This window comes from Pelecanus crispus, chromosome 4 (genome assembly GCF_030463565.1).
Source record: "Pelecanus crispus isolate bPelCri1 chromosome 4, bPelCri1.pri, whole genome shotgun sequence".
Classification (NCBI taxonomy): Eukaryota; Metazoa; Chordata; class Aves; order Pelecaniformes; family Pelecanidae; genus Pelecanus; species Pelecanus crispus.
Genome location: NC_134646.1, coordinates 56,516,452 through 56,588,540, shown reverse-complemented (window position 1 = coordinate 56,588,540; position 72,089 = coordinate 56,516,452).

The following is a 72,089-nucleotide window of genomic DNA, read 5'->3' as shown; positions in this document are numbered from 1 at the left end:
TTTGCTAGATCCTATTCTTATGTAGCAATTATGCTAAGTGGCTGTATAATAATATTTTTTGCTTGCAAGACTAAGGTCTGCATAAGCTCTGTCTCCTGATTAGCAGTAGCTTCATTTGAATTAAAATCATCACCTATTAGAATTCTTGCAAATATTTAAAATACTCTACACTGTAGCAAATGTTTCCTTTTGTAAAAATATTCACCAGAGCTTTATGAACAGCTCTGTCAAGAAACTAGTATCTTTCTATAGTGCAGAAAACAGCTCTACCTGCTATCTTAATACAGGAAATAAAACCAGTGTTATTTGGTTCTACTAAGATGACATACAGCAAAATGAAACAAGAGAGAAGATGATCATGAGGCTGAGGTGGGGGCTGTTTGGGCACCGCAAGTGACTCCTGGTAGGCAGCTCTTAGCCAACTTCTCGACACAGTGGGGTGGCCGCAAGCTGGTGTTTGATCTACCAGTAGCTGTGTTTCGCAGAGTGAGGGGGAGAGCATTCAGCTGATCTCCGCATCCCTCGCTTATGAAGGGACCCCATCCAAAGTCAACACGGCTGCTTGCAAGAATGGTAATACACAGCTTGGGAATTTGCGGGATTGTGCCTTTAAAATTAGCCATAAAATGAATTAGAAATCAATAAGGTATGACGAAAATAGCATTGCTTTATGAACTTTATTCTTTCCTACATTTTCGAAATGCCTTGTACCCGGGGCAACCCGGAGAGCGGGCAATATCATGCTGTTTCTCCGCTGTCCTGCCATGTCCTCCTGTAGCAGCATACATAGATGGACCCACATGGGTGCTCTCCCCGTGCACCATGCACCAGAGTATGGCCAACTCCAGCATTTTGTTGCCTCATGGATGTTCCCAAGGACAAAACTCTTGCTTCCTGCTGGCAGGCGACCCAACGTGCAGCTACCATCAGCGAGCCTGCTGAAAGCTGGACCCAAAGCCCCGCTCTGAGGCTGGAGTAGCCCGCATGCGGGAACAGGAGCATGGGCATCTGAATGGCCCCCTCCCAGCCTCGTGCCCTAACCCTGAAAGTACCGCTCCTCTGCTCACACATGTACAACACATCAACTCCCCCGATACAAATTAGGTACAACTGGAAACAGTGCTACAGCTCCTAAGCGACTACAATTATTTCCACAATGACAATGGAGAAAGAGAGGCATCGCTGCCCTAAGGCCATGCTCTGCTGCAGCAAAAACAATCAGAGAAGCCCCAGCAGATGCAAAGCCAGAATGTCGTGGCCATGTTACGGATACTCTTTATGAGCCTGACATGCTAATAATGCATTGCTAGTGAATAACTGCAGGTGCGGGGAGCTGTACCTGAATTTTACAATGTTTACATAAATTACAAATACTTGCTACAGCACAGAGGAACAAAAACATCCATGTTAATTAGTAATTAGTAATTACTAGTAGTTAATTAGTAACAGGCACTGAGTTTTTAGGAGGACTTAATTCAAGTCCTATGGCCTCCATTATTTAGAAAATTTAGATGAGGTAATAACATACATTCTGGGGAAAAAAAAAAAATCTATCAGCCTCTTCTGGCTAATCTGGTCCATGTTCACCCACAATGAACCTTCTTAAATTGCTGGGCATATCAAGCAACTAAATGATTGCCAACTGTCTTTGGGAGGTGGTTATACCACCACAGGAGTTAACACGGAAGGCGCATGATGGAGTTGTCGCGCAACAACCGACAGATTCAGTCAGAGGCAGATGTTGTTTGCAATGTTTGCAGTCATTTGTATTTATAGCATTTATGCGCTGTCATAACAAGCTACATAATTAATTTCACGTCCTTTTAGGAAGCTTAAAGACTTGGTGTTAAGCTTTGCTAATGGTTCCTCTTGAACAATGTAGAAGAGAGGAAAAAGGGGATTTAAAATTGATCTGCTAATAACCAGTGCCTATTTCTACTTCTTCTATGAACTATGAATAATAAAATACACTTTGAGCAAGGAACGTTGTACAGGCAGATGGTAAACCACAGCTAAGTGAAAAAGGGCCATTATTACCTATTTCATCTCTTCTTTAGGGCCCGTGCTTGGGGAAGGAAGAGAGGGGAAAGGAACGGGGAGGAATCATAAGTCCATATGCAGTCGGTGTCAACACCGCTGGCAACCTCAGGAGGGCCAGGATGTCCCCTTGGCAGTCTCACGCTGGCTTACAGCGAGAGCTGTATTTACAGGGACCAGTTGCTGCATGGATGATTGCCAGGAGAAGCTTTTAGAGGTGGTGGTAGTGTCATGCCCAAGAAGACAACGCCAACATTTGCCACTTCACTGCTGTGCAGGTCGTTTTCAACAACTTGGGTCCCAGATTTAGCATAATTGTACAGCACCTAGCACAGCTTGGCTTAGATAAATACAATTAAATACTAGTTTGTAAGAATTTCACAATGTTGTGCTATTGCAGTAAGTCAGGCTCCTGCCCAAGGCACAGAGCTGAAGCACAGGAATATCATGCAAATGATGAAGGAAGAACATTGTCATCCTGGATATCCATATTACCAAGCTTTCAGCCACAAGCTGGAATGAGAATGGTCACATCAGGGCATGCAATAGCCCCCAGGGCTGTGACCACAGTGAAAGCTGGTATCATGACAACATATTTTTTTAAAAAGTTACCCAACAGACTGCACCTATTTGAGGGAGTTTGCATCTTACGGGTCTTCACTGTTTAGGAATTTGCAGCCGCTGGAAGTGTTTAAGAGAATAACAAAACAAACGCAGACAAAAAACATGGGCAGTAAACATGGAGAGCAGGTAGAGAGAAAGCCTTTCATTTCCTTGTGCAGCCAAGCCCGTAGTCATCCCACCCCAATGAAGCATTTAAGCAACCTTAAGCTTAAATCCTGACTTACCATCCCAGTTACACTGGCAGCAGTGTAGCAAGATGAGGGCTTGGCGAGCACAGTGGCAAAGCCCCACCGCCTCCACCCAGCCACACCATCAAATATTAACCCAGCAGTTCAGGAGGCTGCACTTGGAATTAGTGTGGCACAAAGCAGAAGAAGCTTCAGGTAGCAAAAAATGAGCAACCAAGGCTTAAAGAGAAAGAATTAAGTGATGAAAGATAATGAGGAAGCAGCTGACACAGGAAGGAATGAACAGATGCCTGAAGGCCAGAGAAACAGTGATGCGGAGCCTGGAAGGGCAGCATCCGGCTTAAATCCCAAATGGTGGAAGACAAGCCAGTGAATGGGCATCACTGGCAAATGGAGTGACACAGATGAGCTGCAAAACAGGTAGAGGAATTGAGCTCCAGTTGCTCTGAAGTAGCATGGCTTGGGGATAATGAAATCCTCAGAGTAAAGGGAAAGGGTGGCCAGCATGCAAAGGGAAAATGGATTCTGAATAGTACAGTAAGATCGCTAAATATTAGTTGGGTTTGGTTTGGTTTTTATCTCTGTGTATTTAGGTAACACATTACTTATGCTCCTGTTTTATTTTTGGACTCTAAGCACATGCATAACAAATCCTACGTCCACTGATTAAAAGGGGATGCCTTTTCATGCCCTGTTTCTCTGCCGCGTAACCCCGTAGGAGGTAGAGGTGCTACCAACTGAGCTGTTGTGCTCTTCTTAGCCAGACTGTGATAACAAAATTGTGCTGCATTCTTCCCCTGGCCCTTCCATGGGCTGTTATCTCCTACAAATGTGCACCTCTGAGTCACGGCCATCCTTTAATGTGGTTCAGCATGGCACTGTACGGCCAAAGGGGCTGGTCTGCAGGCGTGTAAGGAAACCGCTCCATGACAGCAGCATTGCCAGCTGCTAAGTAAAGTTACAAGCTCGTTATGTCTTCCAGACATGCCTTTCACCACACTAGCTGTGAGCATGCTGCAACCGACGTCTGCCTTTCTTGATACTCAGCCTGTTTTCCTGAGAGCCTGGAGACTGCCATCTTGCTTCTTAATGTTAAAAAATACCCACATAAAGTTTCCTGGAGACTTGGCACCTTTCACAGCCACAGAATTAACTCTTTAGTGATGCCTCAGCCCGGCTGGCAGTGGCTAGACTTGGGCAGGTCAGGAGATGTGGGCATTGTCCCCATCTAGTGGCTCACCCACACCGGGGAGAAGAGTGGATCACAGCCAGGTGGGAGCAGAGGTTCTCCTTCACCCTCTAGCAAAAGCTCAACATGCTCAGGTTATGCAGGACTAGCTGTGATGATACTCAGGAGACCATAGCCCTTACTACTCCTGTGAGAATCCAGATTACAAAATCACTCCACCTATTTCATATTCAGGGGTTTATAATGAGGCATCAGGTTGAATGCTTATAGAAAACTATTTGCTATTAGTTAGAGAAATTTTAATGCTGTTCTAATTTATTATCTTTCATCAAACTGTCTTTCCTGGTAGCAGGCCTCCCAGCTTTCCCATTACTGTGTTTTGTACCACTAACTGCTTCTCTCCTACTGAAATTTTTTATACATTACACTGACCTTACTGTTCAAGGTAGTACTTATTTTGGAGGCCATTTGGAGGCCTGTTTGTTTCACAATACTAGCCAACAGTTGTGGAAAACATTACAGAGTAACCCATACTCCAGTGATAACTATTATACAGTATTTTCCATCCAAAAAGACAGTGATTCACATTCCAAAGATCTGGCTAAAAAATATCATATAATAATTTGCACCAACCTTGGCATAGCTGCCCTTAAGGCCAAAGGGGTGAGTCAGTCTGCCTAGATTTGAAACTTTGTTCAAAGGAAGGATATAAACACTAAGGTGCCTAAAACCTTATCATCACATCTTAGGACAAGCATTCCTCCTATGTGTGTCTTTCTCTCTTTTTCCCCCCTCCCCCCTTATTTTTACGTCTGTCCTACCTGTAGAAAAGTCACAGCATTTTCTTTCTGCCTGAGGCATAATCAGCAGTAGACCATCTCCAACAAAGATTTGTTACGGGCAGAGGTGAGATGCATACCTCCAGGTAAAAAATCAGTAGCTGGAGAAGAGTTGGGGATCCCAGAGATACCCATTTAGCAGGTAAGAATTCAGCTTGACTTTTAAGATTACAGGAAAGACTGTTAGAGCTGGCTCTTAGAGGAAAATAATTGTATTTAAAAGTTCAGCACATCAGCACAGAATGTCTCTGAGACAACAAACAGGAGCTCCAAAACCTCTCCTCTGCTTGGCCCCAGCTTTAAGACAGCTGGTTTTTCAAAGTTATTATTACTCAAAAAGTCTTTCTCAGAGCTTATAACAATCAAAGCACTTTGCAGAGCCTTTAGTGATGAAAGGCATTTCCAACTGAATAGAAAAATCCAGCAGTACAGTACAGTCGGTGAATAACCCCAACTTTTTAAGTTGTAGCTCAGGATGTGAAACCTAACAGAAATGTCATACTGTGCCTGCACTCACAATAACTTCAAAAAACAGAACCAGATTATTTAAAAAAAAAACAAACTGTTTTCTCTGTGGCTCATGCTGGAATTTACAGAATAAACCAATGTTGGAAAAAGTTTTTTGTTGTGGAATTATGTATCTGAAACATCTGTTAGGAATGTAAGGAAATATATTCTGCTTTTTCGTCTCTCTCTCGCATGCCCACACAAACCTGAATTTCTCTTTCTGACTATTTTATGGATACAAAACTTTACTCAGCATGTTAAAATGAAAAAACTCAGCCCAGAAGTAATTTGAGAATATTAGGAACAGCTGGACAAGATTTGAGTGAAGAGAAGATTTGAATAAGACAGTATGTATCCGCAGGTTAACTTACACACACTACAAGGAACATGTCCTATGCATGAACTCACCTTAGCAGAAGGTAGTATTTCTGAGAAGACTTGTTGCTGGCATGCCTCTAGTTGCCAAATACTATGTTGGTTGAGGTAATAAGTTCTGTTTCTTGCTTTTTGCAAAGTTCAGAAAACCCAGGCTTGGACCAACAGCTTATGCCAGAACTACAAGCTCAGACTCCAAGTGCAAAGATGAGTTGTGGCAAAATGGGCAGGCTGTGGGTAACTGCTTCTCAAAGGCACACAGTCTACCTGCTCAAAGGAAGTCAATCATGTGGCTGAAGCCAGACTATGTCAGCAATTATGATTGACTCCTAAAGTGCTTCCTAAACATGTGCTCATCCTAATTGACATAATAAATGCCATCGGCATTTCACATACTAAATTATAAAATTGCCTTGCTAGTTATGTAACAAAAGCTCTGATTTGGCTGATTGCTCTGGCTGACTTTGACAAGACTGGTAACCTCACGAATACCACAAGCTTGCTTTCAGCCATTTGACCAAATCACAAAACTGTATTTGTGTGGCTGGATAACCACGTGCCCCAGCTGCCTTTCAAGATGCTGGTAGCTAGGAATAGGTACAACAGTCCATGCAAACTGTGTGAGGCAGTGCATCCCCGATCCTTGCTCCAGGTGTGTCTGGTGTGTCTCTGCAATGGGGGACATATGTCTGCCCACCCTCCTCCTGAGCTTCAGAGCAAGAAAACGTGGGCCTGTGGACCACTATGGAGCTATGGGGTACTCCAGCCAGGTGCTCCTCACTCCAGGCAGCCTAGCGCCCAGACATATATGGACCGACACTGGGTACCTCATTACACATTGCACAAAAACCTTGCCGCTACAGAGTAAAGTGCAAAACTTGGAATAAAAAGCATTTGCTTTAAAATAAATAAAATAAAATGCTCTGCACCTTCAGCACAAATTTGGTTCCTGTTAGTAACTCCATGACACTGCTTCTACCTTGTTTCCTAAAGAAATAGGGCAGTTCTGTACTTGTTCTCTCTCTCTCTGTGAGTCTTTTCATTCATCCCTGCTCTTTTTCTCCCCAGTACCTTTTGGAGCCATTTTCAATTTCAGCCCACTCTGACAGAACGGCAGGAGCCTCCATATACCTTAAATTATCATAATACCCATGAGGATAGGTGACTGGGTAGGAGAGAGAAAAAAATTAATGTTCCCACAAAAAGCAAGGCTGCAGAGTGAACCCAAACCATACCGGATATCAACAAAGACAGGCGCAAAACAGGAACTATGCGTAGCCAGCCCTCAAGAAAAACTAGTGTTGGAGCTACACCATGTTAGACAAAGCCACAGGGAAATAGTGTTCACTGATTCTTCTGCCCACTGAAGCCTGATATGTAATCCAAAAAGCTTGTTCTCCTTCCCTTCCCCACTTCCAGCTTCCATGCCTTACCATGCACAGCAGCACAAGAACTGAGACGGCCCGTATGGTCAACAGAGGCACCTACGTGAACAAAAAGGTTTCTCCCTAGGCATGCACCTTGCTTTCTGGCTTACTAATGAGTGGATGCACTTTTCACTATGTTCCCAAGGCCAAATGTACCCAGTCTCTTTGAGAAGAGCAAGATACCCCTTCCTCCACCATACATCGTTCAGCTACCTTTCAAGCTGGCCTAGCTGAAAGAACACAGCAAAACTCCCCATGACCCTGGTCCATCAGGGGAAAAAAACACCCTTAACGTGACTGCAAGCTGCTGCCTGTATGCAAGGGTAAGGGGCTAGGGGGTACTAGGGAGCAGGGAAAAGGGACTGATCATGCTTGGGGTAGATGAAAGGCATGGCTAGATGGTGGCACCCTGGTTGCCAGAGGTGCCCATTTAGTCTCAGGGAAGACTTGCTTGTCCCAGTTAAAATGTTTTCCTCACCACGCTTTGAAGATTCTGTGTTTTCAGACAGCAGGTAAGTAATCTTGTTGGCTTCCCAATCTGTGGGACCAAGAACATTTACCAAAAAAAAAAAAACCAAAAACCCAAACCAAAACGCCCTCAGCACCTTCTAAAATGCTTTGAAGTAGCTTTTATCTCTTTTGTGGCACAAACTCCATTGTGGTTTTGCAGAATGACATTTACGTTGGTAAGGATGAAGAACGACCTGCTCAACTCACTTACAGCTTCGTGCTGTGAGAGTGGCTCAGTCAGCACAAACATATCCAGAGAGCACCTGGTGGATGTTCACTCTGTGCAGACAAACACAACGCAACACAAAATACCTGCAAGAGCTACAGCATCTGCCCAAACAACCCGGCACGCTGACCACGTGTCCTCTGTGTGGGCCTGCTCTACTTAACTTGAAAATAACAACGCAATATGAAACGCATGGGAATGTGAAAATCTTAACTTAATACAGCTTCACAATACGTCTTAATCTTCACAGTCCTCTCCCAGGGCCCCAAGTGGGGCAGCAGGGGAGGTGGGTGATGCTACCTCTCTGCCCCCTCAGCGCCAAGGGCGGGTAGAGCTGCTGAAGAGGGAACGAAAAGGCACGGGCAGAAAGCAGGGTGCAGGACTTCTGCCCCGGAGGACGCTGAAGCCTTACACCTCACCCTGCCTCCCAGGGCCACGGTGCCTGCCTCCGTCAGACCACACAGCATCTTCTCACATGTGACCACAAGATAACATTTAATAACTAAATGTGACGGATAACCCTGCTAATAACACGTAATGAAGTAAGCTGCGCTTTAATTACACTGTGCCTTTACAACTGCTCCTCTGATCCAGGAGTCTCTTAATGCTTGACAAACTACTTAATGAGTTCTCACAACACCCTGTGGGGACCTTTTTTAGCATGGTTAGGTGAGCAGGGGAAGGGGCAGCTGGCTGCTCCCACACCGCAGGGTCGGGCTCCCGTGATGCCGATGCCCAGCCTCTGCCACAAGAGTCCTTGTGCAGCAACGCGGCCACAGAGATGCTCGCAGACCTGGTCTGAGGGAGAGCCCTCACAAACGCGTGACTTCTAGGACTGCATCCTCTGCTTTATCAACATGCACCCGGGGTGGGGACAGCAGCAACTTGCAGCAGCTGGCTCCCCAGGGTGACTAATCTAAGCAACAGAAGCGAATGCTTTTGGTAAAATCTCTGGCCCATTGCGCTCAATGGCAAAATTAAGCAAATTCAGTGGAGTAAGGATTTAATCATCTGTATCTCAATTCTACCTATGTTGCACCTAACTCCAGTACTATAATATAAAATTATTATTATTAAAGATCACATATTTAATCTATAATTTAAGTTACAGGTCCGTAAATGTCTGTAACTTAAATTATATCTGTATCTTACTATTTCCTTCTCCTGCCACTTGAATCCACAAAAAATGACTGAATAAACAAATTCTAACCAGAAAAACAGTCTCCATTGAAGAAGTGCATGCAACACTGACACTCTGCTTTTTAAAATAACACAATCCAAAAACATTCCCTGCCACTCAGTCCCAAAGTGACAGCTGCCGGGGCCCAGTTCCATTCAGGAACCTGGAAAAAGGAGGGCACACACCCAGGCAGGGTAGTCAACAAGCAAATTTCAGCAACTTAGGAGAGCGGTACAGCCCAGAAGCAGCCTCCTAAATAATGTGCAGGCACACAATATGCAGCTAGAAACAGAAATTTCAGGAGGCAAGGGGAAGAAGTTTGTATGAGCTCACAGGTGTTTTGCAATGCCGAGTGCTGAATTTCACATTTAAGAAAAATGCACTGTTTGAAAGAGGGAAACACATTGCATGCTGAAGAGGCTGAACCCAGCAGCCCAGCTACTGTGGTCTGACTATCAGTTTTCTGGTGCTAACACTGGTTACTTTCTGGGTCTTGAACAAACAGCATACTGTCTTTCACTCAGTTATCTCTCTTATAAAGTAGTGCTGACAGTGCCCATTTATATCTGCTGATAGTCTCTATTGCTCATTTGGGAGTGAGCTGAGCACTAGAGCTTATAACCACCTTCCAAATGGAAAGGACTGCTGAAACACAAAGTATTCAAGCAGGAGTGGAAACAGCTCTCTAGCTAAGGCTATGCAATACTTTCCATTCTAGGGCACCTTTTTGTAGCAGGTGATGACTAAGATCCCCGTCCAACAAATGTCTCAGCAAATAAATTTTGTTTATTATAGTGACCAAGCCCTCAGCTACCAAAACACATCCTCTAGAGCCTGGCTCTGCCCTCATCTGCTCAGTGCTGGGAAACAGCATCTCTGAGTATGGGACTACTCACTGGACTTGATTCATCACTGCTTTAACTGGGGCTTTGTGGGAACTCCCTGATAAAGTCCATTGCTAACTAACATGCATGTGTTGCTGATGGCCTTGTAACATTCTCCTTAAAATGAAGAGGCTTACTAAGGTTTTGTCAGCCAGGACACGCGAGTGACATCAGCCTGGGAAAGATAGTTAAGTCTGTGGCTAAATTAATATCTGCTTCCAGAACCAGTTCTGTGGGTGTGGAGATCAATTGTGCGCTGTTTAATCCCATGATGAGAAACCAATTAAGAATTACGTGCTCAAACTGTCCTGCTTCCTTCCACATGGTCAGATGTGATCTGCTGCATGCAGGCAGGCAAGGGGATTTTTTAATTCTTTGAAATTCCTCCTATGAGTCATAGCGAACTCAGTGTCTCAGACCCTTTTTGACTGTATCTAAACTGTGATATTCTTTTAAATAGCAGTAGTATGATTAGATGACTCCTCAGACCAAAACTATGAAAACCCAAAGCTATGCTACAAGATACTTTCCAGCACTGAGTTCTACTTGCAAAATCCTGTTTGAGCTGGTACTGTTAAATATACAGTACAAAGAGCTACAAACAAAAATCTGTTTTGAAGAACAGCAAATAAAATAACAGCATCACCCATATTTTTTAACGTGAGCATCTCAACAGTATCTGTACCATGTAGGCATGGAAAGCAGAAGACTAGGGAAAAGGCAAGCAAAATGTGGACTAAAATTCTATCCAAAATCAGATCAAAATTTACCTGCTTTCAGACAAGCCACTTTCTGAAAAGATGCATCAATCCAGGCAGAGAAGTAGCTGTCATCCCTTAAGAAGAAATTACTGGCATATGGCTTCTTGTTTTAGTAAGGATGTTGCAGGTGTATTGAAGTAAAACCAGAGGACCAAGGAGAGGGTTGCCAGGAGCTACTAGACAGGTAGGAAGTTTCAGGGTGTTTAGCTCCTTGACTTCCTTGTAAAGGAGTAACTGATGTTTACTCAGAGGGATGGCAACAGTATGCAATTGGAGGCAGCTGTAAGCAACAGGACCTGCCAACTAACCATTCCCTAAACATTTACTGATGGTGAAAGTTTCTGCTTCTGTGTTGAGTCCCCTCAAATCACATGATTCAGGTAATGCTATTTTTTACAGATTCAGCTTGAGCCTTTGGGGAAAGCCTTGGAAAGATCAACTGCATCTTTGCACATCCCAGTTTCTAGGAGCAAAAATTCCAGTGGAAGAATGATGTGCACTGCAAACAAGTGCCAAATCAGGCAGCCTTGCATTATACCAGTGTCTGGCCATTTTAGCCAGAGAGGGGCCTCATTAGCTCCCCAAAAGCCTCTGGCCACAGAGTCCCTCAAAATCAGCTGCAGGCCTCCATCTGTCCCTGCAGTGAGAGGAGCCAGGCAGGCCAGGCGGCTCACCAAGCCGTGCAGACAGGACTGAAAGCTCCAGAAATACTGGGCTGCTTCCCTCCAGCAGCCAGCCTGGAGGAGACTCTCTACATTTGAAAGCCTTTACTAATTTACCTTCCTGCTGGAAACAATGTTGCTTGATTTCCTGGTTTGTAGTGAAATGAAGCTAATCTATCACCTCATCCTGCATGCAAGATTTATTTGTGTTCTGCAAAAGAAAAGCTATGCTGGGGGAAGACGCCAGCATCTTCAAACTTCTTCCAAAAGACAATTCCATTTTCTCTTCTGATAGATGATCACAACCCAGAGCCAGGAATATTCCTCTTTCCAACTCTGTGCTACAATGAAGTCCTGATGCCATTAACGCTCAAGCACGTGGGCTTGGAACAGCCTTCCAAAAAGCAGAACTTGTGTGAGTGAAGGGGAGGACACTTGTACAGGACCATGAACAAGTAAGAGAAATTAGCAGAAGAAGAAAGAATATTTTCAGGTGGCAAGAAAAAGATAACTAAGAGACAAGCTTCCCCAGATTGATTCAATTTATATTTTTGGAAAATATACATAGGCTCTGAGGTTTAGGGTGGAAGAATATTAAATAGCAAATTAGTAACAGATTACTTCCTTAAGAGGAATTTTCAGTCTTAGGAAAGCGGATGGGAGTATTGAGGACACAACTCCTTGCAAGGCAGCAGCTTTCCAAATGCCTGATGGTGAATCCTGGCTTTTATTTACAGATCAGCATTTGTGCTTTTCCAACAACAGCAGATAATAGACAGTGCTGTTTCAATAAAGTGGTGGAGCTGCCTTGATACTGTTCTGCATGAACCTGAATAAGCAAATGAAAAGCACTTTGGAGGGTGGGATGGACAGGGAGCTCCATTTCTGCAGGAGACTGTGAGAAAACAAGAGCTGTGTTAGTGCCCAGTACAGTCATCTTAGGTATTCTTGCTTTTCCTGCTGATGGAGGAACCCTTTCCTAGTCATCAGGCACCCTGGGAAAGCATGAAATACAAGTCTAATATGCACACCTTTCCTGTTTTTTATGTTTTTCCTTGGTAGATGTCAAAGTGGCCAACAGCTTGATGCAAGCAGTCCATCCCTCGTCATTAAAAACACCCCAAAACATTCTTATCTTTAAACATTTCAATGGGTCCTGCTGATTTATGTACTTGGACCTCTTGTCTGCTGCATACTTCAAGTATATACTTCAGTGTGCGAGGATGTCCATGTACCCTCATCACAGTCCTGGGTTCTATGTCGGTACGTCTGTGCATATACATGTTCTCACATGAACGATCTGACTCATCGGTAGAAATGAAACTTATAAGAAGTTATGTGTATTCATACATATTCAGAGGTTTGCAACCCTTGCATACATCTGTACTGAATTACAAGATGATTTGAGTTAAGAACTGAGTATAAGTTTAAGTAAGTGGAGGAGAACACGAGCTAAAGATAAAAACTAAACCAAGTTCTTTCTCTCCTCACCTCATCTGCAGTTATATGCATAAAATCAAGCTGCAAGATACAGCAGGGGTGAATGTAGCCTTGATTTACCTCCTACGGCTGCAGCGAGACTTTGTGGGTTTTAACCTGGGGGAGGGGAAGAAATGGGTTTCCAGAGGATTAATAAAACAATGCACTAAAGCAGCTGCAGTACAAATGGCACCTCTCCACAGATAATCAGTTGGATTTTAACATGCTTTACTGAAGAAATAGACCTTCTTAGCAAAGGGAAGACAGAAAACCAAACACATCTAGCTAACAAAAAGGTAACGAACTAAGCATGGCACTTTTGCATACTAGCATGTAGTATGTATGTAAGTAGTATTTTAAAACTGGCTACCAAGAAACACAGCAACATACAAGTACGTTATATGGCCTTCTCCGTGAGATTATGAAAATAATCCCTGCATTAGATTATGGGGAGACTGAATCACTAATGACAGACACAGTAAATATTTATCAGTGCCTTGCTGCTTGGCACTCCTGCGCATGCAGGCTGAGGTTTGGACCCAGTCCTTCCTTGCTGCAAACCAGGGCTGGTTTGTTTGCCGGAGCATTTCCTTCCACCTTTGCTCCTCTGGAACAACTTGCACCCAACTGAAGGGTAAAAGCGGGGACAACACAGAAAACAATACATGGTTTTAAACTCACGTGTCTGGCTTTACTGCGTCTCTCATCCACCACCAGCGGAGTCCTGCAGGTGTAAAATCGCCCGGCTTGGGCAGGCACTGCTGGGCAGGGGCACCGTGCTCAGCCTTCAGCCCCGTCTCTGCAGGCAGAGAGCAGCTGGCAGCTGTGTCAGACGGGGAAGCCTACGGCATGACAGAAGGTACAAAGAAAAGCTGAATTGCATAAACCTGAGCAACTTAAGGTTTAGAAAACCACACCCTCCTGGTCATTTCTCCCATAGGCTGATAAGCATATGCAGGCTGCTTGGACAACAGTGTAATTTGAAGCTTTTACATCTATTTCCGGCATATGCCAAAGTTCATTTTCCGTTTGGCTCTTCATTGCATTTCTTTTCTTCTTTCAGCCTTGCAATCAACATGGTTCAAATTTAATAAAGTTGAGGACACTGTCTTAAAAATTGCTTCAGGATGAAAGATTCATGTTGGTTTTCCCCTTGGAAAAGGAAGATGAGGCCAGCAAGCTCTAACTTTGAGTCCGTGCTTTGGAAGCTGTATCTTCACCTTGTTCTTGCACACCTGAAGTTGGTGGTGAAGAGTTGAATCATGTGAGAGCAATTTGTAAACTCTGGAATCAGCTGGCTGAAAATACAAGCTCTGCTAATTTTCTGAACTTTGCAAAATAAAGACTGCTTTAAACCCTCTTATCCAGTAATTTTCAGTTTAAAAAGCACCCAAGAAAGGGGTAAGATGTTGTACTCTGGATAAGGTGTTGTACTGCTGCACTGCAATGCAACAGCTGAGTGTGAATGTTAATTACAAAAGCAGCAGCAGCAAAAAAGATCTTTTTTTCAAAAAATATTTTCAACAGAAGAAAAGAAGCCCTGATCTTCCAACTACACGAATCACTAACAAATGCAATGACTTCAGCCATCATAAGCATTTGCTCCTAAGGAAGGAAGTGTTATTCAGGAAGCAAGGCAGCTTTGGAGATGGACTTGAAGCAAGCAAATGCGGTATAACGCCGAAAACAGGCGGAAGGAAATCCCCAGCCTCTTATATAAACATCTATGGCTACCAGGTCTTGGCCTCCAATTCATTCTTACACAAGTTTGTTTCCCTTCAAACATTTTCAAAAGCATACTGGCTACTTGTGATTATAAAATCCCTTGTTAAATATTTATTTTAAGAAATCATCAAGGGACCTGTCACGTCCTACCAGCAAGTGTGACAGTCATGCCCTCAGCCTGATGGATGCTTGTTTGCAGTAGTATTTGCCTTTCCTGGCCTGACAGCACAGCACCTCTGCTCTGAGTTGCTTGAGGAAACTTGGGGTGGGTCCCTGCCAAGCCAGCCTGCCGGTGCTCAGTGCACAGTTGCCCAAAACCCAGGTGTGTGGCAGCAGTGTTGTGCTGGAGCTGGGTCACTGTGCTGTGTGGAAGTGCTGCTGCTGCTTGTCCCCCGGGATGGGTGCAATACGGAGAAACACAGCCCGCACGGGACCAGATGTCCAGGGCAGTCACAAGGCCAGATATGCAAGCCTCATGCGTCAGCCGTGTGCAAAATTGAACTATGCATATGCAATGTACTTTTAAAAACATGCTTAAGCTACAGAAGCTTAAACATTAGCAAATACATCCCCACAGAGCAAAGCGTGTGTTTAAATCCTTCATTGCATGGGAGGTCTCTCCGAGGCTGATCGCCCTAGATCAGAAAGCCCAGAGCCCTGCTGTCACAGGTGACCACATCAGACACTCTCAGTTACAGACATAATTTCCATTTTAGAAGCTAGCCAAGTTCCCCCCCCGCCCCCCCACTGCCGGGAGGCTTTTCTAAGTTTCCAGACTAAGGGCCAGTTCAAGCTCATTTGTTCTCATGCTAATGTTACTGGATTGCTTAAATAGCCTTTCCCATCTCATGACATGTTTTCCTATTTTCCTTCCCACTCAAATTCTCTAAGTCTCTGCTCAGAAGAAAGTGTCTCCACTTTCCTGCTCACCCAAACAGCCCTCTTGGGCACTCATTCCGGTCCAAATTCTTCACTCCGGAATACAGCATTAATACTTCCTCACACATACCAGGGAAATTATTTCCCCAGAAGGTGAGTTATTTATTGGCTCTGAACCAAAGAGCTAGTGAGGTGTACCTGTTAATGGAAGATCCTATGCTGACCCTGTCTTTCATCTGCTGGAGAGGAACATAGAAGGATCCCCTCTGAACTACAGCCTGTGTACTGCATTAATTACAGATTCCCTCCTTTGCCTGCAGCTGGCTAAAGGCTCTGGCAGATTTTGTTCATCAACAGCACAAAAAAGTGAGAGCATTTTTCTACTACAATTCATTCTTTTGCATCGAAATGACAGCAGCATCTCATAGATCTGACTGGTTCAATGATACCTGCTTGATAAACTTCTAACTCCCTGGTATAGCTTCATACATTGGAGGCGAAAAAAGTTACATACTTAGCTCTATTTAGTTTTAAACCAAATTTGTACAGTTTGTCTCGACCTACGCAAATACAGGCATAAGGACAGACATCTCCAGTTGCAGATATTCCATACTTCACTACTGCTGAAATTATTTCCAGGAGGACAACATGCCAGAAAGTCTGTTGTATTAGACTTACTCATTTATTTACTTCAACTACATTATTTCAGCATATATTGCAACCATTGGCGGTACACACTGTGCAAGCTAAGTTAGAAGATTAGTCAAATGAAATTATGGGAAATTGTAATAATCAAATGTTAGGTGATAATATTGTAGTGGATGCCATCTGTGTTGGGTTGAAAAGATCACTGCATCCTGCTATTGTGTTTTAACCCCAGGCAGCGACTAAGCACCAGACAGCCGCTCACTCATTCCCCGCCAGTGGGGTGGGGGAGAGAATTGGAAAAGTGAGAAAACTCGTGGGTTGAGATAAAGACAGTTTAATAGGTAAAGCAAAAGCCACACACACAAGCAAAGCAAAGCAAGGATTCATTCCCTAATTCCCATCTGCAGGCAGGTGTTCAGCCATCTCCAGGAAAGCAGGGCTCCATCACACGTAACCGTTGCTTTGGAAGACAAACACCATCACTCCGAATGTCCCCCCACTTCTTTCTTCTTCCCCCAGCTTTACATGCTGAGCATGATGGCATATGGTATGATGGAATACCCCTTTGGTCAGTTGGGGTCAGCTGTCCTGTCTTTGTCCCCTCCCAACTTCTTGTGCACCCCCAGCCTACTCGCTGGTGGGGCGGTGTGAGAAACCAAAAAGGCCTTGACTCTGTGTAAGCACTGCTCAGCAATAACGAAAATGTCTCTGTATTATCAACGCTGTTTCCAGCAGAAATCCAAACCACAGCCCCATACTAGCTACTATGAAGAAAATTAAGTCTATCGCAGCCAAAACTAGCACACCTGCAAACACAGAGGCCCGTGCAGCCTCCTCTGAAGCCAGAGCAGAGGAGGCAGGGGGCAGGTCAGCTCTTTGCCAGCCGCTGACCCGTCTTCCAGCCCCTGCTCTGGGCCAGCCACCAGACTGCTTGCCAAAAAGGAAATAAAAGACCCATCTCCGGTGCATGTCACATTCCTGTCCATGCAGATCTGGCAGGGCCTGAGCTATGCTGTCTCTTTCAAGTACACAAGGAATCTCCAGTGCCATTGAGTATTTCTCTGATGTCCCCACAATGGCAAAATAAGCCCCTGAGCCTCATGGATGGATGGTAGGATGGGAACCAGGAGGTGGAGGGCGGGTGGGCCTGGGTGGCACTCTGCCTTGGTGGAGGAGCAGCGAGAAAGGGGAGCCAGGGAAGGAGCATCAACAGTTGTGGGTCACAACTCGGGGTGGTGGGGACAGACCAGCCAGGAGAAGATGGGGTCCCCCAGGATGAAACTTTCTCCACTGACCTCCATGATGGCAGGCCACATCCACATCTGGTGTGGGCATTTGATTCAGTGTTCTCACATGGGATTGTGCCAAATACATACTTCTGCTTGTAGAGGCATACTGGAGATTAGGAGTAAATTCTAGTGGGGGAAAAATCAGGTTTAGAAATTACTCCAGAATGAAGACTAGTGTCTTCATGTCAGTTCCCTCTCCTTGTTTCTACTTTGTGGAAAATCAGCAATCTGAATTGGATCACAAAACATAAAAGGAAAGATTGCCAAGGACCTGTACTATGGACTCTCTGGGGACTACTGAGTACCACTGACAGTCTGCTTGGAAATGACACTATGGACTCTGCAGTGATTAATCACCACTGCTAAACTAGCAGTTCTGTACAGTGTGACAGTTTAAATAGGATGTTGACTTCCAACCTTGACCTACTTGGTGTAATTTACAGATGGCAAGGATCTTACACAGTGCATGGGAAGTCATGTTTCATTTGTCATAAAAATTTACTTTATCTCCAGTATCCTGTACCTTTACATTTTCTAGAAGACTCCTGAGAAGGAGAACAGGAGCATAACGAAGAAACTAAAACCACGGGATTAAAACAATCTCTTGTCCTCAATTAATGAACCAATAATAGTACCAGACTTACAACTACTATTTTCTGAAATGGACAGCTTTCATTGGCTGACAGAGCACAGCATTAAATATGGCCCTACTGGGAGAAAAAACAAAACAGCAACTTGTGTCATACCAGCAACTAAAATTGTCCTACCAAAGAGCTCGCATGGCATCCCTCAGGAAGGGCTCCAACTGGGAAAGCCTGCAGACCCAGCTGTACAATTTCAAGCGAAGCTTGGGGTCTTTCTACCTCCTCCAAAAAAAAATCTGTGAACACATGAGCTATATGTACATAAGCAAAACAAACATTCAAGTGGCCAAATCACTCTGGCTGTTGGAAGAGGATAATATTACAGATAGCCAGGCTATATATGTTTTCCCTTGGGAGAAATTGTTGAAGTTAAAAGATTGATCTGGGCTCTCAGCGCATTCACCAGTTAAATTGCAAAGTAAGCTCGTTACATAAGCAATCCCAGAACAATTATATTTATCTCATCAAGGTTCACAGTACAGGTGGATTGCTGACCAAGGTAATGCGAATACCTTCTGCAGGATGGAAGCTCTCTGATCCGTTAGAAATGTCAGTCCTGTGTCCTACCTCAGTTTTCGGATTACCTGTGCCTTCTTGGAAGAATACATTTTCGCAGTACCTCCCAGAGGTCTCTCCAGTGTGGAGGGAGGGACTGAGGAAAGCTGGGTTCACTCTCTGCCATTGGGCTAGGACTACATTCTGAAGTTGTCTATTAAGATCTCTGAAGTCTTTCCAAAGCCTCTATTTTGCTCCTAAGCTGTCTTCTCCATTTCTGTAGATATGCTACATGTTCCCTGTTTCCAGGTTTATAATTTTGCATTTGACTATATTCAAGCACTCTTTGTTCAGTCTGAACTCCACTTTTTAGGCCATTCAGATTCCCTTTTCTGTAGCACCATGCATGATCAATGAGTGATCCAATATTTTTCCTGCAAGACCAAGAAGTGAACATTAGCAGAAGTGGGCTGAGTCCTGATCTGGCACTAGAATCTCACTAGAAATATCCTTTTTAGTGTGATTCTGCATCAACTACTTTTGACACATCAGTTCTTAGCCACTTGATGTGTGCTTACGCAAGAATGTAAAATGCTTCATTTTTGATCAAATTATGTTAGGATATCGAGCTGAACACTTTCAGGGTCTGTTATGCTGATATAGTTACTTTATTACCCAAGCAGGTAATCTTACGTAAAAAAGCAAACCAGGCTTACCTGACAAGACCCATGTTCAATGAAAACATCATTGGCTGCCATTAATAATATTCCTGTTCTTTATTACTTGAATTCCCATATCAGCTTCTCTATTATTTTACTGGAAGTGAGGTCAGGCTAGCTGCCCTGCCGTTATCAGAATTATCCTGTTTGTGCCATTATGACATTGGCAAAAAAATGAGCATGCTTTCAGTCTTGGCAAATTTCTCTAATATCCCCAAATTTACTAAAAGTTCACATCAGTGGGCCAGATAATTTCTCAGGCAATTTCTAAAAAAAAAAATTTTTAGGATGCATAGCTGCAGGTTACACAGAGTCTACTACTTTAAAGCTGTTTTCCCAAAGTAGGTGTTGTCTAACATTCTCTTAATTACAGATGGGCTGGAAAAGAATTCGTCACAGAATCATAGGATCATAGAATATTTTGGGTTGGAAGGGACCTTTAAAGGTCATCTAGACCAACCCCCCTGCAATGAGCAAGGACGCCTTCAGCTAGATTATGTTGCTCAGAGCCCCGTCCAACCTGACCTTGCATGTTTCTAGGGATGGGGCATCTACCACATCTCTGGGCAACCTGTGCTGGTGTTTCACCACCCTCATTGTAAAAAATTTCTTCCTTATATCTAGTCTAAATCTACCCTCTTTTAGTTTAAAACCATTACCCCTTGTCCTACTACAACAGGTCCTGCTAAAAAGTTTGTCCTCACCTTTCTTATAAGCCCCCTTTAAATACTGAAAGGCTGCAATAAGGTCTCCCTGGAACCTTCTCTTCTTCAGGCTGAATAACACCAACTGTCTCGGCCTTTCTTCATAGGAGAGGTGTTCCATCCTTCTGATCATTTTTGTGGCCCTCTCCTGGACCAGATCCAATAGTTCTATGTCTCTTCCGTACTGAGGACTCCAAAGCTGGACGCAGAACTCCAGGTAGGCTCTCACCAAAGCAGAGTAGATGGGCAGAATCACTTCCCTCGACCTGCTCGCCATGCTTCTTTTGATACAGCCCAGGATTCGGTTGGCTTTCTGGGCTGTGAGCGCACATTGTCTGCTCATGTCCAGCTTTTCATCCACCTGTACCCCCAAGTCCTTCTCCACAGGGCTGCTCCCAATCCCTTCATCACCCAGCCTGTACTGATACTGGGGGTTGGCCCCACCCAGGTGCAGGACCCTGCACTTGGCCTTGTTGAACCTTGTGAAGTTCACACGGACCCATTTCTCGAGCTTGTCCAGGTCCCTCTGGATGGCGTCCCGCCCCTCATGCATGTCAACTGCACCACTCAGCTTGGTGCCACCTGCAAACTTGCTGAGGGTGCACTCGATCCCACTGTCTATGTCATTGACAAGGATACTAAACAGTACTGATCCCAATATGGATCCCTGAAAAACACCACTTGTCACTGATCTCTGTCTGGACATTGAGCTGTTGACCACTACCCTCTGGATGCGATCATCCAACCAATTCCTCATCCACCAAACAGTCCACTCATCAAATCCATATCTTGCCAATTTAGAGAGAAGGATGTTGTGGGGGACCATGTCAAAGGCCTCACAGAAATCCAGATAGACAACACCCGTAGCTCTTCCATTGTCCACTAATGTAGTAACTCCATCATACAAAGCCACTAGGTTGGTCAGGCAGGATTTGCCCTTGGTGAAGCCATGCTGTCTGTCTCAAATCACCTCCCCGCCCTCCATGTGCCTTAGCATAGCTTCTAGGAGGATCTGTTCCGTGATCTTCCCAGGCACAGATGTGAGGCTGACAGGTCAGTAGTTCCCAGGATCCTCCTCTCTACCCTTTCTAAAATTGGGTGCAATGTTTCCCTTTTTCCAGTTATGAGGGACTTTACCTGACTGCCATTACTTTCCAAATATCATGGAGAGTGGCTTGGCAACTACAACAGCCAATTCCTTCAGGACTCTGGGATGCATCTCGTCAGGTCCCATAGACTTATGTATGTCCTCACATGACATATGTACTTCATCTTGTTTCTTTCCAAACATAAACCAGAAATATTTTTGGAACATTTTAGCCATCTATGCATTTCTTATTAACAGTTTTAGTACCTTCAGCCTTTGCTGGGCCTACACCATTGCTACATTTTTTTCCTTATGTAAATTAAAAAATCCTTCAGAACACCATCTGCTCATGAAGAGTAGATTTTGGTTTAGCCTTTGCTAGTAATTTCCATAGTTCATAACATATAAATATCAACAGGTATCTATCTCCCTTTCTCTAACCCTTTTTTCCAACATACAGCCACACCTTTTATTTAAATATGTAAGTACTGTGTATATTCATGCCCACATATGTGTCTATAGGTATACATATATAGCCCCATATACAAATATGTGTGGACAAATATATACCTATTTAAACACATGTGTACACATGTGTGAACACATTTCTACTTTCTGTCTTCTTTTGCCACGCACGTTGTCTTAACAATGTTTTGCCCAGTTAGCAAACTCTTCTTGAACAACTTGCAATTTTTGTTCATACACTTCTCTTCCCAGTCAATTTTATTAAGGGCTGTCCTCAGCTTTGGGAAATTGGCCTTTTCAAAATAGCATACATAAATATTACTGTTTGGGACTGTTTTCTCTTCAACTATATTGAATGCAATCAGGTCATGATTAGTTCTTCCTGAGACAACCCCTGACTTCCAGTCTAGTGGATAAATTCATTTTTATCTATTATCAGGCTGCCCAAAAGCAGAATTCTTCCATGCTAAGTTTGACAACATTTGTTTCATAGAACTATTATCCAGTATTTAACGCTATTCTAGTGATGTTTCACAGGTAGCTAAATGAAATCTTCAGCAAGTCTCCAAAATAAAGTTCCCCATAATTTCACAGTTTTCTTCCTACCTGCAGTAGTAACTCATCCATCCTGTCTTCACATTCAGTTCAGTGACATATAATATCACCTCTGCACACCCTGCTTGCTCCTGGGCTTTGGTAACCAGCATATTGCACTGCATTTCTTAAGATCCTGCACTTCCCAGTTCTAAGTTAGGCAGATATAAGTCACTGGGTCATACACAAAATCATTCTCTCACACAATTCTTTTTATCTCCCTTAGCCTGCTTAAACAGCTTATACAATATTCTGACATACTGGTCCCTCTAGCACTGAAACCTGATGAGACAATTAAGTTGAATTTATCTTGATTATTGAGAAATTCCAGTTCCTCTTACTTATTACCCAGACTCCCAGCTTAGCATATAAGTGTTTCCAAATGCATTTCTCTTTGGATCCTCTACCACACTGACTTAATTTGCTCCTGACATGGCGAATTTGAACCACATTTACTTTCTTAACCCCCTTCTGCGTGTTGTTACTTTAAATGCAGTTGTGGCAGCTCCTAATAGACAAGATTTTTTGTCCCTCGCCACACCTATTCAATCTCTCCGTCATGTAGTACTGCATATATTACAAGCCAGTACACGGTTTCACTCCGTGGTATGTAGTCAGTCCAAAACCAACAGGGGTATTTTGTGCTGACCCGTGGGATGCTGACACAGGCTGGCTGGGATACTGTATCTGCAACACTATTTAAATAATCGCATTCAGCATTGTTCTTTCTGCGTTGGAGCGTCCTGTTTTTGCAGGTGGCTTTGCAATATAATTCAGCAAATGCAATTTTTAGTATCAGTGCAAATACTCCACTTAGGTCACACAGGCACGACTTGCCGGTGAATCGCAGTCTGCTGCAACACTTGCAATACCTTGCAGTCACCAGACTCAGCTCTGGCCTGAGCCAGGCATGGAAACTCTCTGAAGAGACACAGATGTGTTTCACACACGAGGAAGAAATGCGTTAACATCTGCACGTCGGACAGTTATCCACTTGTAGCTGCCTGTTTTCACATAGCACAAACTACGAAGCTCTGCAGAGTCTTGCTGGGAACAGGCAGGGGCTGTGCCAGTGCCCACGGCCATCTCGGACGCGCCTGCTCACCGCCCTGCTACCTGCCTTTTCGTAAGAGGACAAAACTCTTTGGGGAAGCAGGTTTCACTCGGCCCCCACTGACTGTGCGGAACACTGGATTGTCCCTTAAAGTGTTTAAACCCTGTGCAATCTAGCTAAACAAAACCAGGGCCTGTTTTATGAAGTATGCTTATTTCCATGCATAGCATAGGAACTTGAAAAGATGTAAATTCGAGTCAGGATGCTATGGGGCCTCTGCTCTTATCTCGGAGAGGTAAGGGATCTTCTCCTTGTGTGGAAACATTGTATCTTTTATTAGACTAATTGCTAGAACTGGAAAAATGGTGTGCTTTCAGGAATGTGAGCATTCCTTTGGTCATACTCACTCTAAGTTCCAGTATATCCACCAAAAAAAACCCCACAAAATGTATCAGCTGGTGGGACAGAGCACGTAGGAAGGGTCACTTCCTTTGAAGCTGAGACGTTTTCAATACACCAGCTCCTGAGCAGCCCATCCCCTTCAAGCTGAACATGTTACCCCTTGGAGATTGAGGCACAGAGTGTTGCTGACTCAGCAAGCTCAGCAAACAAGGGATAGTGCACATCTTGCAAATAACCTCTCTTTATTTTACTAAATGAGTTAAGCGTCAGTCTTAGCACAACTCCTTTTACATGACAATTGCTTAAATTGCTAATTCATTTACCGAAGGGAGAGTGCGATGCATAGAGTATAGATCACATCAGGAACAAAAGTTGCAAGGACACACAAACATATTTACGTATGGGCAAATGAAGTATATAATGTGTTACACATGCACACAGTGAACCTCCTTAGCAATGCCCATTGCAATCTGGGAGATGGTGATAAGAGAAGACATTTAGCTCAGAGATATAACCTAAAGCTCAAATGAGTAAGTGCTACATTATCCTTAAGTGATCTACTTTCAAACCCAGAAGTCTAAAAACAGTGGCGGGAAGAGCAGCTGGTTTGCTGACACACACACACACCCTCCCCTACCACGTAGCACAAGCCCTGGCCTTTTGTGGGCTTCTGCCCTCACTCTGTAACACAGAAAACACACTTAAATTTTCCAGCAGCTCATGCAACTGGGCTTGTGTACCTGTCAGTCTCCCAGAACCCACAATGGCTTTTGGATTCAGGGAACAATTTCAAACACTTCTGACGGATAAGAAGGGCTTTCAACAGCAATTAAACAAGTTTGGTGAAAGCAGGTAAGCAGGTGGAGATGAAGACTGATAGCATTTTCACCGGGAGAAAACTCTCACTGAGGGTGTCTTACTAAAATGCAAAGCTCGCATTCCTAGCATGGGAAAGAAGTCTTAAACGTCCAAACAGCAGGAAAATCTCCCCTCGGAGCTCACAGCACTCATGAATCTACAGCAAAACAGGATTCTTTAGATTTGATGCTTGTGAATCTGTTTGTTTAACTCTACTTGTCTTCCACACTGGAAAATTCAGATCTCGCATGTTTTCAAAAACCATAGCAAATGGATATATAACTGTATAATATATGTATAATGCATACATATATATATAAAATTCAACAAAAAACTGAATGAAATTTGAACAGTTTCTAATGGAAAGATTATTATTATTACTACTACTATTATTATTATTATTATTGCTGATTTTGTCTGCAGTCCCCAATATGAATGCTTAAGTATCATTTCAAACAAGAGCTCCTTGAGAAGACATTTATTGTTTTTTGCGTTGTACTATGAAATGCCTTTGAAGTGGTAACTCCATCGAAACTGATTAAAAGAAATTAAGAATGTCCATTTAGTTGACTTACAAATCTCATATTATTGGGTCAGTGTCGTAGTGCACTTCTCCTTTCAGTGCATTATGGCCTGCAGCAAAGCCACAAAAAGCTCTTCCGCAAGCTAGAGAAGATAAGACTTATTTGACATTGCAAAACATTAAACAGCTTTCAGTGCTTGATGATGTGTTCAGTGAACATTTTGTGTGTTTTTTCTGGCATAATTGTACCCAGATAATCTGTATTGAACATCTTTAACTGCTAAAAAGGTAAAAACAAAAGCCTGACCCAAGCATATGATGTAGAAGCTTTTTGAAAAGCACTTCCACCGCAGCTCCACTGCTCAAATCTCAGTTGATAACAGACATAAGAACATTTTGCTGTTGTGGTTTTAGGCCTCTGTAGACTACATACACTGAAACATTTCAGGTCTGGGACAGCAAAGCTACCAAACTATTTCTGTATATGATATGATGGTAGGAGTTGAACCCAAATCTCCACAGGTTCAATGTTGACGTACCCGTGCTTCATGCTACCAACCTTCCCTCTTGCTGCTTAGCTGGGGAATTGGTGCTAAGAGGTTACACTATGTGAGGTACTTACTGAGCGTATATGAATAGGGTTGCTATTATCTGTCAAAGGCTTCAGGCTGAAGCAGTTGTTCAGAGCATCCCTGACACGTATCCCTGCTGCTGACAGAACAAGTCTATATTCATGCCCTGCGGACAAAATCACCATTCGTATTTAGATTTGCACCATGTTCACGAAGTTCCTTGGGAGATCTGTTCGCTTTGTATGTGGGGAAATGGATCAGAAAATACTGACAATTTTCAAAATGCTTGCTTTGAATTTCAATGTCTCCTCCTTGTACTGGCTAACAGTGAACTACTGTTGGTACACACTAAGTCCCTCACACCACACGTAAAGTACGTTGACTTGCCGAGTGTGCAGAGACTGCAAACTCCCTTGCCTACCCCTCCCTTCCCAAAACACCAGCAATGGACCATTATCTTTGATTTTGACATCTGAAGAGAGAATGCAAATGCCAGGAAGGAAGTTTTTAGAATCTGTAAAAAAATACTCTGTAAAAGACCTTCCAAAGGGAATATTACAACAGGATACAGTAAAGAAAAACAGGAGAAGAATTTGAGGGGGAGAAGCCCACACTATAAATGAGAAATACTTCTGAGAATAAACAAAAACAAAGGCACATCTAAACTTATTTCTGCTTAACAGAAAATATATCATTAGTGAATTTTCTGCTTAAAATAGACTAAGCACATTAACGGAATACTTGAATATGTCTAATTTATACCTTCCGGACTGTGCAGTATAGTACAAAGAAGATGAAAGTACACTCAGAATTGATGCTGGGGCCGCCCCCGCTGGACCACCAAGGCAGAAGGTGAAATGCAGAGGTTACAAGCTGAGTACTAGGACTCAAATTCTTTGAAAAATTTCCTTTACATCACCAGGGTATCTCCTCAAGAATCAGGAAAAATTTATCTCTAAACTTACTAAACTGAAGATTAGGAAACCCCAGTCTTTCTGAGCATCTTGGTAATAGCTGGTCACTATAAAATTGTCATGACTTATTACATTTTGGAGACTGTGAGTAGCTTAAGGCTATCTATATTCTACACTACAACAATATGCAATATAAAAGCAAACATTACCCTAATTGCAGCTCCTCTCCTCCCCCAATTTCTTTTGCTAAACACTGTCAGGTAGACTGTGCTGTGCAAGCCACGCAAACAATCTGCACATCAAAGAATTTGCAAGCCAAGCAGCTGAGATCAGGAGATGAGCTCTGCGCAAGGAAATTCAGAACTACTCAACGTTACATGGATCTGCCCAGGGCTTTGTGCATGACATGAAAGTCATGCTGGAAAGGCTGACTCTCAACAAAGACAGGGGATGGTGGCATGCTGAAGATGGCTAAAAAGCTCTGAACAGTTGTGAAGTACAGTTGACTTTCAAACAAATTTCTGAGCAGCTGAGAAGATATCCTAGGGAAGAACAGGACAGAGCACAACAAAGCAACGACACTGACTTGGCTTGTGGTTTCTCCTCAATTATCAAGGCAGCAGTTTTTTGTCAGAATGCTTTCCAGGCCCAAGGACTTTATGACAAACTTGGAACAGACCTTCGCTGGTCTACAAGAAGAGGTGCAGATTTGTTACAAAATAGAATTTGCTGGTTTAAACTGAAATTGCAATGAGAGATCATGGAAGAGTAAATTAAATGGAAAGTATTAAGTTTATGGTTGAAAAGATGCTGCATTCTGAAAGGAAATATGCACAGCGTCTTTTGCTGGTGTTTTCATAAGCTGGGTGGAATTGCACTGGTCTGTAGGTGCTGAGCACAAGGAGCAGAGCTTGAGCAGCCCTTGCAAGGCTCTGGGTGAGTGACAGGACAGCACTCTGTAACCCGAACTATCAAAAGCTACCCTGGAAAAAAAGTTGTTCACGCTGAGGGAAGAGGGTATAGAGAAGAATGATCCTTTTAAGAGGAAATTTGTCTGCCTGACTACTTTTAATTAAGAAACTAGAAAATAGTCAGCATCACAACTTTAAATTCACCTTCTCCCTAATGAATAATTTATCTTTAACCCAATTTCCTAGGGAAACAAAGTTGAGGCAATCACACCTTTCTCTGTGCCTGCTTGCCTGCCTCCCTTTGTACCTTCAGAGCCCAGTGGCTATTTCCAGTACCCTAATGTTGACAAAGGATAACGATCTCAAAGATATTATGTGCCCATAAGTATAAAGAAAATAAGGCAGAGTGGTAGAGGAAAGAGAACTCATTAAGCATTCACGTGGAGAGGAAGGTTGAGGCATGAATACATCCCTTATTAGACACCGAAGAATCAACAAAAGGCTTGAAATACTTGAATGCCTCATGGGACACAATTCAATTGAACTCACGCCTTTCTAAACACCAGGAAATCCAGCTACCAGACACAAATCTGTAAGAAACCAGGCTTCACTGGCTCAGCTGCTCACCCAGCAACTTCACTTCAGCAAGCAAACCAATTACTACAATTGCAAAATACCCGTATTTCGTCAGATGGAGGGCGCAGCAAACAGGCTCTTGGTGAACAATCTAGGCATGAAAAATGTCCAGTAAGCAGTTTCCAATTAGCAGTCCTCACTGAAATAAAGCTTCCCCCCTCCCCTGCTCCAGGGCAGCATTTTCAGGAGCCCATGGGAAGGGGCGCTTGGTGACCGGGGGCACATGGGGCTGGGGCTGCTGCGTGGGGAGGGCTCCCTTGCTCAAGGGGAAGCACAGTCACGAACCCAAGAACAACAAAGCAGCATTACACTTAATCCACTGCCATCTGGCTTCATTTTGACAATCCACAAAATCAGACACAACATTCTTCCGCAAAATCCCTGAAAAACAACACAGCACTAGTGTCAAACCCAGCATCCCCTCCCTCCCCGGCCCCTCCGAGGGCTTGAAAGAGAGGTTTCTCATAAAATGAAGAGCGATTCCCCCAAGTGACGTTTCTGCAGGAGCGTTCAGGCTACAGATGTTTCCACTGTGGCAGAAGAGTTTGTATAACGCAGTGCTGCTTGTCATATTTATGGAGACAGGGAGAGGGAAGGGGATGAGAAACAGAAAACAGGAGAGGCTGCAAGCAGTGGTGTCGATCCATAGGTGAGGAACCGCCTGAAAGAAGCTATCGGCTCCGCGTGTTTGCTCAGCTCTTGACCTGACCAAGGGAGAACCAGGACCATCCATCTTCCCCAGCAGAAACCAAGCAGCTGTCCCTGAGGGGACAAGGCAAGCCACAGCCTTTACATTAGCTGGGAACAGAGTCCTTCTGCAAATCAGCAAGACAAATCCCCTTGTCATTATTATTTCAAAGCAGTGTGTTGCAGGAAGCCTTGGTTTGCAACATTTGCATTGTTACTGAGGCATTAAGGTAGTCTACATGGCCTGCTAAGTGGGCTCAAATATTTTCTTGTAGCTGATGGCTCTCATAACTACCTAACAGAGATTTTTCTTTCTACAACAGAAGGCAGAAAGGCAACCAAAAATCCTGAAATAATGCCTGATTCAGGCTGGATTATGTTCCTATCAACAAACACTAATTATCTACAGAAAACAACTTACCAAGGACTGTATCATATATTCATTGTTGCCTCCCAGCTTAGGGGTGCAACTCAGCTGCTGGGCTTCTTGTGCCCTTTCAGACATTCGAGCATTGGAGATGCCTGGCCTCCAGCATGACATGGACCTCTGGTAGTTCCTGTGTCATTGCTGCCAGCTCCGTGCGGATGTCTCTAGATGCTAACATTAGATGCCTAAATTCAGGCACCTGCATGACGTTGCAAGAGTTACCCCACAGAGGCTATGTCCTCTGTTCCAGCATCCTCAGTGTAGTCCATGATCATAAATCTGCTTGCACTCCCTGGGTGCTACCTATGACAGGAGCAAGCATATGCAGGTGTCTTCCCAGTTGCCGAAACAAGTGCACTAACAAGCAAAATGTTCACACTCACAAATGATACTTTGCTCAGCTTCCATAAAAAAACATCAGGACAGAAAGCAAGGCAGACTCCATTCACATGCCTGCCTTAGGGCTGAACGCCACAGGGATGTCCCCAGGCATGGCCTGTGCTGTGCTTCTGAGCATGGCTGAGCATCCTGTCTTCTGGAAAGCTCATTACTGACAGCAGCTTTAATGTTAACCAGGCACATTGCGAAGCGCTGCGTGTGCACATGCATTAATCAGGCATCTTTCTTAATGTTCAAGATTATGCCAGTGAACAACCTTGCCTGGCTTTCACACATGGATTGGAAGAAATGAGGGGAAAGGGAAAGAGTAAATTCCCTGTACTACAGCAATGCCACCTGCGAGGGACATGTAACTTCATAAAAATTTATCCTATTGAAACTCCCAAATGTTTCCAGTTGTAACATATGAAAGACCACATTCACATCACGGCCTGAGAGGAGGAAATGGCACACTTGTGCTAAATGCTGTGGGATTGGTTTTACAGCAAAGGTTGTATCTGCATGAGCTTCAGCATTGTAGATAGAAAAGCTGTGCTCTCACACACCAGCAGCTCAAGCAAGTACACACCCAGGAGGGAGGGGAAGGGAGAACATAATCTCCTGTAAAACCAGAACTGTAAGCTATATGAAAGAAACACTTGTATTGAGGAGGACAGTACAGAAACAATGAGCAAATAAGACACTTGTATCCCTAGTATTTAAAAAAAAAAAAAAAAAAACTACAGAAAACTTGATTATAACGCAGGCTAAAAGGACCAGGGGACCTGCACTTTGATGAATAATGCTGATTTGTGATTTGTGATGCCAACAGATTTTTAGGGTAGTCAGGGATATAAAAGACAAACAGCGTGACTAGTAGCAGACTTCAAGCTGAAATTATAAGCTGCTGTGATGTTGCTGTTTAATTGGCTATATGTATTGTGAAATCATACATTTTGCAGGTTCAATTTGGGCTTTTGATCATTTCATGCTGTAGGCTTCTGTCTCTCTTCACTATGTGCATCCTCCAAGGATGCTACAGCAGCATCCTTGCTCCAGAGGGAAAGGTAGATTTGCAGGTCCTCTTTACAGCCAACGAACTTCTAAAAGGACAGTGGAGTTAGAATTGCAGGTTTTTACCGATAGCAGTAGTTTCCAGATTACAGTTTATTTTTGCACAGACACGCCTGGTACCTCTCTCTCTCCTCTACATCCTTTCTGCACACCATGACTAAGTAGTCACTCACCTTAGAGGTGGGCTGAGTTCCTGATGGTGTTAGAGAGTTTTCTCTCAAGGACTGAGAGCAAACAGATACGTAAGGGTAAGGATGGAATTGCTGGATTTTGAGGTGGTATGTCTGTTTGTGTTTCTGAAAGATAAACTCCAGTTTGTTCCACTTTCGTACAAGGGCTGCCCATCACTTAGTAGCAATCACAACGGGATTTGACTTGGCTCTTGGCCAAAACTCTGTCCTCTGTATAATCATCAAGTGAGAAATCTACACGTCAAATGTTTACAGTGCTTTCTTCTCAATAGACAGAAAAGCTCTGTACCACCCATCCCAAAGAGGTCCCTTTTTCTACTCCAGGAGCTTGTGAGGGCTCCCAAAAAACAAGTTTACGTCCTCCTATGCTCATCTAGCCACATCTAGTGCAGCAGCTACCTGTTCAGCGTCGTTGTTAGAAAGACGACAGCAGAAATCTGACAATCTTTGCCTGCAGTAGGAAGGAGGAGTTTTTGCTATGTATGTTTGAATATCTTAACTGTACCTGTGGAGAAAATTAAGGCCGAATATTACAAAATTTCAAGAACGTCTTACAAAAGAAAAAAAAAACCCTCACCACTGAAATGTGCCCTCTATATTGAGGTCACTACTAAGTGATGTTTTTTCAGCTTTCCTTCATCTTATTGGACATACGCAGCAGTGAGTTTCCCTATGCCACTGGTACTGTCGCAAGCCTACCAGTGGTTTGTCAACAGGGATTGGAAGTATCAGTCTGGAGTTACTAAATGTACATATTCAGAACCAGGTACTTTGAGTACAGATACTCCTGCTTCCCGCTCCCCTCACCGTCCTCTGCCTTTTGGCTTGCTGAACTGGAGCTTCTCCAGGCAATTTGAACCAGTAAGTATTTTCAGTTGATACTAATGGATACCTGACAGGAGTCTGCAGCATTACTCAGGCACAAAACTATATAATTTCAAAATTGGCTCACTGTACCCTAACTTTATTCCTTTACTGGAGTACAATCAGACTCTTCAATGGAAAGAAGGGCTTTGTTTTAAGGATGTTGCTTTTGTTTAAGTATTGTCTTTCCCTGTATTGCAAACTGGCAATACTCTTGGAAATCTTTGCTGAGAGAGGGTATCCTATAGCAATTAAGGTGTCTCAGCGGAGCTATATAAAACACTTGAGGAAAATGGAGTAAAAATTGTGAAAGACTGAAATATTCATCTCCCGCCATCTGCTACACAGGATATATGCTATTTTACTGTTTCAATGCCCGTAATCTCTCTATGTACAGCAGTTTAAATCTCTGCTCTGTTTTAAAATAGAAAGGTAAAGCTTTTTTTCACACTCCATTTACTGGCCAGCTGGAACTGCAATGCCTGTTCCTGCTCATTTATGAGACTTCAGAGGAGAGGGTGGTGGGCATCACCCCACTTTAGCTTCTCTGTGAAAAAATGTTGATAGGAAACAAGGGGAAAACTGGCCATAAAGGTCTTCCTTAAAAGGCAAAAGAGGTCTTATGAATGAGAAGTGCTCTCCTTAACTTCATTTCACAAATAGCCTTCTCAAGGCCAAAATCACTCATTCAGAAAGGATCCCAGAGACCAAGCAGAACATGCTGCATGGCCTCGCAGTGTTATTCTCACCACGGGTGGGAAGCTGCAGCAGAGCCACAGACTCAAAACCGGGGCCGAAATAGCATTAGAATGCAATTATAGGATACAGCACAACAATCATGGAAAAGGAAAGTGCGTAACAGCAGAAAATAAATCATAGCTAATTGAAACATTATTTTAGAAACTATTGTGGCTCACATATTGAAAACACAACAAAGTATTCATGCTCTTTTTAATGGAGGGCGCTCTTTGTTTTCATTTTTAAAGGGCACACTTGATAATCTATCCGCTTTACACTGTGCGGTTTTATTCTTTCTGTTTATTTCATCTTCCTTTGACCACTATCTTTCAGTCACTTCTTCACAGAGTGCTAGTTAAATGTCAACAAGAGTTAAATTGAGTGGAGATTGAACATTTCTGGCATATTATCATCAGTATTGCCAAAATCCTGTTTAAAATAGTCCCTCTGAGTGTCCTAAAAAAACCCTCCAGGTTTCTAACCCAAGCGGTAGCTCAAGGCAGTAACAGGCTGCTTTTTGGCTCATCTGCCACCAGAACGATAGCTTACCAGACACTCTTTATCTGGATAGTGATTGCTATAACTATCTTTCTAGGTTAATTATTTGCCCTTCTTTCTCTGATTATGGGAAGACCTGTTCTATTTTGACATGTGTAACAACCTGTTTTAAATAAACAAAGATTCTCCTTAGGTCTTTTCCAGCCTACACTGCAGTCAGCGTGGCTGCAGTTGAAGGAAGCGGTCCCACACTCTGGACTTGGTCCTGGAGCTGCTGAAATGGGACCACTGGCCAATGTTACTTCAACAGAGGAGAAGAAGATACCTTCCCATGAAAGGAGAGGGTCAGCAGCAACCCTGTCATCCTTCCTCTCCTCCAGCTGGTGGAACTTCAGCCTTCTCTTGGTTGAACCAGGGCCAGAGGCTCTGCTCCTTGCTGCTCACTGCCTGTTGAGATGGGGAAATATCTCCAGCTTAGCAGATTGCATTCATGCAGAAGTAGGTACATGGGCAAGATTTGCTGACATATTGCTGGCTGTGAAATCCATGGTGCCTCAAATTGTTCTAGATGGAGAGAAAAAATGTATAAAACAGAAACCTCCAGACAAAAAAGCTTTTGGAAAAGAGTGGAAAGTTGCTTTTTATTAACTTCATTGAGAGAGGAAGGACAGGATTTGCCACAGTGCTCTCCCATTTGCAGCATTGCTGAGTAGGAGCACAAGTGCTCAGGCAGTGGTGTCTGCCACTGTCCTTTGGCTCTATGAGAGCCACTTGCACCGCAGTAGGTGTGGGGCATGGACAGACCTCTGAAATATCCCTGCTCTCTGCAGAAGTACATGCATGCAGAATAAGAACTGCAGCAGTGACCAGAATTTCCTTCATCTGTCAGGGAAAATGCAGTTGATGAAATGTCTGTGTTGTTTCCGTTCTTCAGAGAAGAAAGTCTATTAAGTGAGAATCTTTTCCTCTAAGAGGTGTCTGATTTGCTTCAAACCCAGTGTTTTGATTTGCCTGTTCACTGCTGTCATGAAACATGGGAAAAATCCTCTTCAGAGTACCTTGGCATGCTGAAGACAGTCTTTTGAAACCAAGTTACCACATGTTCAAAAGGAAAAGGAAAGTACTCATGGAACGTGCCTCACAGGCTCATAAAAATGTAGTCATTAACAAAGAAAAAAAAACAGTTAAAGTGTGACAGTTACAACAGGAAAGAAAATGCAAAGAGCTGCTCAGATCTGGAAAAACAGAAAAAAAACCTTAAGAGCGGAAAGAACAAGAAGCATATTCCTTTCAACTTTCTGCAGAAAAATCCTAAAATATCTGCTACTTGAAAAGTCTATAATTTAAGAAAAGACTAGGCAGCATCCTGAAAGCAGCTGCAAATTACACATCCACCATAGTCCTGCGAGCTGGTGCAGAGCGACCTCCTTTCCAACCCTCCGGCTCACAGATCGTCAGAGGGGAGCCTGAATGAGTAACAGCTGTATCTTTCTAATTGCATTTCAATTATTGAAAGGGAAGGCTTGAGTTTGGCCTGCGCATGAAAAACACCAGCTTCCCAGAATGTTTCCCCCACTGGGTGGGTTTGTTTGTTTTTTTTTTTTAAAAAAAAAAAGCATTCTAAATCTCTAGTGAAAAATGGGAATTTTATACCCTGCTGGTGGCATAATCGTTTCAGTTTGCCTGGATCCTGTAGGCTCCACAAGGAGATGATATTATTAGGAAAAGAGAGGACAAGACTTCTGTAAAGACACAAGAAAGGCAGCAGGGTTCTGGCAGAGGCAGAGATGCTTCGTGAGTTAAATCGGGTGGAAGCTGCAGGCTCAACAGCCCAAGCCCACCACTCCAAAGGGCCCTGGATTTCAACCCAACATCTAAACTCCCGGCTGCATCACACACAGAGGCGTGCTGCAAGGCTAGCGGTGGGAGACAGCCTGTGCATCTCAGCTCCCAACACACTTCCAAGTCAGCCAAGCAGCAGTAAGGACCAGATGTGCAAAAACCACAGGTGGGCTGTGTTTTGCACAGACCAAACGAAGGCCAGCAAGGCAGTACAGCACGGGTTTACATGAGAAAATCATCAGAGCTTGTTTCAGTTTGGTCCCTTTGTCCATGCTTCTCAGAGTCACCATCACCTCTCTAATGAGGGTGATGTAGCTCAGATATCTCTTCCCTTAGCGCGGGGCTACTAGGCTGCAATTTCCCCATCCTGAAGTAGACTTTGAGGTGGCATGGCTCGGCTTTTCTTACAGAATAGTCTCTGCACAACCATCACTAGGAGAGGCTTAAGCCACACTTGTAATAAAAACCCCCAGGCTCTTTGGTGTCTTTGGCACCTTTACAAAGTAACTAATAAAAGCATTGGCAAAACAGAAGGCAAATGGCAGCCGGCAAGTTTTGGAGGGAACATTGGCTACGGTTTTCAAAAGTGGAATGACTTTTCCTTCTTACTGCATTTCCTGTGAGATCCTGCCCTTTAACCTAACACTAAATCTCAATGTAATTACATCATTCATTTTCTCCCCCTGCCATGGCAAAACTTAGCCTAAACCAGCTTGGATAGCATAACCTGAATTTATTTTGCATCGCCCAAGTTAGCTCAAATGCTACTTGGGATAAAAGAAAGCCATATGCAATAGTGGAAACTCTAGTAGGGTGTGCTATAGATTTTCCTGTAAGAGGGAGTTTATTCAGAGAGCCAAAAAGTAGAGCTCATGCTGGGGCGGGGAAAGGGTGGGGAGCAGACACAACAACAAAACTGAGAAAGCATGTTAAGGACATAATGATTGTGCTCTAATTAAAACAGAAGTCTAGACTTGAGGTCAATTTGCAAAGCCATACACAGGAGGCAGCAGGCACCCCAAGCTTATAAAGCTAGGGAAGGAATGTACAGCCTTACATTATTTTGAATCACGAAAATCAACTTGCTCTGCACAAAGAACAGCAGATAACATGAAACCGCCTTTTACCAAGATGAATCAAAGCAGTTGGTGCAAATGGTCTGAGATGTGAGCATTGGTGCTGGCATTACTCACATTCCTCTCCCCCCACCGCACGGTGGGCAACTGGAATTTACAATTTACAACTGGCGAACTGCTTACATGTTTTCCCAATATGTTAACTGTTGTCTTGATTTGTATTGTTTTTTCCTAACATCACAGCTCCTTCACTAGGCTTTGTTGTGGGCAAGGTTATGTACATGGCAAAGCTTCCCATATGGAACGGTTTAATGGCTCTGGGATATCAATGCGATCACTGTGGTTTGCAACAGATGGGGCTTGGTTAGACAACGAGCCAGTTACCATGGGTGTTTTTACAGTTGTTTTACGTGGCTCTCCTATCACCACGTGTAGGTAAAGCAGACAAGAGACATCGTCAGGGAGAGAGAGGCTGGCTAGAAGTGTCATGTTGGCCAAAAGACAGAAGGAAAGAAGGAAAGCAGAGGGTTAATGAATAATGTTCATGGCTGCATCTGAATTTCAATTAGTTACCAGCCCTGTAGGTGCCACTTAGCCACTGATCTTACTATCAGCCATGGGGTGGTCATTAATTCTCCTCCAGGTTGTGACTGATCCAACCAGTCAGGCCAACAGCCAGTGCAGACACAATAGCCTTGTCTCCTTCAGCTGTTTCAGCCCTACTTCCACTTTCTCCATCCGCCTCCACCCTCAGAGATCAGGATATCTTATGCAACAGCATGCATATTAATGTCACTGTGTGGGCAGAGAAATGTATCTACAATGTCCACACAAAACCCCAAGATGAAACATCGCAGCCCTAGTTACAGCTAGTTGTGAAAAGCAGTTGGAAATCCCTAATGGTTTGCATGTGGGGTTCAGGTTAGGTTCAGGTTTAGGCTGGGGTTATATTCCACAGAGTAAAGGTGACTTACAGGTCCTCAGCTTGGATTTCCCTCAGGGTTTCTCCTTTTGTGAAGCAATGCGGCATGACCCCACTGCCTGTGCATGCTGGTTACCACTTGTAATTTGTGTTTCTCTCTTGGGAACTGCCATCCCTGTCTTCAAAACCACCCTGAGAGAGGCAGAAGGTGGACAGGGGTGAAAATGTGTCTGTTGAGGGTTGAACGCACCCTTCCGCTTCTGCTAATTTCCAACGAAGGCTGCTGGGAAGCACCAAGCATCCACAGGCTCATCAAGGGCACATGGGGCAGGCAAGGGTCAACATGTTCCGAATGGTCAGGGAGACAGTGTAGAGATGGGAACACCACAGCCCTCCCGAGCTTGGTTCAGAAGAAAACCTACCTTCGGCCCTTCCACAGATTCAGCTAATCTCAAATATAATGGAGCCACAGATCTCTGACTCTCAGGGTCAAGGAGCAAAGGAGAGGGCAGTGTCCGGGCAAGTAAAAAACAAAAGTCAACTGAAACAAAGAAGAGCATTTAGATGAGGAGAAGAAGAAGGAGTTGTGTAAAAGCAATGACATTTTTTATGGAACAAAAAGCATATTAGCTGAAAGCCAAGTATTGGATCCAGGGAGGAGATTTGAATCATCCCCTTGGACCCGCTCCACTCTTAATAAAACATTAACTATTCATTGAGAGAGAGCACACATGTGTGCATGAATCAGTAGCCTGGCAGGTCTTCTTTTGAGAGATTAGACTTCCTGAGCACCAGTCACTCTTCTAGTAAATGTTAATTGTTTATCCAAAGTGGAACAACTTAAAGAGGAGAGGCTGAGGACTTCCCAACTACCTCCTCCTTGGGCAAAGTAGTGACAGGAGAACTGGACAAGTTCCTTAACTGCTCCACTATTCAGTAAAGAGAACACACTCACAAACATCTTCCTCCCTTTCTCGCCAAATAGAAATATTTTGGGGTTTGGTCAGAAAAAAACCTGGAAACCAGAATCCCTCTCAGTACTATCTGACTTGGATTTACTTTTGCATTTTTTCAGCTGCAGAGCAGCCCCGGTGCTGACCCAGGGGAAGGAGCCCTTTCCAGCCCCAGCTCTCCCTGTGGTCCCCAGCCCCGTAAGTGCAACTACGCACCTGCCAGAAGATTTCTGCTCTCATTCAACACATAAGCTGACTAGATACCACACAGAGGCCAGTGGATTTCTACAAGCACTGCTGCAAGCAGCACCTCCAATAGTAGCAGGGAATGGCTCCCCCATAACATCCAGCCACGTGCCTTGGGCCACAAAGTCAAGAGTGGTAGCAAGCCTGTTTTAATTAAACACTATTTAAAAACATCAAACAGTAATGCTCGCTTGCATATATCAGCTGGTCACAGCTCTTAGCCAGTATGTTTTCAAAACTTGTTCATGCTTCACATCAGCTATTTCCCACAGGATCAATTCCTGCTAGCAGGCTGAATGCTTGAAAGCAGTGTTTCTCAGCCATTTTAAAATCGAAGGACAAACTACCATTGTGGGGAAAGAGAAGTCACTATCCTTCTTGTATCTCTTTTTGTTATTAGTTGCACGCTTTCACTTGGGCACTGCCAGTCAGGAAAGTTATGTTCCCATTGACATGGCCAGAGGGTAGGATGTTTTGTTGCCATCATGCCTCCTATCACCTTCCTATGTCTTAGGAATCAGCCACAGCCTGCAAACCACAGGCTGCACAAGACTGCTCTACAGAAAATATTGCCAGCCTGTCATTGTTTACTTTTTCTTATATGTGGGGAAAGCAGCGATTTGGCTCAATCTGTGACAGGAGTGCACGGCTCATCCTGATTTACACCTCAAGATGCAATGCGCGTGCACGGAAAAAGGGATCTGCCCCAACTCATACACGTACTGAGCTGCAGAAGCCCCAGTGCTGCAGTGTTCCCAAGCTGGAGGGAAGGCAGCAGAGCAGAGGGGTGAGAAGGAAACAAGGGTGACAGCCCCAGGAGCAGAGGACCTGGACCCGAGAGGCACGGACCGCTGCCACAGCTCCCACAAGTGACTTGGCTTCCAGTGCACAGCGTCGTCTCTGAGTCCTCCTGGTTCCTCCTGCAAAGATCCCTTGCTTCCTCCTGGTGCTGGGATGAAGGGGCAGCTAGTAGTCTTAGCACATCTAGAAAATTCCTCTGCACTGGGATATTCCCAGTTTCTTTGCAACTCATAAATTTATATACAGAACTCAAAGGGGCAAAATTGCACTGACACAGTTGGGATAAAGATTTGAGGATCACAGGTTCATAGGAACAGGCACGGGCAATGAGACCATGCGGATTATTTGCAGACCAAGATGAAAAGCACCAGATGGATTGGTTTCCTGTTGTATTGGAGCTCTTCCCCCCACGCTGTGCAGTGCCAATGTCGTCTGGGTGCTTCGCATTCCTTTCCAATTCAGAAAATTCAACTTTGTGAGTCATCCAAGTGGATGGCTGAGCTAGATCAAATGCAGGGCATGCCTTGCTAAGATAATTAAGAAGTTAGTAGAAAGAAGCTTACACCAGGCCCTAGAATTGCCCGGCACATCTCTGCTAGATGGAAAGCAGCAGCAACTTCCACATGAATAATCCTCATGTTGGAAGGCTTGCCATTAGTCCTGAGCAAATCAAATCCAGGCAGCAACAACACAGAAGATATATCAACAGACTGAAGTATCTTGAGGGTTCATCTCTTCCTAGAAAACAATTTTCATTCCTTTAGTTACTGCTTTTTATGGGAATGACAGATGTGCTTAAAATGTAGGGGAAGTTCTTTAAGTCTTGCTAAACACGAACAGGCACAAACCAGCTCCGATTTGGAACAGAATCACAGAAGCACAGAATCGCTGAGGTTGGAAGGGACCTCTGGAGGTAATCTTGTCTAACCCCTCTGCTCAAGCAGGGCCACCTAGAGCTGGCTGCCCAGGACCATTTCCAGAGCGCTTTTGAATATCTCCAAGGATGGAGACTCCCCAACCTCTTTGGGCAACCTGTGCCAGTGCTCAGTCACCCTTTCATTAAAAAAAAAAGTGTCTCCTGATGGTCAAGAATGTGCTGCTGAGGTTTATTTGGGACCTAAAAATGATAGCACTAAGAGCAATCTACCGTAATGAATATCCCTGAATTTCAGAGCTAGTCTTGAATATTTGCAAGAGTTGCCTAGAAAACACTAGTCTGACAACAAAACAAAGGACAGGCTGGGCCAATTGTTTGACCATATCTACTATAAACACATACTACCCATCACAAAAACATATGAATGAGAACAGAAATTATACCCACACTCCAAATATGCATCAATACACACATGTTCTATTACCATACATACACAAACACGTATTTTACATAGAATTATGTGTATATGGGATATATAAACATCGACATGTATCTTTCCCCACCTTTCTCAGCCACACTGAAAACAAAAACTGTTCCTTTCTCCAAAGCAAGAAACCTCTCTTAGAGGAAATGGATCAGACTTAGCAGTCTGGCTTTCAGGCATTTGTATAAAATTACACACACTTACACTAAAAATCTCCTAATTGTTACAGGAAAGAGGAATATTTGCAATTTAGCAAGAGATCACACTGGTGTAAAAAAAGAAAGAGATCAAATCAAACCTTAAGCATCATATCAAAGTGCATCTGATGTATTCATGGCATCCCAGGAAACCTGCAATTACTGTGCAGAAAAATAAAAAATTCCAGGTTCCTTGGAAGCCAACTGCTAAAACCATTAAAGAATCCTAGAATAACAACATATTCCTTCATACCTTAGCTAGACCTGTCAACAACAGGAGCCCTGAGGAATCTCCCATGTTTGCTGGTTACCACTCTCATCCTTGGGGTCCTTACATCACGTCGCGATGTTCATCTCCTGGGCAGAGCACAGCTGGCTGGAACTTCCTCTGAAGCCTACCAGGACTGTTCCTGAAATGACCCCAAGCTGCAGAGGGACAAATTGGCTGCTGTACTGGGCAAGATGGCTACCTTGGACATCTGGGACTCTCCATGGGACATGGTCATCCATCCCTGCCTCCTCCTTCTCCCCTTGGGACACATCCATTTCTTCTTTCCCTTAACGCGCACTCTTCCCTCTTCTAAAGCATAGTTTGTCCTTATTTATTGTCACTGCACACACAGCCTGTGTCTCCTTTTTCTCCTCTTCCCTGTCATCCGTAGCCACCAGATCACGTTCCCTGTGGAAGAGCAGCTCTGTTCAGAGGGAATGGAGCAGGACCAGCCAAATACTCTCATGTTGCAGAACATACTTAGAGCATGGGCAGAGATGCCCAAGAAAAGAGCTGAATAATGAGATAATTTACAAAAGCAAGGCACCTGCGAACTCTGCATCAGCACAATACGCTACTGCTAGGCCTGACCTAGCGTCTATACATACACTTGCAGAACTGTTTCAACACACTTGGATGATTGAGTTATTATCTCCTTGCAACGGGATGTTTGTCTTTCAGTCATCAAGCAATCTGTGCAAAATATTAATTCATGTAATCAAAATTTTAATTACTAGAATTAATGATGTTTAATTAAATTATAATTAGTTAATCACATTTCAATTAAAATAAATAGTAGTTTTAACCAAGAAAAAAGGTATCTTAATATTTTCAAATGTTTTCCTTTTATTTTATGGCATTTTCGGAAACACTGACAGCTGTAATACTTTCTCTGAGAAGATGATATTAACAAACAAAGACAAAGGAAAACACTTAATAGTTTTAGTTATACTTAAATTTTCCTAGAAGAATGGCTTGAACAGAAATCTAATCTTCTGGTTTTTAACAAAACCAAACATTTCTTTGTAAATCCTTTTCCAATCTCTGCAACTAGATCTATACAACCATCACTAGAAATGTTATAGCTGTTAGTAAATGATCAAGCACAGGGACAGTACATGGCTTTGGGGGGATGCTACTGCCTGGGTTTTTTTTTTTCCCTCCAATCAGATCTCTTTTAGGTAAAAAAAAATTCATAACAACCCTTTCCATAGACTTCATGATTATTTAACTGGTACTAAGCAGATGAGGCCACAGTGGTGATGTGTTACTCTCCTGAAGCACAGACCATGGATGAAGTTACAGAAGAGTGGTGATTCCAACCTTGCAAACACTATTCAGAGTAGCTTGGATTCATGGCTAAATTTGAGCTTAAAAGACAGCTCCTATCTTTACAATGAGCTAAGCCAAGTGAAGTCAAGTGAATCTTTATTTCTGAGCAGATTTGAAACAATGACTCGGGAACCAGCTAAGAGACTCAGAGGCAAAAGTTTTCATCTCTATAAATTTTTGCTTTTGAAAGCAGATTTATTTCCAGATCAGCTGGTTCTAGAGATAAAAAAAGGGCATCCAGCTTCCAACTTTGCCTGTCCATACTAGAACAAAGTCCCCAGAACAGGAAGGTCTTAGAAATGAGCATCCCACCCCAATGGATCAAAGTCTGGCAGCAATGTCTGAGCAAATTTGCCATGTAATTCATCTGATAGGGTTTGGCTTCAGGTGTTGAAAGACAAACACATTACTGACTGACCTGCTCAAATTATTTTTGCTTATGAGTACTGAGGGTAAGAACAGTATTCTTGCCCATCTTTTGGGTTACATTACCGTAACTTTACAAAGCAAGTGGTGACATAAATTTAAAGCAAAAAAGAACTAGAAATGATGTGAAATTTGAGATTTTACAGTTCTTTAATTTTGCTGTTAGGATGGCATCATATTTTCCTGAAAGCTCTTCACAGTCCAGGCAATTAGATTATACGTATAAATAAACCTGTATTATGTCTGTATTGACATAAAAAGTATTGACCCTAAGCAACCACCATATGCAAGCAATGTGCAAACACATGGTAAGAAAAAGAACAGAAAAAGAAGCAAAGCAAAGTCTTTCTCTACAAATAAGAAACTTATTACATGGAAAGTACATGACTGGCCCACAAACACAGAAAGTTGGTAGCACACAGCATCTTCAAGCCAATTGTTGGAGTCTTTAACTAACAATCCCTCAACCACAACTGCACCTAGGCCTCTTTTTTTCTGGTTTTGGCTGATATTTGTTGCTGTGTGTCTTTGTGTGCCTGCACGCACGCATATACAAACTAATACTAACCGTGTCAGTTCTCAGTGTTGGCTTTGAAGAGGAACGTGTCTCCATCTTGGGATGGTTTCACTTTTTAAGCAGAGTTTGTCTTTACTGCTCATAGACACAAAGCAAACTAGGCAGCCAGGAAAGCAGATCGTATGTCTTTTAGAATGATAGGTGCTACATACTGCCAGCTCCTGCTATATCATATTGAACCAGAAAGCCTAGGCACACACCTCTGCAGATATAAAATGCTTTACTTCTTTCTTCCAGGGCGGGTATTAAACATACCCAGGCAAAGCAGCATGGGGTTGTTTGCACACCTAAAAGGAGAGCATGTTGCTCTCGCCTGCACGGCTCGCCTCAGCTCTGCTCACCTGGGCAGTCCAGGGGAGAGGGGCTCCTTCCTGCTCATTTCCAGAAATCTCTACCCAAAACTCCCAAAACACACAAAGAGCTAACATCCAACCTGCAAAAACAGGAGCAAAAAGAAACCATTTCCAAGAAGCTTTAGCAGGATCTACAGTCGCAGCTGGCAAAGACTTTTGCTAATGGGAAACAGCACAGGGAACGGATTTAACAAGTAAATTAAGTATTTTCTACACCTTGTATATATGCAAGTCTCTTACCCTCGGGCATGCCGTCAATGAATGCAACTGCAGCTCTGTCATGACAGCCCTGCATTCAATAGCACCTTTGTCAGGGGAAAAATGTCAGGGTTTTCAGGCAAACTGTAATAGCAGGTCATTGCTTACAAGCCCTGAGTCTAATTATTGGCAAAACAGCATTTGAAGATTTAGCTTTAGTTTGCACTACGCTTGTTCTCTGGCCATTAGCAAGTATTTAAATAGAATTAATTGGCTACTTGCAAGGTCATTTCAATAACTTTTGCAACAAAGCCTGGTGAGTTCTTGCACATACAGGGTAAATGGCACACGCAGATCAGCCTGCCAGCAGTGAAGTGTGCAACACGCAGCTTCGGTGACCGAGCTATTTCAGTCAGTTCTTCAGACTAGTGACCCCTTTGGTCTATGCAGAACTACATATAAGCAGTCCCTTTCTATATTCATCCTAATTGCTTTATATTTGGGGCTCGAACTGTGGAGAGAAATGGCAACAGAACGAGCAAGGTGGAGGAAAGTCTAGAGAAAAAGGAATTGAATTTTGCTGATAACTAAGAACTGGTATTTTTTTCCCCACCAAAATTATGCATTTATCATTGAAGGGAATCATGGTTCAGCAACACAGCCTTGCCCTATGAGAATGCTTTTTAAAAACATTCAAATATTCCTAGCCTAAAGACAGCATTTCTCTCAGTTGCATTCTTCTTTATCGGGAGAGATTTTAAACTCTATGCTTCCTTCATAGTTAACAGCTGCATTAAACAATTCAACTAGCACCATAAATTATACAATTAGCAATCTATTGTGCTTGAGCCAGTCCTAAATTATGTGCCAATTTGTAGCTTGATTGGGTCGTTTGCATAATTAACACAACATATGTTCTGAATCCTATCTTTGCTCACAAAGTTGCAACAATCTGCAGACCAAGAATTACTTAATGAAGATTATGAACGTCTCAAATGCATTTATTAAACTGTTGACAGAATATTCACAAAAAATTAACAGGGAAAAAAAAATCAGAGAAAAAAGGAATAGCCATGGTACTCCTACAAAAGTTCACATAGTCCTAAAAACAGTACAGCAAAATAAAGGAAGACATGGCATATTCAAGTATTTGTGAACAGTGTATTGTATGCTTGCCCAAGGAGGCAAGTTGTAGCTTGTAACTGCTCAGTCAAAATGGATAATCAGAGATATGCCATACTGCCAATTAAAAGTAAGAAAAGAAAGCCATATTTTATCATGGAATTATATATTTTGCCCGCCCCCCTGCCCACCCCCACACCCCACACCTCCCGCCCCCCGAACTAGTATAGGCAAAAGGGTTTTGATAATGTAACTTGGTGATATTACAGTTGGTGTTGGTAGATTAAAAGTAGTGTACCAGGGAAAAATTACCCTAACTGTACCTGTAGTAGTCTCTAAAGTAGCCATTACTACTCAAAAAAGAGATGTTGGGATCACTGGGAAAATGTCAACACAGTCCTCTGCAGAGGCTATATGAAACATCAGAAATTATTTAAAGAAGAAAATGTTCTCTCACTGTATTCTTCTGTGGATATAGTCAGAGATTTTTCTTTTTTTTTTTTTCCCCCCTGAAAGCAAGAACAGAACTACAAGATACACCAAGACAGCACAGGAGATGCAAAGAAGACCTATTAAATAATTCAGAGATTTTTAATTTTTTTTTTTTTACCCCTGAAGGCAAGAATAGAACTACAAGATACACCAAAACATCACAGGGGTTGCAAAGAAGACCTATTAAATCATGAAAGACACAGGGCAAAAAAACAGGGGATGATTATTCCCTTTTCCTTAACACAGAGGAAATAGGCAGTAATCAATCAGGTTATCAAGCAACAGGCTTAAAAACTTCACAATGAAATACATTTCCAACCTCTGCAAAAGTTCCAAAGCATATCTTTATGAAAAAATAAACTGATGAGAGCCACAGAGCATTAGTCTTCTATATATCTTAAGCATAATACCTTATATTCAACTTGTGGCTCAGGATTTCGAAACCTGGAGAGGTTCCTGAAGGTGCCTTCAGGCATCATCATTTCTTTTATCCCTTCCAATGGCTTTTGTTACTGCCCATTTCATAGAGTACCCGGCTATATGGACCATTATGGAGAGCCCGTGTGCAGTGACCAGCCCCAGTGTAGACACAGCTATAAATAATGCTCTTAGCAGTAGGACTTACCCTGCTTTGGAGAAGGAAAAGAAGCCAAGTTAACGTAAGGACCTTGGAGCTGTATCTCCAGTAGAACACTTCTTCACATAACAATGCTGGTGAAAGAATTTTATAGGCTAGACTTAGTCTATGTTTCCACGGTCGTGGCGATGTGAGAAAACTACAAATTAATATGTGCTGGCACCAAGACATTCAGAGACCTACAAGCCTATCCTTGGCTTAATAGTGAGTTCACCCAAAATAAGAACAGAAACAGCATTATGTATTTCTAATTGGTCACAACCAACATTTCATATGTGGAACTTGACATTCCCAAACTATTTGATCAGACTTTAAAAAGAGCTTGAGCTAAAATAAAAATTCATTGAGTCCATTTGTTCTGCAGAAGGCGGCAGTAAATTATCTGAATTAATGTTGCCATTGTGAGTTCTTTACTGAAGTTCCTTAAATAAGTAAGCCATTAAACTAGTTCCCAAAACCATAGATGATGTCACATAGGAATCAAAACTGAAAAGTTCTGTGACCAAAACCTGTGTTCATATACTGTCATAATAGTCTGGTTTTGTCTGTGGACTCCCTGTGCAACTGCAGGTTCGCACACGCGTACGTGAGAGAAGTGACAGAGCTTGAGCTTGCACATGTGTGCCTTGTTCTCCGGGTAACTTACATCAAAACAGGTAACTTCTGGGGCGAACTCTCCAGGATTAATTGAAAGGAAAGAAAACAAGCCTCTCAAGACGTTTTATGAAGTCCTTCATTTAAAATATCTTATTTGGCTATTTACTTAAAGAGCTTTTAAGACGATATTGCCTTATCTGAAAGAGCTTGGTAATGAAAGGAAGAAAACCCAGTCCTTTCAACTATCTCATTCCATAAACTGCAAACAGATTCCAGCTTATCTATTCAATGGTTTCCACATTCGGGTGTTTTTTAAAAACAGACCCAGCACCAAAATGCAAAAATCAATGTACCAATTTAAAAATATCTCAGAAGCAAGGTAAGCAGCCCTTGAGTGCTAAACACTGTCGTACACCATACGGTGTGGTGGTTTAAGCTTGCACAGAGCATTTACATAGCATCTGTTAATCTCAGGAGTGCAATATCAAGGCAAAGTTGTCTGAATGCTGCCAGGTACAGCAAGTAAGGCAGCAGCCAGAGGCCTTGTTCACAGGCACACCTATCAGCATCAGTCGTGCCCTGGTTTCCTTCTTTCAGCCTTCTTAATTCTACAAGTTTTTGCATTTGGTGGGCTAGCAGAAAGCAAATACTGTTGCAAACCTTTGTGCATGCAGTGCTTTGGGATGCAGGAGAACAGGACCTGGGCTCTGAAGGAGAAGGGAAGCTTGAGTTGCTTTCAAATAATTAGAGTCCAAGATGGAAAAACATAAAAAAACATATGCCATTTTTTTTATGCTGGTCTTTTTTTTTAATATCTTCTATTTCTAAAAAAAAAATCTTCCCTCCTCCCCCTTACGCAGGAGGAATGAAAGAACTGACAATACAATTTCCATATAGAAAAGGAGAAAAATGCAGTAATGCCACTTTATTTAGGGTAAGTAGAGGGAATAGCCCACACTCCAAGCACCACAGAAGACATCACCACATGCACCAGAGAGCAATGGTAAATACAGGAATGGCGAGGTGGAATTGGATACACTCCAGTGCCTCCTACAGATGTCACTTAAACACCCCCTTCCCCAGTGTGAGTCCCTGGCCTGGCCTAGCCCTTGCTCAGTGCTTTTTCCCTGAGGTCCCTGGGTTTCACCTGTTTACTGCACTGCGCTAAGCCCAAGACAATCGAGGATACCTCGCTGTTCGGACCATGCCAGTTCATTTCCTAATCTCTTTGGGAATATAACTTTTCCTACCAACCTTGAACAAGACCATTTCTACTTCCAGTACGTAATTGTGAGAAGCAAAACTTCCATATATTGGGGAATGACCACATTTATATGGGGAGCAGGAGGTCTTGGCTGGTGGCTAGAATTACCAGCCTATGCAGAGCTACTTTCGAGCATGAATTACTAACAAAGAGCACCAGAAAACCCCCATAGCAAGTGGCAGAATGACTGCACCATTGAGACTGACAGGTACCGTTTATTCCTAAACTGGTTTCCTTTTTCTGACTCCAGGCTGGATTTTTGTCCAGGATTTTGTACTGTCCGGCAGGGTGTACTATTCCTGCTGACAGTGTAGAAGACCATGTATAGAAAAACAGTCACACCAAGCCAAAAAGACGCAGCACTTCTCCAGTGCTTGCTTACATAGACTTTGCTTATATTTTTTCCAAATTACCACTTTAAAGGATGCACATTTTTCTTCTTAGCTAGAAAGGACAGGATGAGGTGGAAACTCAGTCTGAGGACTCTACCACAAAGCAATTGATGGGAGCTTCCTGCCTCCTTGGTTTAGCTCATGGAATAACAATCTCTACAGCCACCACCGCATCCCTTCCAAAGAGCCTCGGAGTAGGCTTGCCAGACATCCCAAATAATGATTTTTCATGTTTTCTACTTTTCTTTTTTGAAGGCTAATCATCTGTCCATTCCACTCCAGGATGCCATGCCTACACACCCTCCAGCCGTTCAGCAGAGACCTCAGAGCCTCAGGACTGCTCTACAGCACTCTGCTGGGACTTTCCATGCTACTGCAACCCAGCTGGGCTGGGTTTCAAAAAAGAACAGAATAGGACCAAAAATAAAATCCTCCAGAAACCAGCAAAATTATCAGGCCCCATAAAGAAAGGGTCCTATAAAGGGAGCACCCGTTTCCTGTGTGGGTGACTGCAAGAGAAAGTTCAGGGGAGATTTCTGAAGGGACTGAGGAGCCTGATGGTGTAAGTAAATGCCAAGCTGGGTATTCAGAAGCCTGTTGCTTCTGTCCTCAACTTTTGGCATCTTCATGCATCTGAAAATGTGGCCCTCTGTCAGCTCACAGGGCTGCAAAGCAGGAATTAAAATCAAGCTCCAGCTCTGACAAGAAGACAAAGGTGGCTGCCACCAGCCTGCAAGGCTGTCCCTTCTGTTACTTTTTGCTAACACTTCATGACTGGTTGATATAAACTCATAAATAAATCAGTAGGCTTTCCTAGCCGAGGGTTGTTAGCAGCAGGCTGCCTTGGCTTTGGGGCTGCATGAGCAGTGATGCTGCTGCTGCTGCAGCAAGGTGTGGGTACCACCGCTGCTGCAGTTGTCACTGCCTCTGTCCTCGCCACGCCTGGCCGGTGGAAGCACCTCTGCCACGGTGGCCAGGAGCCAGGCAGGGCCGGTGCTGTGGTGCCACGATGGCTGTGCCACAGCTCTGGACTCGCCAGGAACCTGCCCGGGGGCTGCTGAGAGGCAGCACAGAGGAGAGGGGCATGTTTTATTATGCATGCAGGCTTAAGCTAAGATTAAATTACCTGCATGCTCTCCAAGCAGATGTTTAACTTAGCTTACAGCTACCCCAGCCACCCGGGCAAATCGCGAGCAGAGAGCCGCGTGGCATGGTGCTGTCCTGCCACTTACAGACTGCTGCAGCTTAGAGCAATGTTTGCTTTTTCAATTTGCCTCGCACATGATTTCTTCCATGAGTTTACTGAGGCTGAATCGATACAATTTTTTTAATATAAATTTCAGGGATTGTTTACATAACCAAAGGAAAATAAATCTCATAAGGAGGACTCTTATTGCAAAGGGTGAATTCTTTAACTTGTTCAGCAATGAAATCCATGGACCTAAGCCAGCGTAGACCAGCTGAGTTTCTGTCCCTTCATGTTTAATGATGGAGGTAAAGACCTGGTCCAGAGCTTTATGATACAAAAATACTTTGTAATTCAAAACAGACCAACTCTATACAAGTGTTCCCAACATTGTTCTTCTTTCCATACCAGACATTTAGAAGACAGCAGCACAGTAGTGTGACTTGAGAAACATTTATTAGAATTAGAAAAAGAAAAAACAAACAGAAAACAACCATTAACGTCCAGGGTAATTTTCAAAACCTCTTTGGCAATTTCCTTTCCCCTCCTTTTTACAAATGTGGGAACAGTTAGCCACTCAGGAAGAGCACTTTGTAAATTTAGAAACCTGAAGAATTCCCCTGTTAGACAACCCACATTAAAACAAAGATTTAATTTTTTTTTTTTATCTAATGAAGGATAAACTTAATATTTCGTGTGGCAAAATATGAAACAGACTTTTCTCCCCCCACTTTAGTCAGCTGAGATTTTAAATAGCTCTTAAAAAGTGTCGTGTAACAAGACTAGCAGTGCTGCAGTGAAAAAACAAGGAAAATCTTTCTGACTTTTTACACAAAGGATGCCAAGAGAAGAAATGCAACCCACCAGAGATCAGACCTTACATCCCCTCCGTGGGATGAAAGGACTTTGTTACAGCTACAAGAAGTCAGTACAGTAGTGATCTTGTCAGCCAGAGTAAGATTAACCAGGAATGTCCTCTCCCTTCCAGCCAGCAAGACTCCCTGGCCAGCCAGGGAGACTTTGCACAGCTCCCAGGGTGAGCCCTGCTGCCCACTGCCCTGCTGGGAAAGAACGCCTGTGAAACTTGGAGGCGGTTCGGTCAGAAACTTGTGACTCAGCTCTGTTTCTCAGCTTTCCTTGCAGCTTGGATAACTCCCTCTCTCCCTCTCCAGTTCCCTCTGGTACCTGCCTCCAGACCCCTGACACTGGGTCTGCCTGGTCAGACTTTTTTTATGTGTGTGTCAAAACCCATCTACTTTTTGATGGATTGACACCCACACCATCACAATATCTTCAGGGGATAAGCCTGGGTTCAAAAAGCCCAGCTGCGACCATGAACAGACCACTCTTCCCTGCAGTAAGTGCAGCAAGAACACAGAGATACTGTGTGGTCTCCAGGTATTTTTAGAGGTGCCAAGAAAAGCAGAAGGGACCAGCATCTCCTGCCTAGAGGAAGGGATCTGGTGGCTTAGACAGCAGGTGTCTTAGCAGATTTTTGTCCAAAAATGTTTGTGGATAAAGAAGTGACGAAGTGCCTGCCATGCTCACACGCACCAATCCGTAGTGTTGTCTGCGCCTGAGAAGCTCTTTAGACCCTTCAGAAATAAAAATCTCTGCAAGTCTTGATAAATAGAGAGCTTCTCAAAACCAGCCTCTTGCCTAGTATAGTGTTAAAAAGGGCGCTTTTTTTGTGAAGTATTATTTAAGTTGAACATGTTAGGATGTGTTGGGCTGATAAAGGCAAGAGAAGAGTACAGGGAAAAAAAGAAGTTTAAAAATGACCAAAGCAAACAAAAAATGTGTAAAAAAACTTAAAAAGCATCTCTCTCTCCCTCTCTAAACCCTACAAAATCTTTCAACCTAAGCACAGCATGGAATAACTTCATGTGCAGATGTCTGCACATCCTCTTAACAACCAGAAGAATGTTGCGTCTGGATGAAAAGATGTTCTTTGATCAGTGAAATCCATGGGCAACGTAATCACAAAAGCTGGCATTTTTGTGCTGTCCTGTATCCGCACACATACTAGTTTGCTCTTACCTGTACAGCTGTTGTATGTTGGGAAGTTAAAAAAAACAGACCCATGATCTGGGTGTAGATCAAACATCTCCAGTACATGCAAAACCAAGCGCTCTATCCCTATTAAAATTCAGCAGGAGTGATGTATCAAAAGTCTTGCAGACTGCTGTGAAATTTTACCTTCAGGGAAGCTGACCTCTTTTATAGCCTCAAGGAAGATTTTTCACAAAAAGCTCACTTCAATTTTATTATTACAACTGAAAATATTTTCATGTTCCCATGAGATGACTGCATTGCATGTTGTCCTGGAGACAAAGATTGCAGGACAGACTTGACAAATCCAGACAACATTAACAGTAAGTGTATGACAATTTTTCTGCTGGGAGAAATCCAGCAAGTTCTAGACTTGTTTACTAGCCCCAGACTAGAACAGCTCATCAAACTGCAGTACTTAAAACCAGAGTTGAAGCTCAAATATTTAAGAGTGTGTTTTGGAAACACTCTGTGTACACTGAAAATCTTGGATTGGATTCAAAAGTTGTATTTGAAACTGCCATCTCCTAATTAAAACAATATACTCCTAAATGCTCACTTCAAATGATACCTTAAGCACTGTGGATTGAATTTGTTTAGTGAATGGAGATAGGAAAATTTACCCACAAATAATTTTCACTTATTTGAATGTCTAAACAATTTTACAGTGTCATGTTTGTCATGTTTCCTTCAACAGTCTGATTAAACAGACTAAATATTGGGGTACAGTTTATTCACTGTCTTCCAGATTTTTGGCTGCATGATTCTATGAATGTCAGGTTGATACTGAATGGAAGTTTCAGTGTTTCAATCACTTAAAGTTGGTCAAGGCTTTAATAAAAACTCATGAAGAGAAAAAGAAATATTCACACCTTATTTAAAGGTGTTGAAGATTTTTATAATGAATTTCCTCTAAAAGTCAATGCCCGAGTTGTCCATAAAAAATGCAGTGTTACAGAACTTTTAAAGGAAAAACAATCTAGATCTGTTCTGAGAGGATTTTCTTGTCTACACAGTGGTATATTCAATGGCTTTCATTGAACCTAAGCTTGTTAAGAATATTCTCCTGATAATGGAAATGCAATTAAAAATAAAATTAAGTGCAAAGTTATATGATCATAAAGTCTATGTGCAATGTTCCTGAGGACAATGATGACCATCTGGCACCATATATGTAGGACATCAGGCAGATAACCACTTTTTTCCCTATTGCAGAATTATTGGAGATCAGTGGATCTTAGAAGCTGAACAGATTTCTTCCAAAAGATTGTTACATTGTCCTCGGTGCTATTTTATAAGCAGTTTATCAATGACATAATTGATATCTCTAATATATGATCCAATGTCTTTTGTTGACTTCTCTTATGTTGCAGGGTGTTTATGTGTTCTGTTGGAAAGATGTACCATGGCATTTTACATCAGTAGAAGTAAATACAAAATAATTATCAGTTAAGACTAAGGTGACTAAGAGCTTGTTGCAGTGCTGAGAAGACCATGGTGGCCATACAGTGATCTGGAATACTCCATACATTATACCAGAGACAGTGTGTCCAGAGCCAAGCATGGCCGTGTTGTCAGGAACAGGAAACACAGCCTCTGTCTGCAGAACTGGGTAGGTACTAGGTTAGCAATCGTCAGCTACAAGGACTAGTTGGGGTTCATGACAGATAAGCAATATTCACATTTCAAAGCTGCAGCAAGAAAAGTTGAAAGGTTTTGAAGAAAGGAGAAAGTAAGGGCGTGAATAAGGCACTGTTAAGACCAATAACAGACTTCTACATGCAGTCTGATACTCATACTTTAGGTGCTGAAAAATCTGCAGAGGGCAAAAGAGAAAGACAAGAAGACACAGAGGACTTGAGGGCAGAAGAAAACGTCATTTACTGAAAAGCTTAATGAGTGAAAACCAATTCATTTTATAAAAAAGAAAATATTCCATGAACAACAGAATTCCTGATGTCTGAATTCGTATCAATTTTTGGTGGAAAGGAGTTTGAGGGGAAACAAAACTGAAGAAAAACTCTCCCTAGTCTTGATGTCTCTTATGAGCCCTCTACTAGACACGAGATGACGCATGCTGCAGGTAGCATGTAAATACATTCACACCGACCGGCTGGCCCTGTGCTGCCAAACAGACTGTGTGACAGCTGAGCTCTCCCTTCTCTGAGTCTCTCTCCTCTACCCAGGCCAATTTTTCATCAAGCCAGAGTGAACTCTCTTCTTTGAGACTTCTACACTCTTTCAAATTCGTTTGAAATCAGCAAAGTATGCCAAATGTGTTAGATAAGAGAAGCTGACGGACAGAAGAAGATCACAAATCTTGTCACTGCAGGAGCCAGATGCAAAATAAGGCTGACTTGATGACAGTATGGACATGTATGTACCTTCACTAAGAAAAGGTATTTGGGACTAAGAGCGCTTTTTAATCTGAAAAAAACACAACACCTTTTTAATCCGAAAAAGCCTGCCAAATTCAAGGCAGAAATGTTGACTTCTTCTTAACAAGTGAAGGCAACAATTCACCATGTGAACAAGTCACCAAAGAGCTGATTCTACATCTCTTATGTGTTCAGTACTAGATGCTGATCTGGAAAAACCTTATTTTAGCCAAAGTGGATGAAGTATGACGGCCTAACATGAACAGGGCAGACAGTCGTCCCTCAGGTCTTAAGCTCTGTGAACCATTCCCCAGCATGGCACAGCAATGGTAGACACCCATTAGTCATGGATGCTATCATGCAATATGTTGGTGTCAGCAAGAACTCCATGAGTAGTCCTAAAATTTGGGCTGAATGGACCAGCTGTGAACATGGGTCTTCAACCAGCAGAGACTGCAAACTCTTCAAAACGCTTTTCTTCGCACTAGCAGCCCAGGCACTACCCTGCTTGGATTCTTTGTCTAACAGAAGGCTATAATCCATCAATCTACACAGGTAAGCACAGCTCACAGTATGCCATTGGAAGCAATTTTTATTCCTAGCAATAAATAATGCCTTGCACTTTCTATTCAGAAGTGCTACAGCACTTCACAACTGGCTGCACTGCTTAGTGGAGCAGTGACGTGGGTCAGGGCTGCAAGGACTCAACACAGCAAAGCTCTGCATGTGGCAGCCTGTGCCAGCCATGATGCAGGATCACCCTGTGTCCTCCAACAGGGTGCTGTCGTAGGAGGAATGTAGGGAGACTGCTTATTCTGGTTGGAATGATCTGGCAAGCCAATACTTGCCTCCTTTTAAAAAGCAGTTATGAGACAGCAAAGTGGTCAAGACCTCATTGTATGTCTTTGTTAGACAAGATGCCTGGTGCCCATGGGCCCCACTGCTTGGCAGCACTTCTGGAATTCCAGCTCAGAAGGACAAGCACCAACTTCCAAGCCTCCATCTTCTCTGCCACATGCTTCCTTGAGGATCCAACAAATGCCTGACCTCGCTTGGCTTGCGAGCATTTGCTGCAGCAGACACAAACAGAGCTGCAAGTGGAACACTTCATCTGGGATTGCTTTCCTCCTCCATGCTGAGTCTCACGGGCCAGGCTCAGTCACTGGTCACTGCTTGCTTAGGCAGGGCTGTCGGATAGAAATGTCCCACCGTAACCATTTGCTGAGCAAGGCTGGTGGAACCTCACGCTCCATAATGAGACTATTGCAGCAAAATGCATCTGGCAGGAGGACATAACTTGCAAAAACTAGGGTGAGAAGAGTTGAGTGTTGGCGACCCTAATGAGCTGGATTCCCAAAATGAACTTGAAGGATTTGGCAGAACTCAAATTACATTTTTAAACAGTTACTGTAAGTGTAAATGTTATTTTATCCGCCCCCTTGAACTGTATCATCCTGGCCAGCCACCAGGCAACCACACCCACGCTCTTACTTTTACAGCTGCAGAGATGGGGTCAAGATCATCTATGTTCTGTGTAACTCAAAACCTACTATTAAAGTAATTCATTTGCAAATAAATCACCCTTGTTATGCAGCTCCAAGTAAAGAGGGAATAAAGTAAGAGATTGTGAGCTTGAGCTCATTTGCTGAATGCAAGTCCTACTCCCTTCCCTGACCACATTTAAATAGTTAGTAAGAATTTGGTCACCAAGGCACCTTTCCTTATTTCATCCAAATCTGGGGAACTTGATAGAGTAATCATTAAAGAAAACCAGCCAAACAAAAAAACCCCAAACCCCAAAGTTTATGAGGTGATGGCTCTTCACAGGAAAACAGAAAATGTCAAAGGATCTTACAGCACTCAAAGGTCTAACAGTGAGCCAGAACGTGACTGGGAACATAATTTTTTCCTATTTTCAGCATTATTTTTAGCACGAGCATGTGAGAATAAACCTGGCCCCAGCTGAGTCAGGGTAATGCCCCATTGACTTCCATGGAGGCAGGATCTCTGCTACTGTGGGGGGCTTGAAAAATGCTGAGTGATTTCTGGGAGGAAACAGCCTTATTTTCAGAAGCACTTTGCATGATCTGGCTTTAAATACTTAGGGGTCCTGTTCTGCATTCATTCAGGACCTTGCATCTACATCAGCCTGCTCAAGAGTTGTCTATTTGCTGGCATTGTTTTTGTTTTTTTAGTCTCCCCTTTTCCCTTCTTACAGGTCCACGTTTGGAAGGTTTTTCTGGATTTACAGGAATGTCACCAAATCTTTTGAATGATAGGCCGCAGGCATAACACATTTTGTTTTAGTCTTTAGGTAAAAACTTAAGGTTTGTTTACTTCTGCAGGTCCACACATGGTTATGGCTTTTTCCAGTTCCACCTTCCATGTTTCTGTAAGATACTGGATATGCATGAGAACTGCAAACAGATTTATTGTTAATCAAACCTGGCCTGCAAGATTCATTATATCTTTAAACAAAACAAATAAAGGAATAACTTGTTATTAAGCACAGTATTATTTTATGCCTGCTGCAAAATTCACAAATATACAGAAAGATTAGTCAGCTTTCATGTGATAAATTAAAGCCACAGGATGAGCTTTAAAGTGATACCACATCCAGAAAAATATTATGCTGAAACTGAAACAGCCGGAGCCAAACTTTTGTCTTGCATTATGGTATAAAGAATTCTGACAGAAATTTCCACACCATGTATTCAGGGATTTAAAATAACCATTCCTACTGTAGTATACCTTCTCTGACCCTGTATTTTAGGGCCTCTGATGGTCTAGCCACCTACTTGCTGCTGTAATGATAGACCAGATCTTGACCAATATCCAAGCTGAAATACTTTTTATATTTTATTTTTATTTTCCTAAAGATGATGTTTTTATTTTTACACACAGTTTTGTAATAACTACTTGAATAAATCCCACCTGAAACACTGAATTAAATTTACTTAAATTCGTTGCTGTCTACAAAAGGATAAGTTTCATTATGGATGTTTCTAAAGATGCCATGCTTCTTCTCACTATGTGGCCATATGGCCTATAAACTTGAAATAGACTTTTTCTACAGGAAGATTATATTTCCAGTAATTTTTTTTCATTGCTTTAAACTAACACTTTAACACAAAAATAAAGATTTTTAGGTATTAATACTGGCGATATCTGGAAGTCATTACGTTTTCTGAATCCCAGACTAAAATCGAAGAGCACCTAGTAGAAGCAGCAAGTGTATTTTTGGATGCTACACATGAAGACCTATTGCTTTTTTCCTCCCTATGGCCTACATGACTCAGAACTCGGGTCCTTCACAGCCAGAGCCTGGATATTGCAAAGTGCCTTTCTGAAAGTAAAGCTGCAGGTTTCTGCTCAGAAATTTCTTAGCAGCTTACAGGAGAGAAACAATAAGTCATCTGTCATGTAAAGTCTGGGCTGTTACAACCAAAGGGAGAACTGAATGAAAAAAATATGAACAAGCAGAGCAGACTTTGTCAGTAATTCACTGTTTTCCTCCACCTCCCCTTCTCTTTCTCTCCATGGGACCTACCTCAGACGTCTACTGAGGGCAACTGTGGTAACAACCTGTGAGGAGACCGTTCCCACCACCAGCTCTCCTGCCACCGTTACTCTCACGGCACTTGCCACCCATCATCTGGAAATTACCTCATCCTTCATCAACACGTGTCTAGTTGTTAGAGGCTTGGGAACCCAGCAGTGATGCTCCCTGGCTTTGCCAGGGAATAGCCTCATTTGCTGAGTCTCAGAATAAAATTAGCCGTTAATACCAACAGTGTTGGTAATCACTGTTCCTCCCCCCTTTTTGGCTCCTCAAATATGTAAAAAGCAAAGTGGCACACTATTTTTACGCTTCAGAGAGAGACGTGCCAGGCAAAGGGCACATGAGATTTGGGAAAAAAGAAAAAAAAAAGTATCAATGGTCTCCTATTCACCCATCTTCCAAAAAACAGCGCCACCAAAACAAAGGCACAACTGTTCCCACACGATAAAGGGCACATTGATAGCGCTCCTAAAAACAAGCTAGTGTACTCTTGACATTCCCGACTTGTTGAATCTTCATGAAACTGTTACAACTGCTCGATTTCCATTTGTCTGTTCCTGTCATGATCACTGACAACTAAAATTGCCATAAAAGCAAGGGAGATGCCATGCCAGCTCAATGCACACGTAGAGGGTACCTAAGGAGGTATTAGAAGGAGGGCAGGGCATATATAAAGTAGAAATTCCAAGTAAATTATCTTTTGCATCTGAATAATACTTTTTGCATAATATTACCTTTCTGGTCTTTACAAAAGTCTGTAGCACTGTGTCCTACATTTTAGTTACAGGAGCATGCACAGAGGTAGCAGGGTCACAAAAAGTCAGATGGGAGCAAGTATCAGAGAGGACAAACCCTACCCAGTCAAAATTAGAAACAAAACAGAAAAAATATTTCAGCATCATTACAATATATACTGTCTTGTAATTTTGACAGTGATATAAATATGAGGCCAAGGAGTGATGCATGTGACATTACTTGATGTGTTGGTAGTTCTGCTAAAAAAATTAATAGTTATTTTCCAAAGTTTTCAGTAAACCAAAAAAATCATTTTAGTCAGGGGGGTGAAATATTTGTATTCAAATGTGTGGAGAATTTTGAAACAAAAGCATTCTTAGTTATAAAATATTTTGTTGATGTTTTTAAGATAATGCAGAGGTTTTTAAAAAGTCCTACCTTCCCCCGGTAGAAATAATTTGCTGTGATAAAGCCAGTTTTTTTCAAAGCATATTAAATTGCTGCTTACATTCATTAAAGAAGTTTGAACTAAAATATTTCACTCAACCCTTACTCTCTCCATCTTGTTTAGACTGAGATTTTGTTAATCTAAGAGAATAGCACTGTCATATTATAATCTTGACATATTATCAGCCAACAGCGTTTGGAAAAATGCATGTGGTTTTCCAAAAAAATAACTGCAACAAGCACTCAGGGAAAGTGATCTCTCTTTCTGTAAAAATTATGAAGGGTGAAAAAAGAGAGAGAGATTATTCCTAATCTACAGGAATGTTGAAAACTGAGACATAAAGGGATGCTTTCCAAGTACTCGGAGCAAGAATGCTGCTAAGTTTATCCCATGGAGCTGATACACCCCAGCATGATAAAAGTGACAGTAGCTTTGCTGCCTTTCTTGAGGGGAATGACTGTGAGCTTATGGAAAAACTTGTATCGAACAAGGTCTAAAAAGCTGTTCATTCTGCCTGCTGTTCTTCCAGCAAAATGTGTTGTTTTTTCTTTCTGTTAACCCACCAGTAATATCTTTCCAATTTTAGCTTTTAGTGCCTGGAACAATTTTCTGCACAGTAACACTGAAACTGCTCTGCCTGGCTGCAACTGCCTGTGGCATTACAAAATGTGAACAGAAGGGATGCGTCCTGGTGAATGGATACCTGGCTCGAGGGTCTAAGGAGCAACACAGTAATAAATACGTTATTAAAGAAAAAAGAATTTCTAAAATATGAAATTTGAGTGAAAATTTAAAAACACAGCTGCAAGCTTCAAGAAAGCTGAAAAATTGCAATTGATTTCAGAGTCTGGAAGCTGATAATAACCTTCCACATAGACACATGGTCGCAAGATGAGCAGTGATGACTCCTAAAGAGATGCAGAATATTAAACATCACTGTTTATTACTAGTAAATAATGGCTAATGATTTGTCTTTTTTATTAATAAACTCCAGAATATGCTTCCACATGGCTTTTTTTATTCCATTCTTGTGCATCAACTTCTACTACCTATACTAGTTTGTGCTTGTAATATTTCTTTTCAATGAATTAAAAAAAAAAGGGCAGATGTTTCTGATTTTCCTCTATACGGATGACAACGCAGAAATGTATTGTGGAATCATTCTTGAAGTAGAGTTACCACATGTCCCAATCACAAAACAGCAACACATAGCGCAACGTTTCTGGAAAGAATCTTGCTGCAATAACATGGATCACAAAAAGTTTGCAATCTATGAATTCTGCCCAGAATATAAACCACCAAAGATTCCTTCTATTAAATATTTGAAATTGGAAACCAATTCACAAAGTGGGGCAGGGGTGAGGAGAAGGGGGTGGAAGTTAGTTGTGCTTTACAGGAAAATGCATTCCTGTTTGAAAATCAGTGCAAACTGCTGATCACAACAGAACCTCTTTTGCAATCTGGGAAAAATATCCAGTGAACATACTATTTGGAGAAAATGTTAGTAAATTCATAAATCAAAAGAAGGACTAGCACAACTATCTGGTTTGATATCCTTTATCGCACAGGCCAGAAGGCTTCCCTGAATTAATGCCAATTTGGACTAAACACATCTCTGTTAGTGAAAACTCAACTCATGGTTTCAAAAACTCTCAGTGATGGGGAACATGCCACAGAACTTGGTAAGCCACCTGGTTAACAGCTCGTTGAATGTCACAGGGTGTGTGTCCAGGCTTGAGGGTGTTATTTCCCAGGGAAGCGCTTATAATCTTCCGGTTCCCTTTATTCTCCCGTTCAAAAGCTGAGCGGCTTACTTGGCATTTTTCAGCTGACACACACCTTCGTTGCCAGACTAAACCATCTCGCACTCCGATGGTATCCCTGCCCCAGACTGAAACCTCCCGAGCTTCCCCTGAATCCATATTCAAACCACCCCGTTAGCACTTCTGGCTGCATCACCACCTTGGGAGCTGATGGGTAAATAAATAAAATAGAAATAGCCCTCATCTCTTTTACAGTTGCTTTTCACAAGGTCCAGCATGTTTCTCGAGCATTTGCAGACCGCTTTTCCCAAGCAGCGTTAACTGAGGAGCACACCAGCCCGTCCGGGGCAACAGGTGCCCTGACAAAACGCATCTGCTCCCACCTTGCTTGACCAAATGACCCGTCAAGGTACCCTGGGCAAGTCACCCCAGGCCTTGGCAACTTGTTTTATCCCACCTTTAAAATAAGACTTGGGGACCTACAGCAGGGAGAATGACAGTGGAATGACCTTTTCAAAATCGTTACAGAAATGATGCCTCGTTCACACAGACCAAACCATATAGACTCAGTGTTATTAAAAATGGATTTCTTAGGTGTTTGGCCCCTACACCTTCTGGACCACATCCACAGTTCAGAGCTCCCCAAAGCATATTTATTTCCTAAAAAGCACACAAGCTCAGAAAGCTGAGGGTTAATTTCAACCCGTGCGTCTTGCCAATTAAGTGACCAAGTTAAAGCAGTGTGAAGTGTTCAGGATGCGGCAGCCTGGCGGGGTGACTGGATAACAGCCAGCACTGACTAGCAGGATGCCTGCTTCACCTGTCAGGCTTCAAGAAGATGCTTCTGATTTGCCCTTGGGGGGAAAATCTAGAAATTCAGGAGCGGGGCAATACCTCCTGTGGCTGCTCAAAGCACAGCTCTCCCCTGAGATGGAAACTTCATCGAGTGTTGTAGGCTCGTGGGAAGTTTCACATGCTGTGTCAATAAGTAGAAACTTTTTTCTGAATCTGGTTTTACTCTCAACCCAACAACAAGACTTTCAGGCAACTCATACTAGGAATGGGAAAGAAATTACCAAACACTAAAAAAAAATTAGAAATGTAGAGAAACAGAATAGTGACAGTGTGAGAGGAAGACAGCCAGCCTTTTGACATGGTTTCTGGATTACAGGTCTGCCACAGGAAAGATGCCAGGCATGTTTAATTTTTCCACTCTTTTACACATCTTTCCTTTTGCCTTTCCTATTTAGAGTGACAGCTTTAGCGAAAATAGACACCTTCTTGTAATTTGTTTTATATAAAGCGATTTTGCATAGTAAAGCCAAAATCCACCAAGATGCAAACGATAAGAGGCACTTTAGACACACTGCAGTCCCCCAGGCTTCCTATTGCAGAAATGACGGAAACCAGCAGTATCAACAGCCACAACAACGCTCTGACAGGACGTAGGACAACATTTCCTGAAAGTCAACAGTCGTCCTCAGGATCAGCATGACACTTGGCCATTCCTCATCTGCGACATGCTCCAGAGGAGATGGTGGGAGCAAGTGCATCTCTGTGGGGCTGTTCCTTATCAAACATCTGGAATGCTAATGTAAACACCTTGCATTTACTTCATGCTTTGCCTTTAAAGACTTTTGCCAACATTAATAATAATGCTACTACTCATAGAGCTTTTGTAAGGATTAATTTGTTATGGTCATTAGAGTCCACTGCTCTTTACCACAGTCATATAATAACATACTTGGTGTACTCTCCAAAACAAAAAAAGAAGCCAGCTGCAGTACATTAACATCCGCTTACGGGAATCCAATGATTTCTTCTCTACACCTTCTGATGATGACATGCAGCCACATACTATAGTCTCTTAAATCCCACATCTGCTCTAACCTTTGTATGCACCCGTGAAAAACAATTGTCATAACGTCTGCTAGTTTACCATTTCTTCTCTTTCATGAGGGCACTTGCAAGTGTATGCTGATGTACCAAGTGATACTGTTACTGGCATCTCTGCGAACACTTCCCTCAACATGGCTCACCCCATCCTCCCAACCTCTTCCAGAGGTCTGCGGAAAGATAGCAGCTGGCCTGTGACCTTGTTTTCAAATTATTACAGAGAATCCAAGTTTTGGCCCGACAAGCCTGTAAGGGAAGTCTGACGTTGTTCAAATCCTGAAGAGTTACTTGGTACGCAGCACTTGTGCATGAAGAAACAGACTGGGTTGGTCTCTAAATAAGTGCTTCCTGCCCTGCTCCCCATTACTGTCGCATCAACATGCCTGGCAACCCTCAATGCATTTGTCCCCTTTACCATTTTCTGACATAAAGACAATTTCTTCTACTTCAGAGGTGAAAACTGATGGCTTTTACCTGATGGTTAGTCCTTCACTTCAGTGCTTGGTAGTAGCGCCTCTTCTTTTCCAGTCTCTTTATATTTTCCCAGCCCTTCCCCAACCTCCTCAGCCCCCTCCCCAAGTTCTGAGAAATATAAGGCACAGAGAGACCACAGCCCAGTGTTGTCCCTGCCTCCTCCGGAAAGGAAGCAAAGCTTCTACCTCAGGCAGAGCTATTAAGTGCCTAAATTTAGCTGGGATGAATCTGGGATTAGACCATCAGAGCAGGGAATAAAACCAAGGCATCTCAAGTATTAGGCGAGAGTCTTAACACCATCCCCTACATTGCACTGGGGATCTCTGCCATTCAGCAGCCCAAGTGTGCAACATTAAAAAAGACACTGATAAAGACCAGCATTGAATTCAGAGCAAGTAGAAAGCAGATCTTTAAAAAGGACAATATTTAGTGTACTTCCATTCTCTTTTTTTTTCTTCTATTTTTTTTTTTTTTTTTTTAGGGAGAGCAATATTTTTTACTAAGCCTGATTTTGTCAGTAAAGTGCTGGAGCAACATCTAGCTCTCCATGTGCACATGCAGGAGGATGCCACCACACACCCCATGGTCCTGACCAGACACCTTTACAAGGTAACTTCACACACCGGGCTGCCATGGCATGCCAGAGTGTAAATGGACCCTGTGTTTTGCTCCATGACCGTGTTTAATTGAGTCTGTGAGCAGTCGGACAGGTAGACAGCTTGTGATGAGTCATGGATGCTTGCGCTCACAGAGCTGTGCCTAAATGAGGCAATTGCATCACGCCGGGAAGAGCAGAGCAGCCAAGGCACACCCCGAGGTAAATGGTGCCTGCTTAATTATAGTTAACATGCCTGGCTGTATGATCTCAGGAATCAGAGATGGAAAAGACCTGCTACATAACCTAGCCATTACCCTGGTGAAGTATGTCCCCCTTCCTGTCAGAGGCAGTGAGGCTTTCACTGCTTTCCTTCGGAGAAAGAGTCCACATTTTTTACTGCGCTCCTGCTTCCTGGGAGTTTTTGCTGTCTCTTGTTACTACATTTCATTATTTTCTGAGTCAACCAATTTCCAGCAGTTAATGGCTCCTTACAGCCTACTCCTACAGAGTAGGAACTCCCACCTGCTTAGCGCCTTACTGAGCACATTGACTTGCACCTGCCCTTCAAAGCAGGGAGCCAAGGTGGCTGCGGAGAGCCTTGACCTCCCCATAGCCCACGGGAGGTCCCCGCTCCCCAAAACAAGTTTGGGATGCTCATCTGCAAGGCCACTGCCCAGGGCAGGGGGCCTGACCCTGCCACTATGGACATGCACAGGGCTCGTTGTGGAGCCTCGAGCCCAGATTCGGCTGCTTTCTCTTCTCCCCCTGCCTGTGCTGCCCATGTCCACCCATCTAAGGCACCTTCCACTTGTTTGCTGATTTCTTTCTGCTCTGCTTGCTGTGTGACAGCTATCCACAGAAGGAAAAGAATATGAAATATAAAAAGATCTCTTTCCTTCAATTTTTTCTTCTTTTTCTTCTCACCAATGTTTACATATTTTGGTGGTGTTTGCTCTGGGCTCCTGCAATTTTTGCAGCACTACTGGTGCAGCAAGTCCTACTGGGACAGGACCCTGCGTGTACAGCACTAATCCCAAGTCACAGACTCCTTCCCTGTTATTATCTGCTGAGCTCTGATGCGAGATGCGTCACCACAGGAAGTTCATTCAAAATTTTCCATCTGGTAAATGAGGAAACACCTCATGCATACAACAGGGAGTTCAGATGTGCATTTCTCCACACCAGAGTCAACAGAACCTCCAATCTATTTATTTTTTAAACACTGAGGTGGCTGCCGTGCACTTTTGTCCTGCTGTCAGTTCGAGCAGCAATTAGCTGTTCACAAAGTGCAAGTACCTACTGCAGCAAGGATGCATTTATATAACTATGAAATAGCAGAGATTTCAGTCAGTTATCCCCCTTTCTCCACATTCAGTACTGGAGATAAACAACAGTGAAAAGAAAGGAATGAATCCGAAGCTCAGAAAAAAGCCTCCTGTGTTCAGGTGACACATTCCAGCAGCGAGCCATCTCAGGAGCTACCTACATTTTCAGGCTCGTAGCCTGACTATGGAAATGGGTCCCTCGTTTCTACCAGTCTTTTAGCAGAGGTCTTCAGGGATTTTTCAGGAATGTGTCATTTTTACAAAGAGATTAAAAAAAAAAAAAGAAAACAACCCAACTTTTCATTGTCAAATGCAGACAAACTCTGGATAAGAAAGTATTTGAGCAAAGGCTCAACCTTTGTACAATGTTACAGAGATGTCTTGGTGCCATGGCTAGGGGTCAACTGACCACTCTCTGACATGGTCGCCTGGAAGTGATGCTGGAGGAAAACTGCCCGAGTTACCCTGTCACATTTGCTCATTACTCATCGCTATTTTGTTGTTGTTGGCGCACAGTACACTAAGAGATCCCTGGTTTCCCAGAGAAGGGCTCGTGATGCACACTGGTGGGACATGTTGCTGGCTGCCAAGCTGGAGGCAGCATCACGGCGCAGGGTCTAGGGGGTTCAGGGATAGTAACGGGATGTTAATGCACTAAATGAGGGCATGGTTTTTCCTGGAGGTCCTGATTTCTGAAAGATAACTTCCGAAGTTGTGAACCAAAGGAAAACAATCTTTTCTCCCAAAGAGTAGCCCAGATGAGAAAAAAAAAGTAGATGTAGGAAGGCCACATGATCCAGAACAACTCAGAGACATCCAAAGTAATACTTTAAAAAAAGAAAACTTGCTGCATAATTTAGACCAATTAGTCTCATTGCATTATTGCTATTCTGGTGCCCAGAACAAGCTCTTGGCTGCCTAATAAGAAATAGCTATTTTGCTTTCAAAATTGGCATTCATCATCCTTCCTGAATTTAAAAGAAACTGAAATTGTACAAATTAAAAAAAGACATATTTGGGTAAAAATTGTTTGAGGATCTTCTACATCAATATGAGAGGACAGTTCCTTCTGAGGGACAGAAAAAGAGGTAAGTGATACGAAAAAAATGAATGATGCTTAAGAAAGTCAGTAAGAAGTAAACTTGTGAATGTCTGCTCTGGGCTGGCACCAAAGCAACAACAGCAGCAAAATAAAATATTAATTAAATGGGTTCAATGATTTATATCAGAACTCATCAGAAAAGAGTTATTCATTCCTTCTGCTCTTGAAAATTTTTCACCTGAAATAGCCAAGGTTTTTGCAATTTAAGAAATTAAAAATATTTTCAATCTGAATTGCATGAGGAGAGCAGTGCTGTCATTCTTGCACTTTGGTTAGGTTTTGGAGGAAAGCCACACTTCTCACACTACAGTGTGTTTTCTTCTCTTTGTAAAGAAGAGAAGGCAATTCCTCATGGTAGTCGTGCTTGCAATGCATCACATGAACCAAAGATCTGCTGAAGATCATCTTTTCCAGGGAGACACAAGTCTCAGGTACCCAAACAGAAATTCCCATGAACTTTTGTGGCATCTTTGCAGCCAAAATGTTTATACTTGGGTCAAATGATTTAGCCTTTGGACAGATGAATAAATAAACAACATTTCTGGATATAAGATGAATGTTCACTTTTTTTCTAAAAGAAAAAATTTCCACACAAATGGCATACTTTTAAAAAGTAAACAAACCCTTAAACCAACAACCTTGAAAATATATTTATCAAAGACGACGTTTTTGTGTGAAAATACTTTCTATAGAAAAACACACATCCAAAGAGCAGACCAGTTTCTTCCAAAATACAGCTCAAACTACATGAACCTGCACTTGGAAGTGCTACTCTGATGTAGAACTTTATTTCTGGACATCATAAAGGAAGACTTCCAGTTGTGAAGAGCAACTTCCTCAGAGAGAGCCTCAGCAAACTGATGCAAGATTTCTGCCATCTTCCTGTGTCCCCTGTTTGCTGGGAGGTGCAGGTAGCAGCTTGTGCTTCTTTTCTGAAAAATGCCTTAGAGCTCTATTTTCCGATGTTGAACTTTTAGGGATTGTGTTTACATTTAATAAAAATCCATTCATTTAGATACCAAGAGCTACTGCAGCTGCTATTCAATTATCCACTTCACAGGGGTATCTAAAATTTCCATGTAAAACTTTTTTTTTTTTCCCAAACCCATGGAATTCCCATCATGGTTTGTCCATTGCCAGAGTCAGCCTAAACGGAAACTCTAACTATCAAGTGCAGTTGAAAAAAAGATAAAAGGAAAAGGTTTTGTGCTGATGCTCTTTCCAGGATCCTCAAGAAAAATGAATGAAATTCATGGTCTTCTGGCACTTACAACAGTTCTAACCTGAAACCGTCAAGCTTATTAGAGCCTTGCCAAGAATATTTTCAGGTTTTGACTGAGCAATCCACGTGAAACAAATGCTGAATTGTCCCAGACGTTAACCCTAAGGCTTTACCATTTCTACATGCTGCGAACACACACGTTATACTCTGACTCAGGGCTGCCGTCATGACATATGGAAGTTCTTAACTTCCCAAGCTCTAAAGTAGATGAACATGGTTTATACTGCTGCAAAATTCCTTTAAATGACACATTTTAACATTTTTGTGTTTCTGAACAAAAAACAAAACGCACAAAGCAAAAATGGGATTATTAACTGGAGTCACTAAAATGCCAGGCATAATATATCTCAAAGGGGAAAAAGAAACAATCTGGAATCGCAACACTGACCTCACCTCATTTGTTTTGAACCTTTGTAATGTCTAGCATTGCTCAAGAATAAATCTGTAACAAAATTATAAGCAGTGTAGTTTCGCTTTTAGATCTAGTGTAATACATCAACTCCGTCAGGAAGAAAAAAATTCTATGTTGAAAAGTTGAGGTCAGTACAGCTAGAAGACGAATGAGTGTGAAAAATTCTCAAAGAATTATGCGGCTGCTTTCCATCCAGGGGGTCAGCACAGTCAGCGGGGCTGTCTTAGGCGAGCAGGGAGGGCAAAGGGTGCCGGGGAGCATCCCATGCCCTAGGGAAGGGGAGGACAGGGAAGAGCAGCCGGGCTGCCCGCTGCCTCCCTGCCCTCCCAAGGAGGAGACCAATGTCGGCACTCAGCCGGTGACTTTGCAGCCTTGTCAGAGAGTTTATCCCTGAGAGCCATTTCCCCCCTCCCCCAAGAGAAAGCTCTTCCCAATGTTTAATCTGAATTTTCTTGGCTGAAATTAAAGTCCATTCATTTGTATCCTCTCTATCGATGCTGAGGAAGACAGACTAGCCCCAGTAGGTTTTATGCATCCCTTAAGGCTGCAGCCTGGTCCTGTACCACTGCTTTTCTTAGACAACAGGAAGCTTAATTCATCCAGCCTCTCTTCATTGATCACAGGCCTCAGAAACATGACCTCTCCCGCTGCTGCCCTCTAGACTCGTTCTGGTTTCTCCAGACCCTTCGGAAAAGCGTCCTCTGCTGTACTGCAGCTGAGGCACTATCCATGTGGAGCAGGATGGAAGGATTACTTCACATTTCTCGCAGGCTCTGTGCCTGTTTATACAAGCCAGTGGGATGTTTGCTTTTTTTGCGGCGATGTGACTCTACTGACTCATGAACAGCTTGTGACACCCTGCAACCTCCAGAGCCCGCTGCTTGGACGCACCACCTACGCAGCCGCCCCTCATCCCACATCTGCATGGTCAGTTGGTCCTGCCTCCACCGACAGTTGCAACAGGCAACCTTCTCCTCATCATAACCACACTAAATGAAGGAGTCTTGGGCTACCTCTGAAAGGCTGTTGGAACTGCACTCATTAAATTAATAAACAAAAAAAAAAAGGAATAATTACCATCAGATGGCATCCCCCTGGCATGATGCAGAGCCCATGCCACCAAGGTGTTCATCTTCCCTGTCTGCTTTGTAGGGAGGGAGGAGCGTTGATGCAGAGATGGTTTTCTGTGTGGGCTGCGGCAGAGCAGAGGGACAACCCCGGGAGAGGGAGCAGTGCAGAGGGTGGCTCGCCAGTTCTCACCTCCCCTCCTCTTTTGTTCCCAGAGGAGAGATTAGGCTCAGCATGCCTGCAGCAAGGCTGCCCAAGCAGAAAGTCCATTTCTAGCATCACCATCTTTGCAAACAGGCTTTCCTCTGTAGTCGTCTCCGCTCATCTGGAAGCAATCTAAGGCTGTGATGAAATACATGCCCTACATGCAGGAAGGTGGGAATTTAGCTTGGGGGTTCTTGCACACACTCCCACCTCCCCCCCCACACACACCCCAGCCATTGGAGTCAGTGCCTGGGGTCAGGCTCCCACACGACCCCAGGACCACGGTGCGGGGAGGGCAGCAGCACTGCCACCTCCACGGACTTGCCATCCTGCCCAGCCCTGCAGGCGTGAGGACTGGGGAGGAACAAGCCTCCTTTCTCCCAGCATCATTGCTCAAACAAGCACCACACAGGATGGGACTTTCTATTCTGCTTTGCTATATCATTTATCAGTTCATGGGAGATGTTCATGCAGTAAATCTAATTCAATCACATATTTATTTATCATACACTCCAGAAGGAGCCTAGGCTATCGAATAAACATGTGGCGGCCTAAGTGGGGTTGCTTTTTCAAAATGCCTTTATAGCTTTTTTTCTATGATCTGTGCAAAAAGGCATGTTTATAAACAAATTGCAAGATCTATTTATACCATAGCTCAAGACATTTAGACAGTAGCGTCTCAGAGACTTCTGATGGAGGCGGTAAACTGGGCTGGAAGTTGATCTGACAGGAAATAAAAGCTAAAATTGTTTTTCTAAAAACCAGCAGATAACGCTAACAGGCTAGGATGAGTAAGAGCATGGAATCCAGATCAAGACATTGGATGCAGCAATCTGTGTACTGCAAAAACCTCTGTTAACTGAAGGAGATTCACATTTATAGAACAAAAACAACGGCATATTTCAATCATACAAGAACAGAAGTGGAGCAGAGCTACCAAAATCCCCAGCAGGATCTCATGTTTAGCAGAAGAATATTTCATGGTGAGCAACATAAAAAATAATAAAATAAAAGCCAAGACTAATAAATGACTTGAATCCATAGACATATTTTTTGGATGACTGGTTGGGTAGGTCAGCACAATCTCCACAGTTTGTTCTAGAAGAAATCTTGATTAGGTCTGTTCATACAGATCTTTATCATTCATGTGAACTTCAAGTTTTACCATCGCTCTAAAAGCAAAGAGCAGATGCAAGATGGAAATCAGCCAAATTAAAGATGGAAACAAATACTCTTGCAGCACTACTGTTGTTAATGCCTCTGGAGGGGTACAACCACATTGAAATACGAAAAAATACAAATGTAGCAATATTTTATCCTGGTAATATAAATGTCAGATAAACAGTTCCTAGCAAGTTCATGCAACCAACACAACTGGGGGAGGGAAAGCTCACAGCACCTGGATGACTAGTATTAGACATAATGAGAAGGAAAAAACAGCCATAAAATGTTAGCATATTGCAGCTCCTGAGCTGCCTGCGTATGCAATTCATTTACAGTCCCAAATGGCTTCAGCGGAGTCTCTGGAGGAAGCAACGTTCAGCAGACTGCCTTGCAACACCAGCTCCAGGAAGTCATCAATCAGCCCAGGGAGAGTTATGCTGAGATTCTGCCCAGATGAGAGGTTATCAGCAAAAATAGCGTTCCTGCCAAAAAAATTGGAACCAAAAATCGATGCTCGAACACCTAATCAAATTGCACCCTTGTTGTGATCAGCAGGGAAACCCTTTGCAAGCTGGATGTTCCTGACCTCCTTCTGAAGGTCCTGTGGAGACACAGCAGTGTTGGTGGTAGTATTTCAGCATGGCAAGATGACACATCAGCAAGAAATAAGCTCTTACATAAGCTAGGCAGTTTTGACTGGAAATGAAATGACTAACCCTCAAGTCATAAACCAAGACAGCCACATGGGGTCAGAGTGAGGTTCCTGCCCAGCACCCTGCTTCTGCCCCACAGAAGGTGTCCAGGAAAGAGCAAGAGAACAAAATACCTGCAGAGAAATGCTGTCCTGCTACCTTCTCCACATCACCTGTGGTTGAGGAACCTTGACCAGAGCTCACATCCTACTTGGTAAAGAAACTACATGCTTGAACTGTCAATTTAAAGAAATGAGGGCACTGAAAGTAATAGTACTCTCAGTGAGGGAGTACACATCTGGATACCAGGAAGCAAATAAAATAATAGACAGCTGAGGTGTGAAGTGAAAAGGTGTGAACCCCTTCAGTCCACCTCAAACCCTGGGGGAGTTATAAAGTACACAGATAATGGGGCTCCAGGCTCCTGCTGTCTGAAGTATCTGACAGCCAGGAATGCTGGCAGGAAAATGGGAGTTTTTATTTTCTGGCATAAGCATGGTGTCTGGATCAGGGTTTCAGAGTCAAATCCAGTGTCACATAACAAGGTCAATATTTCCTCCGGCCATGACTGTTACACTCATAGAGATTTCACCCATATCAAGTCCCAGTGATAGACTGCAGGGATTATATCTAATGGGCAGCAACTACTAAGATGTTGTGGGGTTCCTATCTAGAAACAGCCCCCCCCCAAGTGACTAGCTGCCACCTAACAAAACTGTGGCTTGAAAACAGCCCACTGTGGTGTTGAGGTGAGAGGAACATTTCTCCTTTCGGCCACCAACAACTGTTACACACACAGACTGACAGTCTTTGGAGTACTAAAACTATACGTGGTAACCTATACTTTGGCAAACACAACAAGAAAAAAATGGGCATTTAAAACAAAAAAAAAGTCTACATCATCAAATTTCTATGAATTTAGAACATTTAAAAACATTAAAAAACCATCAGCATTTACTATAGCCCAAATCATTATAAAAGAGATATTTCTCATATATTCATATCCTTTGGGAATGTTGCCATAATGTGGAATGGTATTTTTCGTATATTCTTACTACAGGTTTAGTTACTAAACAAAGGGCCACCTATTAAGTTTTCATATGGAAAAAATATGTAGGTCCTCTAATGATGAAGGCTGCTTTCCACTTCTGTAATCTGAAAGATGAGTAATAAAAAAAATGTTTTTCAGAAGAACAGTAGTAGCTTAATCTAGCCATTTTGCAGGTCCCAGAAAATTATAAAGATATCCTACCATGTCTTTTATAGCTCTACAGTCACGTAAGAGCTAAGCATATTCTGGCCATGATGGATAAAAACGTTAAATGAGAAAATTTGTTGGAAGTCTGTCTTCAGAGGATGAGTACAGGTGCTGCACCTCTGGTTATGCACCTAGTGGTAAATATTTGAAAGTGCCCAGGAAAATAAAGGAAGAGGTCTTAAAGAGGAAGGGAAAGTATAAAGGGGGTCAGCAAGGGCTTAGCAAGGAATCTTGCTACCAAGGTGAAAATGAAAACATCCCAAAAAATCCACACTAAGAAATTAAAATTCAACAAACTTATTTCACTGCAATAAAGTTAGAAGTTCTTGTTGTCCTGAGAAGCAGGAGGTTCAGTGGCTGCAAGTCACAGTGTCTCATTAGATATGTTTTTCTCATTTTTATCTCTCCTCCTGTGTTCACACCGCTTCTCCTACTTGTACTATGATGTATGAGATGATCTGCAAGGCCGTTGACCAACCATTTTGGGCCAATTTACTTACAAGCTGATTTCAGACCAGTTGCAGATGGCTAGTTTTTTGTGCCAATTATGCTGAGCATTTGAAATTG